The sequence below is a fragment of the Lycium barbarum genome, chromosome 2 (genome assembly GCF_019175385.1).
Source record: "Lycium barbarum isolate Lr01 chromosome 2, ASM1917538v2, whole genome shotgun sequence".
NCBI classification, from domain to species: domain Eukaryota; kingdom Viridiplantae; phylum Streptophyta; class Magnoliopsida; order Solanales; family Solanaceae; genus Lycium; species Lycium barbarum.
Window position 1 is genome coordinate 130658573 of NC_083338.1, and position 71441 is coordinate 130730013.

At 34.7% G+C, this 71441-nt stretch overlaps 7 protein-coding genes across 12 annotated transcripts; 1 reads left to right on the forward strand and 6 right to left on the reverse strand.

The window, feature by feature from the left end:
- Positions 1 to 1741: 1741 nt before the first annotated feature.
- Positions 1742 to 5983, forward strand: LOC132627255 (alcohol dehydrogenase 1). Its single transcript, XM_060342502.1, has 10 exons — positions 1742 to 1947; positions 3115 to 3251; positions 3857 to 3903; positions 4257 to 4582; positions 4695 to 4777; positions 4878 to 4953; positions 5046 to 5107; positions 5197 to 5292; positions 5384 to 5545; positions 5656 to 5983. The coding sequence occupies exons 1-10, from the start codon at positions 1914 to 1916 to the stop codon at positions 5770 to 5772; spliced, it is 1140 nt and encodes a 379-aa protein (XP_060198485.1). The 5' UTR covers positions 1742 to 1913; the 3' UTR covers positions 5773 to 5983.
- A 4150-nt stretch (positions 5984 to 10133) lies between these two features.
- LOC132627257 (maltose excess protein 1-like, chloroplastic) lies at positions 10134 to 20211 on the reverse strand. 4 transcript variants are annotated; one of them, XM_060342507.1, is made up of 11 exons: positions 19819 to 20211; positions 14218 to 14326; positions 13883 to 14103; positions 13594 to 13767; positions 13231 to 13521; positions 13037 to 13126; positions 11991 to 12092; positions 11774 to 11892; positions 10980 to 11042; positions 10823 to 10884; positions 10134 to 10624 (listed from the first exon to the last, which is right to left on the reverse strand). In XM_060342507.1, coding segments are annotated over exons 2-11 (1206 nt in total). In that variant the 5' UTR covers positions 14219 to 14326; positions 19819 to 20211; the 3' UTR covers positions 10134 to 10541. The 4 variants fall into 4 exon arrangements, with proteins under 4 accessions (XP_060198490.1, XP_060198491.1, XP_060198488.1 ...); XM_060342508.1 differs by lacking the exon at positions 19819 to 20211 and adding an exon at positions 15863 to 16000; XM_060342505.1 differs by having other exon boundaries at positions 13883 to 14326; positions 19819 to 20203.
- A 1914-nt stretch (positions 20212 to 22125) lies between these two features.
- LOC132627259 (protein TRACHEARY ELEMENT DIFFERENTIATION-RELATED 7-like) lies at positions 22126 to 23069 on the reverse strand. Its single transcript, XM_060342509.1, has one exon. The coding sequence runs from the start codon at positions 22952 to 22954 to the stop codon at positions 22295 to 22297; it is 660 nt and encodes a 219-aa protein (XP_060198492.1). The 5' UTR covers positions 22955 to 23069; the 3' UTR covers positions 22126 to 22294.
- A 1922-nt stretch (positions 23070 to 24991) lies between these two features.
- Positions 24992 to 25621, reverse strand: LOC132622316 (protein TRACHEARY ELEMENT DIFFERENTIATION-RELATED 6). The gene has a single exon (XM_060336906.1). It carries the CDS (start codon positions 25524 to 25526, stop codon positions 25167 to 25169), a length of 360 nt encoding a protein of 119 aa, XP_060192889.1. The 5' UTR covers positions 25527 to 25621; the 3' UTR covers positions 24992 to 25166.
- Positions 25622 to 30014: 4393 nt separating this feature from the next.
- On the reverse strand, positions 30015 to 33700 carry LOC132627260 (protein trichome berefringence-like 7). Of its 2 annotated transcripts, none has more exons than XM_060342511.1 (4): positions 32528 to 33700; positions 31219 to 31377; positions 30512 to 30821; positions 30015 to 30367 (listed from the first exon to the last, which is right to left on the reverse strand). In XM_060342511.1, exons 1-3 carry the CDS (start codon positions 33334 to 33336, stop codon positions 30524 to 30526), a joined length of 1266 nt encoding a protein of 421 aa, XP_060198494.1. In that variant the 5' UTR covers positions 33337 to 33700; the 3' UTR covers positions 30015 to 30367; positions 30512 to 30523. The 2 variants fall into 2 exon arrangements, with proteins under 2 accessions (XP_060198494.1, XP_060198493.1); XM_060342510.1 differs by having other exon boundaries at positions 30508 to 30821; positions 32528 to 33698.
- A 30316-nt stretch (positions 33701 to 64016) lies between these two features.
- On the reverse strand, positions 64017 to 66823 carry LOC132627262 (serine carboxypeptidase-like 42). Of its 2 annotated transcripts, XM_060342513.1 has the most exons (8): positions 66749 to 66823; positions 66557 to 66619; positions 66372 to 66461; positions 65376 to 65654; positions 65158 to 65291; positions 64910 to 65002; positions 64698 to 64813; positions 64017 to 64446 (listed from the first exon to the last, which is right to left on the reverse strand). In XM_060342513.1, the coding sequence occupies exons 3-7, from the start codon at positions 66375 to 66377 to the stop codon at positions 64750 to 64752; spliced, it is 576 nt and encodes a 191-aa protein (XP_060198496.1). In that variant the 5' UTR covers positions 66378 to 66461; positions 66557 to 66619; positions 66749 to 66823; the 3' UTR covers positions 64017 to 64446; positions 64698 to 64749. The 2 variants fall into 2 exon arrangements, with proteins under 2 accessions (XP_060198496.1, XP_060198497.1); XM_060342514.1 differs by lacking the exon at positions 64017 to 64446 and having other exon boundaries at positions 64759 to 64813; positions 64910 to 65021; positions 66557 to 66817.
- On the reverse strand, positions 66817 to 71413 carry LOC132627261 (pentatricopeptide repeat-containing protein At3g09040, mitochondrial). The gene is made up of 2 exons (XM_060342512.1): positions 67765 to 71413; positions 66817 to 66872 (listed from the first exon to the last, which is right to left on the reverse strand). Exon 1 carries the CDS (start codon positions 71170 to 71172, stop codon positions 68059 to 68061), a length of 3114 nt encoding a protein of 1037 aa, XP_060198495.1. The 5' UTR covers positions 71173 to 71413; the 3' UTR covers positions 66817 to 66872; positions 67765 to 68058.
- Positions 71414 to 71441: the final 28 nt, after the last annotated feature.

Here is a 71441-nt window from a genome sequence, read left to right on the forward strand (position 1 = left end):
CAAACTCGGAAAAATATCTAGTCTAGAAAATGATTTCACTATAAAAAATTATTTTGTTATACCAAATACACTTTTATGATTAAATAAATTAGTTTAATATAAACAATGGATGGAGTACTGTTTTTTAACCACATGATGATATTTAGAACTCACTGTGTCAACTAATTTAAATTCGTGCCATGTAAGATTCATTGAAGGAAAACTCCCTACTAGAATTTTCTTAAATCTCATAATACAAATTTGATGCTTCTAATTTAAATTGAGGATCGCATCCTTCCCACCACATCTGTAAAATGAAGATAGATAATCGTTTGTAACACCGTATTTAAAGCATATATAATATTTTTTTTCTTTCAATTAAGCTCTATCAAAGTCTAACTTCACAACAACAAGTTTAAAGATGAATGCGAACTTCATTCATACTTTGGTCTGAAATTAGGTTTCAACATAGTCTAACTTCAAATTTGATAGTAATTTGGAAATTCCAGAATTGCAATATTAATTTCAGAACCTCATATCAGAAGATGAATTTGAACCTAATAAATTTTACGGAAAAGACTCAAATAAGCCATCGAACTATCAGAAATGACTCATTTATGCCATCGAACTATTGAAAATGACTCATCCATGCCATTTTTCACTAACAACTGTTTTATAATACTAGATATGACACTTGAACGCCAATTAGAGGTCCACGTCGTTTAATTCTACTAGCACAAATTAAATCCTAAATTAAACTAAAATCCGACCAACAAATTTGTGTTGATTTAATTAAACGATGTGGACCTCTAATTGGAGGTCGAGTGTCATATCTGGTATTGTAAAACTTACATTATTAAAAAATAGTATGGATAAGTCATTTTTATAGTTTAATGACATATTTGAACCTTTTTCGTAAATTTTAAGAGACTATACATTTCTATTATTTCTTTTCCCGAATTCTACTAACGCGACAAATGATGTGCACCAAACTGCCGTTTGGACAGCTATCTCGGCACCATATACTACCTTGGTATGTGTCACTATCACCTTAAACTAGCGACTAGCGAGCTCCAAAATAATAATAGGTACTCCCTCTGTCCTATGTTAATTGGTTACTTTCTTGTGCACACGCCCTTTAAAAAAAAGTGTATTAGTAGTTTTGTATTATATTATTTTTATTTTTTATCAATAAATTACATTTTAATCAATGTTGATTATTTTAAAAAATAATTAATATTAAGGATAAAATAGAAAAAAGTTACTCCCTCCATGTTATAATAAGTTAGTTTTTGAACTTATGCACACCTCTTAGAAAATTAGAATTGTTTTTACTAACTTATTTCTAATTAAATACCTAAAAAAAGAAAAACTTAATAATTTTTGGCTATGTAAATAAGAGTTATTTTGAAAGAAGAAGAGCAATTTCTTCTTGAAATCTTAAAGCATGACTTATTTTAAAATAAAATAAAAAACCTAAAAAATCACTTATTATGAAATGAAGGGAGTAATTAATTTATCTTAATTTTTGTAAATGAATAACTATTTTAAAACATATATTTTTAATAATGTGATCAATTAATATTCTACGGATAGAATAGAGTAGTCATGCAAAAACAAGACACGTGGGGTTGAAAAAGTCCGATATAGAGAGAGCGACCGAAAAGAAACGCCATTAAATATAGACAAACAAGGACGTGGCCATCATTCTGTACAGTTCCCGGGCAAAGCGTAGCATTTTTCGCGACCATTTTACCCTCACTCACACTATTGTGACGGTGTGGAGTTTATCAACTTTCCACAGCACACTGATTTAATTATCTCCACTACTATATATATACACATAGAGGAAACACACCCACTTCACTATCATTAAGAATACTAGAAAACGCTATTAAGTTATTGTAGCAGATAAAAGAAAGATACCAATAACAATGAATACTGCTGGTCAGGTCATTCGCTGCAAAGGTGAATAATCTCTTCTTTTTTGTTTCTCCAATTATGGGATGGTTGTTTTTTTTTTTTTGTGGAAACCATGCTATCCTAGTTTTTGTGTGTGTCTGGTTTGTGATTGTTGTTTGTAGTATGATCCTTCTGATCAGATCATTTTGTTGCAAATGATGTTTTGTGTTACTATCTTTTTATTATCAAATTGATCTGGTTGTTCCCTCTTTTTTGTCTTTCTGATTTCCCTTTTTTTTTTTTGCTGTAGCTTTATTTTTGTGCTTTACTAAAGGCTAGTCTTGATATTTATTAATTTCTTGTGACATGGTTTATCACGGAGTATGATCTATGATCAGATGTGTAATTTATATTCCAGATGTGATGCTAATTTAGGCCATTGTTAAATTTAGATTGTTATATAGTGATTCTGACATCCTATGCTTCACCCTACGAAGTTGGTAAAGTTTGGTTAGTTTTTTATTACCATTCCACACTCTGGGTAGCTCTGTAATTACAACTTTTGGTCTTGAACAATAATAATTGATGCATGGGTCCTATAGAAAGTCCATCTATTCCTAATCTCCAGTGGAAATAAAAAAATCGATCCATTTATAATCCTCCACTAGTCGGATTTATGGATCATCCGACTAGGTATGATAACAAAATGCATAAGTTGTTAGAATGAGCTCTAAAATACATATACATATCGTATATGCTCATGGATACCTCATTGTAGGCAAGGGCTGAGCTACTCTTGCTCGAGGAGTGAGTGTCAAGTGACACCCCCTTCGCCGGAAAATTAAATTGTATAGATAAGTGAAATTTTTATTTTATAAGTATGTATATAAGTATTGACACCTTTTGATACAAGCTGAAAGTTCAGTGTAGTAGTTAAGTGGGTTGCAAAAATTCCCTAAGATCCCGTGCTCGATCTTGGGTTTCGGCATATTTATATTTTTTGACACCCCTATGAATCCTGGCTCCGCCACTGATTGTAGGGATGCACTTTAGTTATGTGGTTTTGGTTGGTGTGTTCAAAATTAATGGCAAAAATTGATCCGTTTGCTTCCTGTTCGGTGTCCTTATTTGAGCAAATACTGAATGACTTAGGTTGTTTTTTATGTACTTTTGATTGATTGATTTGTCCACGAACTGAGTGATAAATTGTGTTGTGAATGCAAATGTGTGCAGCGGCGGTTGCATGGGAAGCCGGAAAACCATTGGTAATCGAAGAAGTGGACGTGGCACCTCCACAGAAAGATGAAGTTCGTCTCAAGATTCTTTACACCTCCTTGTGTCACACTGATGTTTATTTCTGGGAAGCTAAGGTATTTTCTTCAAGCTTCTGCTTGCCGTGATACATTTGTAATTTAGGGTGTATTCTGTAAGAAGGAAAATGTAAAGTTTTACAGGAAAATAAGTGGATAGACAAACTCTATGTGGCGGTGGGGGGGGGGGGGGTTATAGGGTGGTGGAGAGGGGGGCTACGGAGGTGAAGATGAGGTGTGTTGGATGGTGGGAAGGACACAATCAATGTGGAATGCCACTTGTGAAACTTGTGTTCTTTACTTGTACCAGGGAAGTTATTTTCCTCATTTCTTAAGGAACTTGTTTTCCTAGAGGAAATGTTTTCCAAAAATTTTGACTCGAAAACATTTTCCGTAGGATGGTTTCCACACCCTTAATCAATTGTTGACACTTTTGGGCATATGTCTCAACAATTTTGTGTTAATATGAACTACTCACAGTGACAATGCTAGTTTTTGGATTGTAAGAATTGTGGAACAGTAAGATGCTCAATAGGTAGAAAGTTTAGTAGAATGATTACATTTACCAGACACCCTGTTAGTATGTATAATGCTATACGTAAGGTTAACTATTTGTCCATCTTACTGGTGTACTTATTTAGCTGAAATCCTCTCTTTTGTTGCAGGGACAAACACCTCTGTTTCCTCGAATTTTCGGACATGAAGCTGGAGGGTATGACCCTTTATATTACTCCCTCCGTCTCAATTTCCCTACATCCCAATTTATGTGAGACTTTTTTTTCTTTCTAGTCCTTCCGTCCCAAAAAGAATGACACATTTCTATATTTAGTAACACTTTGGCTTTAAACTTCTCATTTAACCTTAATGAGATGATTTATATCCATATCTCTGACTTGTGATAGGCCACAAATTTCAAAAGTCTTTCTTTATTCTCAAATCTCTGTGCCTAATCAAACACCTTCACATAAATTGGGATGTGGGATAGAGAGAGTAGTTGATTTTCTTATATTATTTTCAAACTTATTCAGTACATTCTAAAATATGTTTCCGTTTACGTGGCTGTAGAATTGTGGAGAGTGTAGGTGAAGGTGTTACAGATCTCCAACCAGGCGATCATGTTCTTCCTGTGTTCACTGGTGAATGCCAGCAGTGCCGTCACTGCAAATCATCGGAAAGCAACATGTGCGACCTCCTAAGAATAAATACAGATAGGGGAGTTATGATCAGTGATGGTCAATCAAGATTCTCCAAAGATGGGAAGCCGATATACCACTTTGTTGGAACTTCCACCTTTAGCGAATACACTGTTTGTCATTCTGGATGCGTCACCAAGATTGATCCACAGGCACCACTTGACAAAGTTTGTGTCCTCAGTTGTGGAATATCGACAGGTTTTATTGAACTATAGCCAATTAGTAATCACTTGTTAATAAAACAGGGTTACAATTTATGAAAGAGTAATTATAATTGGATATTTTCTGATGGAATTCATCTTTTCTGAAGGACTTGGTGCAACTCTGAATGTTGCCAAACCTACTAAAGGTTCTACTGTGGCTATTTTTGGCTTGGGAGCTGTTGGCCTTGCTGTGAGTACTCATTCCACCTTCTATTTTTCTATGTAGTTTTCATTTTCATGAACACGTGCAATTTGAGAACGTTTTCCTGGTCACTTTGACAAATTATTAGGCTGCTGAAGGAGCTAGGATTGCTGGAGCTTCTAGGATCATCGGCATTGATTTGAATGCTGCCAGATTCGAGAATGGTGAGTGCATTGCTTATCCATAAACAAGACTGTTACGTTTGAAGTTGTTTCTGATAAATTTTTATTCTATACTTTTTCTTTTTTGTTTATAGCCAAGAAGTTTGGGGTTACAGAGTGTGTGAATCCAAAAGATCATGATAAGCCTGTCCAGGAGGTTTGTCTGTTTCTCACATGTCCCATCTTTTTCCTACTGCACATAGCATGTCATTGGAATTGTTTGTTAACTTCTTTAATGATTTTTAGGTGATCGTGGCGATGACCGATGGAGGTGTTGACCGGAGTGTTGAGTGTACTGGAAATATCAACGCTATGATCTCTGCTTTTGAATGTGTTCACGATGTAACTTCCTGTCTGTCAAATCTTTTTTCCCCCCATCTCTTTTAACTCAAATGTAACAGTCCAATTTTGTGATATAATACTCTATTTACAGGGTTGGGGTGTGGCTGTGCTTGTTGGTGTGCCAAACAAAGACGATGCATTCAAAACTCATCCCATGAATCTGTTGAACGAGAGGACTCTCAAGGGCACCTTCTTTGGCAACTACAAGCCCAAAACTGACCTTCCATCTGTGGTGGCCAAGTACATGAATAAGGTGATCCACGAACAACCGTTTGTGCATAGAAGTTAACTTAATTCCGTAGTCTATCTTGTAGATTATCAGTGTATGTTTAGCTCATTTTGGTGAGTTGGAAAAATTTGCAGGAGCTAGAGCTGGAGAAGTTCATTACCCACCAACTTCCATTTTCAGAGATCAACAAAGCATTTGACTATATGTTGAAAGGGGAAGGCCTGCGTTGCATGATCACTATGGGACATTGAAATGCATGCTAAATAGGAAGAAAGATTTGTGGAGTTGATCCTATCCTATCCCACTAGTATTTAAGAGTTTGGTACTTAATAAAATGGGATTTTATTAAGGTAATGATGTAAGGTAAAGTTTGAAGGCAAACAGATTGTTCTGAAATGCCGGAGTTTACTTTCTGTATTGTGTAATAATATTGTAAGTTTGGAAGGCTTGAGTTTTTGATCATTACCATGTTATAGTTATATGGTATTGTGAGAGTCCATTGTTGAAGGAAATGAGAGAGCAATTCTCCTAGTACAGAACTCACATGATGCCTTTCTTAAACTTTCCTTAAAGTTGAGAGAAAAGTTGCTGAATGTAGAAATCAGAATGAACGAAGAAGGAACAAAAACCTCTGAAATGTTGTGGAAAATTTTGAAATCACCAAAAAACAGTGAATTAAATGTAATTACGAACAGTGACAGTTCATTCGCTCTTTATTATCCCAAATCTTCTGTTATCATAATAATGACTACTTTGATCATAATGACTGCATTATAAGTGGGAAACTTTTTAGTGTAAAGTTGGATTACAATTTTGTCCATATAGTAAATCAAAATCTAATTAAATTTTTAATCAAATAGTAATATTTTAATGCAGTAAACCAGTTTTTTCTCAATGAAACTCAACAACTGAAGAATTTGAAGAGTTGTAATTGCTAAAGTAATGAAAATTAAATTATTCTTCTTAAATAGGTACATGAATCATGACTTCTCACGTTTGAGATAGAGTCTAAAAGTCATTGGATTAATTTCTTTTGCTTTTTCTTTTTTAATATTTCCATTCATTCCCACAACTCTCAATATTAAATGAAAATTGAACCTGCCGATTTCCTTCTCCTAAGAAAATCCCAAATGGCAACAGTTTTAGCAAAAAATATTGATAACTTATTCTACTGTATTTAAAGTCTGTTTGTCAAGTAATGGTTGAATATGGAAGATTAAGGGTCACTGCAATAAATAATACTCCACTTAATTGAGGTGAAGTAAGCTCTTTCAGATAGTATATAAGGATGTCCAGAGGGATTGCTCTGTAACCATCCAAAACTGTCATATTCTTTAAATTATTTGTTCCTTCTACACCTGCAGAAAAATCCCAAGCATGCAGTGTTTCTTTTCTTGTGATTTTTGTTTTAGTTCAAAGCTGATCTCATTCATAACCAGGCTATGATTTTGGGTGACTTTTGATTATTGCATCTTGCCATTTGCAATGAACTGGTAGAATTTTAATGAAGTATTGAAGAGAAGAAGTGACTATAGGTTCTGATCAAAGTGTTGAGTCATAACAAACATTTTTTTTTTTTTTTGGGTTTTCTTAAACAAAGATTTGATCCTTTATTTTCTTTAACACCAAATGAGGGGTGATTTACAAATTAAACTATTAAACGTTGGAGTGACTCTCTTGCCATATATAATGATTCAGTTTAGATGTCAGATTGTATTTCATTTTGATGCTTGTACATATATTTATTTATGGTCAACAGTCTAGAATGTCTATTAGTTTCGACAAAAATTTCACTTTCAATTCCTTTTTTTTTAAAAAAAAAAATTCTTTTGTATTGTATATGACCATTAGTGTTGTAATGGAGACAGTGGTGTCACAAGCAAGAGCATCGAAATATTTTTGTTTTATTTGTCAGATTTCAGATTGGCTTATTTTGAGCTTAACTTTCAAGTTGTGGCTTATTTCGAGCTTAACTTTCAAGTTGCTAACAAAGTATACTTTCATGAAATTTTTACTTTATTAATTTTGTCTTTGTTACTCAATAACATGTTTCAATAATTTTATGTGGTTATGCAAAATCTAGTACTAAACCACTGAAATGCACGTGCTCAAGAACTAGTATTTAAATAATACAGGAGAATATTACAACAACAACAACAGGAGGATATTGCAGAATTAATATAGGTACTAGTAAATATGACCGCGCTTCGCTCGACCATTAAAAATATTATCGACCATTAAAAATATTCTTTTTTACAGAGTTTCTATAAATAAAATAGCATGTTACATAATTAATGCGTAAAAAGAAAAACTAACATTATAAATGCGTAAAAAGAAAAACTAACATAGGAACAAAAATAAAGAGAAAAGGGAACACAAAAAACTCAATTTTGTTCGATACACAATTCAGAGTGCCAACAAAATCTTCTATATCTTTCCAATTATTTTTTTTGGAAGCTTTACCGTGAATACGAAGCACAATAATTGACACCATGTAATATCCTTCTTACTTGGCTTTCTTATTTGTTTATATCATTTTAAGCACACGGAGTTTCATCCATAATTCATTTGGTCGCACTATTATAATTGTCTCATCGTTAGATGAGTGAATACCAAGAATGCCTATTCTAAGTAATGTTTAGATTCTCTCCGCTGCTTATGGTTGTATCCTTTGACATATTCTTAATATTTAAATACCCATCAGGATACATAACTGCAACATCACATGCATATGTTTTAACAAATAATGACCTAAGCCTAAAGTAAAGCATTTTTAAGAAAAAGAACGAAAAATTAAGTTAGCAACTTCATTTTCTTACACATAACACATACATAAAGACACCATTGATAACAAAAAAGGAATTGGGTCATATTTATGAAGTAGTACTCACCCGTTTTCTGAAGCGCTGAATTTCTCTCTTACGATTCTCTATTATAATTTTTGTAACAATTTCTAACACTATTTTTATTTTGATTTAACCAAATCAATTAACAAAGAAGAGAAAAGGAATTTAGAAACAGAAGAATAAAGAAGAAAAAGAACCAAAAAGATATTTGCAAATCTGGAGACTCTGAAGGATCTTCCGGAAGCATGTGAATGTTGGTTTCTCCTTTATATATCCTCTACTACTTGTTACTATTAAAAATCAAAATTAATGTGCAATAAGTAATACAATAAAGAAGGGTAAATGTAAGTTTCTTCACCTAAGTAACCTATATAAATTAAATAAATAAGAGAAGATAAAGAGCCATTACTTTTTTGAAGCAAAATAAAAGATATTAAAAATGCAGTACTCCAGAAATCCATTTTATACACAACTCTATTTTATTTTAGTTTTTGATTTTGTGTTATTAGTTAAGCTAATCCCACCGTTACCACCGTTACCACCGTTTAGTATATACCATAATATCATAATTACTATAGTAATTTATACACAATGAATGAATATGATTGTTACAACATTTAATGAAACTCAATAAATGGGGTACAATATTGTTAATCCTTTAATTACAAAATAAAGGGAAAATACAGAAAAATGAGAAAAAGGATATATGTGAATGGTGGCCATAGAGAGATGTCACATCACCTTCTCTATGCCTAACTTTATATTATATATAGATTATTACTAGAAAACCAGCTAATGTTAATCAAACAACCGCTTATCAAAGTAAAATTTACTATTGACATTAGTTTAAGTAACACGTCAAACCAAAGGACCCTAATGCATTTAAAATTTTCAACTTCCGTTTATCGGCATAACTTCAGCCTTTTTGTGGCTTTTACCCATTTTAGCACTTGTTATTATACACTCACTTCCCTGTTGAAAATCCAAAACTTCACATCATATATCTCTAACTTTTTGAAACGATTATTGCCGCTTTCTTGTAACTTTTTATAACTTGTGTGGTAGTCCGCATAAAATCTATCTCAACTTGTTTGAGATTGAAGCATAATTATTGTAGTAATTTTCATGCAAAGTCTTGTGCATGTTTCTCCACACCTTTAAGCCCTTCAAGATTTTCTAATGGCTATCGAATTATCGATGTATCAGAAAAATCAACTAGACGCAATTGTCCCGCTTATACAAAAGTATAATATCGTACTTGGGACATTTGCCTTACAACATGGCTTTTGGATTTATCACCAACTTTTTGAGAACATCTCACAAAGGTAATAATTCATCCACATGATATTGTTTGGCCAGTTGATCAAATCATTACATTACAAGAAAAATAATTTAGCAAAGGAAAATTCAATCACTAGATGTCCTAATCGAGAATATAAAAATTTGATCGCCAGTTCACCACTGATCGGTAAAAGTTCCGTAAACAGATCATTAAAACACCTTCAGTGACGACAAGAAATTCTGTCATTATGTTTCAGGTTTGTAAGAATTCAAATGAAGTTACTAATAATATTTAGAGTTTTAATAACCAAATTAACAGTACATAATCCTCAAGAAAGTAGCAAAGTTTCGTTATTTCTTCGGTAACAATTGAAGTATCTTCATGAAGAATGATCATTCAATTACTCGGATCTTATACGGGGTTCACATTCATTCCCTTGTTACTAAAGTGCAAAGGCAATAGCAAATAAAGCCTCAAATATCCCTTATCGGAAAACTCCATGTATAATTTTTCAAAATGTTGCCTTCATTGTTGTTGTTCCACATCATGTTTTAACTCTAATCCTATCCAATATACAAAAACATATAATCTGATTATGCCTATAAAATAATTGATCTCAAAATGAAGTATAACAAATATACTTGCTCTACATTGCATTTGTAGCTTTATTATTAATTGACATTACATGTAAAAAGAACCACAGGAACCTTCCTCACTACCATATGCTGAATAATTTGACATTACAACTAGACCCTGCCTGATGCACCCTAAAACATTTGCCATAAGCACTTTCACCAAATCTTCTAAACAAGAGCACTTGATTTAGCAGAAATGCCAAACTTGAACATTCTTGCATTTCAAACTTCAGCCAACAATGTAGCACAAGGATCAGTTATGAACCAAAAATCAATTCCTTCAACGATTTCAATGGAGAATTATAACCATATACTTGTGTGTCTCTCCAGAAACTGAACGCTGTTTTCAGCCCCCGCCAAAAAAAAAAAAAAAAGGAGAGAGAAGAGGAGTCATGTTGCCATCAGCCAAATTGCAAAAGTTTAACACGAGAGGAGGGAAAAAAGCCATCGACGAACAAGGCATGGAGTTGCCAAAAGTATTTAGATGTAAGAGCCGGAAAATTCAAGTTAAAAGAAAAGAAAAGAAGTGAGGATTTACCTAGCCATGCCCCAAAGCCAACTGTCGAAGCTAAGAAAAATTCCCTGCTGATAACTTTGCAGCTGAATGCAGAACAAAAGGGATTTAGTAAGTAGAACAATGGTTGTTTCTTGAATAAAATTTGGAAACTATAAGCCTGCATTTTTGCGCAACTCACCAATATAAGCAGACAAGGTTTCCCCATCCATAAAAAATGCATGCCCAAGTTGAACCAGTGAACCTGTTATTAATCAAGAAGAGAAAGAAGGATGAAAAATTAAACACCATAAAAAAAAATACTCTGCATAACTGGACTAATACAGCTGATCAGGTGGTATATTCATAGGAATCAGCAAATACACATCATGTTTTTAATTTTATTATTAAAACTAGGTAAAATTTAATGAAGAAATTTGCAAAAGAAAACTTGAATTGCTCCAAATGTGCACTAAGGCTTAGATGACTAATCTGTAACAATCCTGCTAAATCAAGCATGACCATAAACAGGAAAAAATGCTGCTGTGCAGTGAAGAAGCCAGATTTTTTCTTTTATTGGAGGGGGGGTGGGTGGGGATGTGGCAGTGGAAAAATTTCTAAGAAGACATGTTACTACAATATGCAAAAAGAATCTAGGGTCAGTCAGGGGCATGCAAAATAATATTTTTGATATCAAAAGTAAAGAATTCAGATATACATAATATGTCATGGAAAAGAAAGATACAAATTTGTCTGCCTCTGGTCACTTGACTGCATAGGGAAAACGCACCAGACTTCACAAGAATCATAAAAAGGAAAGGAAGAAAACAAGAAGAACCTTATACAAAGAAAGATTCAGAAAAATCGAACATTGATGCTTGTAAAAGGGTTAGCAAAATTAAACAGGTGATTTGAGGAATTCTTCATCTAATTAGATAGCTAGAGAAGAAAAAGGAAGTTCGCAATGCAAGGGAAAACAATTATGAGATGCCATACCACATCAAATCCCGAGTAAAGAGTGCTCGTGGAATCATGAGTCCATTCCCGATCATCGCAAGCAACATCGAAAGTGCTGATAAACCTTTAATATTATCTGGATTTAGAAGGTTCGTCCACTAGACAGAAGGTATAAGTCAAGATGAGGAACTTCAAACTTGTGAGAAACTATGATTTGACAAATTTTACCCAAAAGAAAAACGTCGTAGAAAACTACCATTTGTGAAACTGGCATCCACATGAAAAGAAGAGTGGCAGTCCATCCAGACAATGATCCTACAAATTTGATGCCCTTTTCTGGAAGTTTCCCAGTCCGAGACTGTAAAGAACAGCAGCTTGCAATTCAGTATAGTCTAAGATCCACGTTCTAATTCTCTCAAGCTTAACAAAATTATCTTCCCACATAAAGTGCATACAAAAGTCTCTAGCTTGCTCTAGAGCCCAAGGAAAATGAACACAAGGTAATTGTTAGTCCTAATCGACTTAGTGTTTGTAATCTAACAATATCAAAATAAAGAAAATTCAATTTGAACTACTCAATAAGATTCTAGTATGTATATCATTTGCAAATTAAGGAAGCAGAGGACTTTCGGATCGAGTTCCAGTTATGGTCACCATAGAGCAAAATGACATAAAGGAATTATAATACACCACTACAGAAGCTTCTCGTGTTCCCAGGCACATAAGGCAGATGTGACAATCTCCCTGCACAATTTCGAGCTTCCATGTGCAGTCCATTATTGTACCTTTAAAAAGAATACCTTGTTCAATAAGGACACAAAGTGAGAACACTCATCAAATCCAGGGAACAAGTGCTCAATTGCCTAGTTGGAGAGCCATCACTTAAGGCTTGCCCATTCCAGTATATATCAGTAAACTGAGACCCATCATTGATATTAACGAAGAAATACGAAAAGAATTAATCAACTAATAGCTAGTGATCCCAGAGAAGCTGTGATCTCTCCCCCTCAGTCATGAATGAAGAAAAAAGCCTTCTTTGCTACTTGTGTGGCCACAGTAGTTCAGAAACAACACCAACATTCTCTTACTGAAGATGTTGAGTTGTGTCTTCTAGCACTCGTCAGAGAATAAAGCCCTCTTATTAGAATGATTTTCAACATTGCCTTTCTATTTATCAAGCACTCGTCAGAATTATTTTTGTTTCAGCTTGTTCACTTCAAGGCAGAATAACAGGTATGGACATTTCAACCTTCTCCTAGCAAAAGTAACCACATGTACAAGCTGCAAAATGTCAAAGCTTACCATAACGACAGCTAGGATAGCCAGAACAAAAGCTACAGCACCAGGCAAGATGGTATTTGGAACATATGGGATGAAAGTTGACCACATGACCTGTATAACACATGGTGCAGACCGCCAGAAAAAAAATATAAGAATCTAACCACCAAGTTTTCCATTTGGATGAGTAGAAAATAAAGGAAAAGAGAGGTGATTACTTGGGGAAGTGCAGATAGCCCAGCAATAGTAATGAAATCCTCCCAATAACGCCAGATTATGGGATTTAACAAGTAATAGTAGTTCATGAAGTTCACAACAAGACCACAAGCAATAACAACAGAAGTAACTGCATAATGAGGTAAAGGCATCGATCCAGCCATGGCTAGTTGTGATATCACAATATAAATGGTTACGACACCCAAAGTTTGAACAACGACCACCTCCGCCTCCCTCTTTTTTATAAAGTATGATAGCAAAGACAAATTACCAAGCAATCCAGTGAACATCCCCTGTATTTTGTTCAGCTCAACATTAATAAGACTACAGTTATAAGTCGCTATAATAGAAGTAGAATGCCATACCAGCCATGGAACAGCATATAATGCAGCTTGATTTCCTGCTAGAAGGTTACGAGCATTGAGTATAATTTGAGGCAGTTGTAATATGAGAAACGGAATATTTGCAGCTCCTGCAAATTTTGCAGTCAATGAATCCCATTGCTTAAAGCTCTCGCTACTCTTTAAATCTTCTGAGCTCTACATTTAACATCACTGTTAGGCCATATTTCCTCATCTCCAACTGAAGCCATACCTTAGTTTATAAAATGAGCCCAACAACGGTTATCAGAAACATATAAAATGGGATAAGTACCTGATCGATAGGACGGGGAGCATCTGAGTCAAGCGCAGAAACCGGTTTTAACCCGTATTGGCAAACTAATGGGCTTAAGAGCACCAACTTGTTCAAAGTATTGTTCTGTTTGGCTCTTTTCTTGTATGGAAGGAGATTTGGAATTGACTTCGGATGCTGGAGATTAGGATTGAAGATATAATAGTTGGAGGGTTGACGGGAACGTAGGACTGCCTTACCCACTGGCAACAAAGGTCCAGCCATTCAAGATATCAAAAAAATGAAATAACTATAAGTTTGTATTCATCACCACCTGTAAGGGAGATATTTTATCGAAAAAGGTCAATCATAATTACTACAAAGGTAACTCCCAAAGAGGCAGCTGATCCAACTTTTAATGGTTCTTCACTAAAATGCAAAGACAATTTCTGGTAAGCTCCACCACAAATCCAGCCTTTACCAAATCTGCATCAAAAGCAGAATGCATGAGTTACACCAAAAATCATACAATTAGGACAATTAACTAACTAGCAAACATACTTCAATCCTTTCAGCTACAATAAGCAAGAGTGAAATCAAAGACACTGGAACACACAAACTTCTTTAATTTCCATCAATCCAACTCACTGTTTGTTGGAGAAGTGTCCTGAACCTTGGCTATAAATTGACTTCAAAATCCATGATCCGAGCAAGTTAAACAATTAGACAAAGTCTGAAGCACACAAAGAACGTGATGCAACCCGGGTAAGGGGAAGGAAAACTCATTTTCCATAACCTCACACACAACTCACATATATGAAAATAATGCTACAAAAGGAAATCAAGGCTGAGAACAAGCACTAGAAATTACTCCCTCCATTCCACTTTATATGACACTATTACTATATGGGGAATCAAACAACTTTTTCTTTGATAAAAAAACTTTCTCATATATATTTGAATATTCTTAATAATAAAAAGTTGTATCTTTTAGTACTTTTTATCTAATTTTTAATTATATAGTAATAGACCCTTGTGGTCCAGCCCTTCCCCAGAACCCACACATCGCGGGAGCCTAGTTCACTATGTTGCCCTTTATTTTACTTTAAAAAGATTAAGAAATCAACATCCAAATTGAGACGGAATATCAGATTTTTTGACCCTCGTACTCTCAACCCCTTCATTCTTTCTGTGACGGAAGGAGTACACAATACCACAATGACAATGTTGCGCCTCAATCCCTAAGTCCAAGCAAGTTGGGGTCGGGTATATGAATCCTCATTGATCATGTAGCACCATTTAAGCTGGAGTAGCTACTACTAAGCAGCAACAACAACAACATACCCAGTGAAATCCCACAAAAGTGGGGTCGGGGGAGGGTATAGAGTGTACGGAGACCTTACCTCTATTGGGAGTACGTAATATTAAGCATCGAAAAAAAAAATGAAATAACAAGATCTCCAGTTAGACCATAACACTCTGCAATTGAAAGACTTAACTGCAGAAGAGTAACTCTAAAAAGGAAACTTAAAACCTTTCAAATTGATGAACTGATAATAATCAAACTTCCATAAGTTGCATAACATCAAAAAGGAACAATACAAAGCTATGCAATACTTAAACCATCCATCATAAATGACATAGCTCCATCATAAAGGGCCAAACTTTACACCTAAACCATCCATAATTATTTACCCTTATCTCCAAAAAATTTACTGCAACACACTATAGAGCAAATTTCATGAATCTTGAATATCTTTGAATGTTTATTTGGTCACAAACCATCCAAGCTATAAGCCTAATCATACCTTTTGCACCATATGTTTCAGTGAACTGAATATCAAAAACTACCAAAAGTCTATAGTATAGCTAATCTTCAGAGTCATTTATTTATTCATTTGCAAAAAATAAATAGAAACAATTCACCAAATAACACTGCATACCAAAAATCTAACACGTGCCATGTTTCTTGAAAATACCCATTAATATTTTAACATTAGCAATGTAAATCTGAAAGCTTACCCCTTTACACTCGCTTTAAAGACTGGGAAGAACACTGTTTTTAACAATTTAAGAAAGAAAGGAAAAAAAAAACGGTATCCCAAATATTATTTTGGTTAGACAAAAACTTTTATGTTTAGAAAATTTTGGGTTAAAGCCATGTGTCTTCTTTTCAACCGTCTCTTTTCACATCACTGTTTGTAAGAAGAGTGATCACTTAATTATTTTTAAGCCCCTGAAAATATTAACTCCTAAGTAAAAATAGATAATTTAATTATATCTTTAATTAGTTATTGAGATTTGATCAATTAATAAAGGCTATTTTAGAAGAATAAGATTAATTGTTTCATGATTTGATAAGTAAATACTTTTTTTGACAAAAAAAAAAAAGAGTAAGTAGACACTTTTTTAAACCGGAATGAGTATCAGTGAAGGGTTTAATAGAAAAGTATTATTTAAATATCTAACAATTCAAACCACAAAATGATGTACCTAAATAAAAAATAGTGTCTGAGATAAACTTTTATACAGTAGTGTTTTTCCTCTTGAGTGGCACTGGTAATTCAAAGAATCTCATTGGTTCTAAAACAAAGCACATACACTAAATTGTCTTTTAGTCCTCTTATCTTAGCCTTCAGTTGGGCAAGTGTAGCATTCAACTATCATTTGATTATCACTAATTAGCAACTTAGTGAACCATTATGCACCAAAAAAAAAGTATTAGTTTCAATCAAGACATGACATACACAAGAATACCTAAATCACATACCTCTAAGATGAAAAAAAATCTGGAACTTCCTCAGATTTGTTATAAAGATAGCTTCCTAGATATACATATATAAATGAAGACAAATTAAGAGAAGCACATAAGCTCAAGTTTCTAAACTTGATCCAAAAGAGACGGGCATCTCGAAAAATTGAAGGATGGGCAGTGGCATATACTAGTGGGACAGTGGCGTATAGTGTATAGGAAAGAATTAAATGGGTACACGGGGATTCACAAATTTACTAGTGGAAGCTAACGTAGTTGACTACTTGACTAATTACAATTAGTATAAAAATGTACTAAAATCAGTCGTATTCTCCATCTTCTTGGAAACATTATGAACCAGACACGACCCACGTGGAGAAACCATGTGAAATGACGAAGTGCAAAGGTTTCATTCTCATTATTTTTATAAAAAAAAGCAATTCAGTGCACGAAGCACGTTCTGAAGGAAATAAAAATACTCAAAGGAATAATATAAGTACAAGCGGAAGACTCAACAATGACTATATAGAAGAAATTTATCAAACTAGAAAGATAAGGTAGGAGACTTTACTTAATAACTCAAAACTCTTGAATCTCACTGCAATAAAATATGTGATATAGCATCCCTATTTATAATACTAGAAACCAAAATAGACTAGGATTAGAAAACCCATTCCGATATGAACTAGACAAATAAATTCTAACTAAATATGAATTAAATAAATACCAAATACCAATCCTAAACAACTTTGGATTAGTAATCTTGGTTTAATTCCAACATAGCCTCCCTTAAACCAAGATCTTCAACCTTGAGCGTATCATTAACAATATCATATCTTGTAGAATTCAATCACCTCAAACTCTCGAACAATTTCCTGAAGTGCGTAGCATCAACAAACTTGTGAGTGCCATCTTTAGTCAGCTTCAGTTTCTCTTCAACAAGATTCAAAGTTAATTTGGCTTTCTCCATCTTCAAAATATCATGAGCATATTTGTTCTTCTTTTTGTATCCTTCAATAACTCGTCTTGATTTAAAATCATCTGCTTCTTCACTTGATTTGTACTTGGTCTTGTGTGCCCATCCGACTCTAGTTGACCTTTCAATAGGTGGTAGAGCAGTATCATCAACAAATAATTTTTCTTCAAACTCCTCAAAATATACAATCTCAAATAATGGTTCAAAATTGATTGTGTCTTCAATATCCAGAATCATGCACGTCAATTGTGGATATGGACCCTTAATTAATTCTGCTTCAATTTTGGGTAGATCATCAAAAACTTGCTCTTGATGAACCCCTTTGCTTCTTTCATCACTAGGTTCATCTTCAATACCTTCAAATAATTTTTCTTGTGTGATAATGGCGGGTACTTCTACTCCTTTTTCAATAGCCCCACATTGTATAGACCAATCATGTCTATTACATATTTCATTACTTAAACACTAGTAGCCTCTGCCGAAAGAGCATCAGTCCCAATCAAATTATCCTTTTTAGCTATCCCAAAAATCATTGATAAATCAATTTGAACATTATTGGATTCTGAGTTGCAATCAAAGACATCTATACCACAATAAAAATTACCTCTACCTTCTCTTCTTTTCTTCATAATTTCTGAATTTGCCAACATCATCATCATTGGCCAAACGGGCGGCATATATGAGTCATAGCCGCCCGCCGGCAGCGGAAGATCTTTGATTTTCTACCAGAATCGTAGAAGCTCTGATACCAATTTGATTTTCTGAATTCTGGCCTTCTTCATTTATTTTTGCCAGATTCGATGACTCTTCTTTATCTTTTGGTTCATCCTTTGTTTGCAATGCCTCATCCACTATCTCATGTGTTTGCCGATTCAATGACATCTCATATGCCACAAATTCATCTTCTAGATCATCAACTCTCAACGTATTAAGATCTTAAGTTGCCTCAATATCTGTTTTCTTAATGTGAAATTCTAATCTTAGAGACTTCAATATCTTTTCAACAACTTTAACATCTTCCAATACTTCTCCATTGGCCTTCATATCATTAACTATTTTTATAATTCTTGTAAAAAAAATTTTGACAGATTCTGTTGGTTTCATCTAGGCCAACTTATAGTGTCTCCAAAGCTCTTGCAGTTTCTCTCTCTTCACATCTGCAGCGCGCCTATATGATTTCACCAACATTGTCCAAGCCTCTTTTGCTGATTTTGCATGCAAATATTTGTTATATACATGCAATTGACTTTGCTATTGAGGTAATAGAATGTCTTATAATTCAATTGCATATTTTTCTCCAATTGTGTAGCTGCTTCACAAGTCAATGTTGTGTCATCTGGGGTTTCCACGAACCCTTCATCAATAATGGACCATAGTCCAACAACATTGAAGAAATTCTTCATCTGTTGATATCAACTCTCAAAATTATTTTTGCCATCAAACACAAAAACGGGACAATCCGGTAAATATGAAATATTCATATTCTTTTATATATGCCGGATCTCACACGAGGCTTTGATCGGATCTCACACAGGCTCTGATACCAATTTGAAGGAAATAAAAATACTCAAAGGAATAATATAAACACAAGCGGAAGACTCAACAATGACTATATAGAAGAAATTTTATCAAACTAGAGAGAGAAGGTAGGAGACTTTACTTAATAACTCAAAACTCTTGAATCTCACTACAATAAAATATGTGATATAGCATCCCTATTTATAATACTAGAAACCAAAATAGACTAGGACTAGAAAACTCATTCCGATATGAACTAGACAAATAAATCCTAACTAAATATGAATTAAATAAATACCAAATACCAATTCTAAATAATTTTGGATTAGTAATCTTGGTTTAATTCCAACACATTCACCTAAAGTTTGAAAAATGGCCAGAGTGATACAGATTACATACTGTCTACCTTGACACAAGTATCAGTGCTTGATTCAATGGCTTAAACTTGTGATTTATGGGCCATATGAATACAATTTTATTTTTGCTCCAGCGCTACTGTTCAGTACAATGTGATCATAAAGAACGAAAAGAAAAAGAAAAACAAACTTGATTCAAAAGGCGAAGAGTTTCAAACTTTCAATACAAACTAATGTGTTGTATACTATGCAATTAGAGTAGTATCCTGAATATCACATGTGATGGGAAGAAATACACTGTCAATTCGCTTATTATTGGGCATTTGTCAGTTGAAAGCAAAACATATAGTTAGACATTAAATTGCTAGACAATTACCTGGTAGAAAGCTGAACCTTGTATAAGATTTTGATTTTTTGTTGTGAGAAGGAAATATATGAATGCTATTTGGAGTTTCTGAATAGAAAAAAAAAAAACAAAAAAAAACAAATGGGTAATAAGAAAATTTCAAGAAACAAAGCCACAGAGCAAACTTATTTATGAGTGATCAATTGGAAGAAGATGGAGAAAAGGGAAGATTTGATGGTGAGGAAATTGAGGCCACTATTGCTCTTAAATCCAGACAAAGGCAACTACATACAAATGTGTGGCAAATTACCAAAAATACTCTAAGATTTGTTCCTTTCTTTGTCCCAATATTTAAGGTCAAATTTGTCAATTTAAGACTTGGTTTTATATATCATCATGTGTATAGACAACCTGGAGTTATAGTACATGCCAAGAAGAAAGAGCAAAGTTTGCTTACATTTTTTTTTAGGCACTAGTTGTGAAAAGACTTGGCTTTGGGGCACAGTGGTTCATTTCCTTCGATTTCACTTTATATTTAGCGGTTCCGTGAAATATAATAAAAATAAAAATAAAGGCACTGTCATCACTCCATTAGCTAAATTTTTGTGGTATATATATATTTAAAAAAAAAAAAAGGTAGTACTCCCTTGTCCCAATTTATGTAATACACTTTCATTTTTAGTCTGTCCCAAAAAGAATGATACATTTCGATATTTAGTACTAATAATTTAACTTAAAACCTCCTCTTTCACCCTTAATGAAATGATTTACAGTCACATGCATAAATATCTATGACTTGTTTTATAACTAGTTTCAAAACTCTTCCTTTCTTTTTTAAACTCAATGCCTTATCAAACTGTATCACATAAATTGGGACGGAAGGATTACTACTTTTTATAGTATTAGATCTTAAAAAAAATGGCCAAATACATAGACAACCCCTAAAATTACCACGATTTTCCATTTAGACACCTAAACTGAGGATTTTTCCTCCTATTAGACACTCAAACTACCATCGAAATGTGAATGTTTAACCTTACAAGATAAGTATTATAGTGGTGGTCGGTCATATGTGATACTATACCTGATGATGTAAAAAATGTTATACACTGTCAATTTATGATCACATTTAGGTTGACACTTTGACACCCACATTGTTGAGAGCTTCTAAGATAATATCAAGTCAAAGGAATGCTTTTAAGAGGGTCAGGTTCAAACTTATAAGACAATTGAAGCTGCATTTTTTGGGCTGCCCAGTGAATTGCAATGTAAATCAAGATCCAATTTAGCCAGTATGTAGTTAGTTCAAACTTAATTCTTGAAATCCTCCATATTTTAAACCCTAATACTCTAGCTATCCTTTAAATTCTTGTTATTGCACATGTTCTTGATAATCGCAAGTGATCAATTTATACAAGTTAATTTATTTTTTTATTTTTACTCTATAGGTCAGTAACGGAATAAGTACCTTTTTAAGTTTACATCCCTTCAAACAAATAAATATTTTTTCAGTTGAATAGGCAGAAACTCGAAACAAGGCAAAAGTTCAAGAAATAGGAGGGGGCTCTCTTTTTCAGGAAAATATTCGAGTCAAAATGATTTTTGCCGGAGTTAAAAACTAGAGTGAAACATAATTACCATTCTTAATTAATCAGAATGTCTAGCGAAATGTCAAAATTTTGGCCAGAGAGAACGTATATTATCACCAATCTCAAATAAAAATTTAACTTATACTCCTGGCGTTTTAATTTATAGGTGGCATATTTTAGCTTTGAATATAATTTATCAAACAAGAAAGATTATTTTTGAAATTTGTGGCTTAAACATGTCATGAAATTTTGTGGCTATAAAAGCACGCCATTAAGTAAAGTGAAAATTAAGTTTAAAGTCAATTTTTCCTCTAAATATAAAAAAATATCATTCGTTTCTAAATATGCAAATTATTACGTTAAGATTAATTAGATGTATGCTAGTCTGCCTTTTCTAAGATTAAAAATTAGATCTAGCAGACATCTAATTGATAATTTGTAAGATGTTCCACGTCTTCGAAAGAAAAGAAATACTCCCTCTATTTCAATTTATGTGAACATATTTCCTTTTTAGTCCGTGCTAAAATGAATGTCTTTTTTTCAAATTTGAAAAAAAATTCACTTTATGAATGATTTACAGTCACACAAATATTCAAGACTTATTTTGAACCACAAGTTTCAAAAGTATTCCCTGTTTCTTAAATGTCGTGCCCAGTCAAAATGAGTTCAAATAAATTAAAACGGAGTGAGTAAGACAATTCAATTGGCATGAAAAGAAAGTATGTTGCACGTAGTGAATAACTAGTGATAGAATGATCAACCATTAGCCTCTGAACAAGGCAATTATCAATTTACATTAATAAGAACTCGAGGAATTGAAACATTAAAAGAAAGAGGAGTAGTCACTTTATATAATAGTAGTAATTACTCCCATACTTCTCATTTATTAATTTTAAATAAAAATCATGATTTGATGCTCAAGTTTGGGTATGACCATGACCAGAAGAAGATGTTGAAGAGTGTCCATGGCCAGCTTCAAGAGCAGAAGGTGTAATTTCAGAAGATTTATCATTAGCATGCAATAAGTTATGATGATGAGCTTCTTCTAACTCTTTCTTTGTCCTCACAATGTCATCTTCTTCATGCAAATCTTCTTCCACAGAGAGTACCACTTTCTCAAGTTTCCCATGAGGTCCTTCAACTATTGCTTCCTTGATTTTAAGATGATCATCAATGTGCTTCACTTCTTTCTCTTCAACTATTATTTTGCTCTTCTTCTTTTTCTTCAAGAAGCAACAGAAAGCAAGAATAGCTAGGCCAAGTACAATGCAACCGAAAGTCGTGAAAACAAATATTATTATGATGTAATTGTGAGGGGGAGATGGTGGTGGAACAAATGGAGGTGGTGGTGGTGGATGAGGAGGAGGATGAGGATGAGGAGGAGGAGGAGGATGAGGATGAGGATGAGGATGAGGATGAGGATGAGGAGGAGGAGGAGGAGGAGGATGAGGATGAGGAGGAGGGTGGGGTTTTGGTGGTGGAGAGGTAGTATGAGGAGGAGGGGGTGGTGGAGAGATGGGATGAGGAGGAAGAGGAGGGAAATATGGGAATGGAAAATTATTCAAATTGTTATCCATAGTTAAGATCTTGGGAAATTGTTATAAAACTTTTTTTGTGCAAGTTCTTGATGACTTTTGATGTTGTGATGTAGAGAAAAGGAGTTCTTGGCTGCTTATTTATAAGTGTGGATATTCAATTCCTAAGGTTCTTTTCCTTTTGTATATCTCGTGTTTTTTGTTCATTTAAAAAATTCTCTCTTTTGGGTTATGCTTTCAAGTAAGAAGAGACTTGGCTCTCATGTAAAGACTAGGAAGACTTTATCTTAGCTTGATATTCTAATTGCAGTAGAGAACACTTTTTCCTTGCCCTTCTTTCCCCTTAGTTCTTTTGCTTAGCTGATGATTAATAGTGTACTACAGTACAAGACATGGAAATTGATACTCCATTCGGATCAAAAAGACTATTCACTTAGTCATTTGTACATCCCTTAATAAAATACTACCTCTAAACAGAAATAGTTAATATGACTAAAATATCCCTAATTAAATAATATTGAGATTTGGTCACTTAATAAGGATAAATCTGAAAAAATAAAGTTAATTTTTTCTTGATTTGATAAATAGACACTCTTTCTGAACCAAAAAATAAAGGTTAGTGGACACTTTTTTTTATCGTAAGGGAGTAGAAAATTTGAGACGGGCATGAATTTACGTGAATTCTTGTTTTTCTTCTTCTCTAGATCATATATAATATAATAATGCTATATTTTGTTAAAATTACTTAAATATATATATATGTGGTGCACTAAGCTCAAAGAGTTTTATGGTGCAAATTTATTGACGGTATCTTTACAAATGAAATTGTAGTTTCACATCTCATGCCTCTTTTGTTGTTGTCTTCCTTCTTCATTTTTTAGAATTGAGATCCGAGGTTGAAATCTTACGTCTATCTTGTTATTCTTTTTTTTTTCTTTTTTTTCTCTCTCTTCGAATTAAGCCATAGGTTCAAATCTCACGTCTATCTTATTATTTTTTCTTCTATTTTTCTAGAATTGGATCTACCCATGAGGATGGACATGTCTTATGTCCCTTCTCGCATTTTAATTATGTACTTTTTCTTTCGTTGGTTTATTTTTTCAAAATTCCAAAGTCTACACATTGAAATTCCTATTTTCCTTTTGTCGTCGTCGTAGTTATAATTAAATCAAATGTGTATATTAAAATTAGCAACATCGGATTGAAGGATGTAGCATATAATCATCAACGTGTTCAACTGATCCCAATTCTTTTGATACGGATGATCCCAATACTTTTGATACGGAACATAGATACATATGTGTGAAAAAATAACTAAATTTGTAAGAGAAATTAAGTTTGAACATATAATCTCAAAAGTATAATCAGTCCATGCTAAGAAACTAAGACGACCTTCCAGCTTCACGAAGACCCATATTATATTCTGGACCCTTTCCTTTAGTGGATGTGCCGGGATTAGCATCAGTTTGAGTACCACTAAATTTGGCCTTCATGGCTGCATCTAAGGCTTCCGAACGTGACGTTATAATCGCTAAGAGAATTTTGATCATTAGAGGGCTCACTTGGGTGGTTTGGGACTTGTTGTGGTGACAGTAACGTCTAGATACTATCCTGGATCTTGCTGTTTTAATACAAAAAATGATAGGAGTTGTGATTAAGAAGAGATGAGAAAATAAATTTTACTGGTCAAGTGCAAGAATCTTAAACGGTGCATTAACCTAATTATGTCTGTATTGAGTGGACAATCTCCAAATACAAATACAAAGATAATGATAATTCTTTTTCCGACTAGAATACTTAGAAAAACATATACTCGTTTTTAAACTAAAATATAAAGACACGCTCCTAACACACAGATAAATAGTTACTGCGATAGTAATTGCATGCTGCAGTAACTACTGTAATAACTGTTTTATATATAAGCTGATCATATATATTTTTAATTGGCAGATTATCTCCATATGCTTGTCTTGATTTTCTTAAAGTAAGTACATAAAGGAGCGATTGTATCAGCATCGGTAATTGAAAGAAATAGTGGCGGGGTCGGTAGGCTTGATCAATTGGACGACAAGTCATAACTAAACTGAATGAAACTGAATAAATTTCTCATCTGTATTTTGTACAAGAATTGAATGATATATGAACAGTTTTGGGTAATAAATTGAAACATTAAAAGAAAGAAGCGTAGTTACTTTATACAATAGTAACTCTCATACTTTGCATTTATTTTTAAATGAAAATCATGAATTGATGCTCAAGTTTGTCCATGGCCAGCTTCAAGAGCAGAAGGTGTAATTTCTGAAGGATTATTATTGACATGGAAGTTATGATGATGAACTTCTTCTAACCCTTTCTTTGTCCTCACAATGTCATCTTTTTCATGCAAATCTTCTTCTACAGAGAGTGCCACTCTCTCAAGTTTCCCATGAGGTCCTTCAACAATTGCTTCCTTGATTTTAAGATGGTCATCAATGTGTTTCACTTCTTTTGTTTCAACTATTATTTTGCTCTTCTTCTTTTTCTTCAAGTTGCAGCAGAAAGCAAGCATAGCTAGGCCAAGTAAAATGCAACCGAACGTCGAGAAAACGAACACTACTATGGTGTAGTTAGCCATAGTTTTGATCTTGGGAAATTGTTATATGATTTTGGTGAAAGTTCTTGATGACTTTTGATATTGTGATGAACAGCATATGAGTTTCTGGCTGCTTATTTGTTAGTGTTTGTTTCCTAAGGTTTATTTTTTAGGGTATGCTTTAAAGTAAGCAGAGACTTGGCTTTCATGTGAAGATATAGGAACGCTTAATCTCGATGTTTTGATTGTAGTAGAACACACTTTTCCTTTTTTGTACTCTTTTATATATTATTGCTTTGCTTAAGTGATCTAGTGTCCTACACCACAAGACATGGAAAATTGATAGGAAAGCTGAGGTTTTGAGAGCTTCTATTCTATAGGATAGAGTTGTAGCCATAATATTCTTTTAGCTCCAAAGAAATATGACATATTTTAAATAAAAATCTGGAAGAAACATGTATGCTACTAGCTACCACCATTACAGTCATTACTGTTGTAAGTCCTAAGATGACATCATATGTATCAAACCTATTGCATAACATAAATTCATAACTTGTGGTTAAATTACTAAATTGATTAAATTGAGAGAAAGAAAAGAGAAACATATGAAAAAAGCGATTGCACTCTGATTCTAGTCTCCTTTCAAATTTAGGTTAAATATCATCAGACTCCCCCTCGTATCAAACTTAAATAAAAACATTTTTACATACTTCTTTATACTGCTCTAACAATTGGCCTACAAGTGACGGTCACTTGAGTGCAAAATAAGTTTCCACTAACAAGTGCTCTTTTCTTCTCCCACTTCTGTTGAAGAATGACAGTGCAAAGCTAATATTCTATTTTGTAAGAATATTTTTTTAATGTAATAGCTAGTAGGATATTCAATAATAGATCAATTAGTATCAGCATTGGTTTGCCATAGGATATGCTAAGTATGGGTTAATTTTATGTATGATCAGTGAACTTTGAGTCCGGAGCCAAAATGACATATTTTTGCAGCCATTAGACCAAAATAGGGTGTCTTTTTTTTATATACCATAATGGGCATTTCGTTGATTATTCAACGAAATGCCCAGCATTTACTGTTCATAGCCGCAACAATTTTTTTTTTTTTTTTGCAGTTCGTGAACTGCTTAACGAAATAGCAGTTTTTTTTTTTTTTTTTTTTTTTTTTTTTTTGCATTTCGTGACACAATCAACGAAATAGATTTTTTTTTTTTTTAATTTCGTGAATAAAAACGAAAACTGATTTGTTTTGTTTTGTTTTTTTTCGCATTTCGTGACACAATCAACGAAATAGGTGTTTTTTTTTTTTTTTGTATTTCGTGAATAAAAAAAAGAAATAGGAAATTATAATTTTTTTTTGGGGTGGTGAAGTTATATATATATATGAATGAAATAAAAAAAATATATATAATTTAATATTTATATATAAAAAAAAATATAATTTCCTATTTATATATAAAATATATATATATATATATATATATATATATATATATATATATATATAATTTCCTATTTATATATATATATATATATATATAATTTCCTATTTATATATATATATATAATTTCCTATTTATATATATATATATATATATATATGAATGAAATATATATATATATATATATGAATGAAATATATGTATGAATGAAATATATATATATATGAATGAAATATATATGTATGAAATATTTTCCTATTTCGTTGGTATATAAACGAAAAAAAACATATATATATTCATCTTATTTCATTGGCATATGAATGAAATAATAATAATAATAAAAAATATATATATATATATATATATATATATATATATGAATGAAAATATATATATATATATATATATATATATATATATATATATATATATATATATATATATATATATTCATCTTATTTCATTGGTATATGAATGAAATAAAAAAAATATATATATATATATGAATGAAATAAAAATATATATGAATGAAATATATATATGAATGAAATATTTTCCTATTTCATTGGTATATAAACGAAAAAAATATATATATATTCATCTCATTTCATTGGTATATGAATGAAATTAAAATAAAATAAAAATATATATATATATATATATATATGAATGAAATAAAAATATATATTTTTATTAATTCATATATATATATATATATATTTCATTCATATATATATATATATATATATATATATATATATATATATATATATATATTTTATTATTTCATTCATATGCCAATGAAATAAGATGAATATATATATATATTTTCGTTTATATACCAACGAAATAGGAAAATATTTCATACATATATATTTCATTCATATATATATTTCATTCATACATATATTTCATTCATATATATATATATATATAAATAGGAAATTATATATATATATATATTTTTTATTTCATTCATATATATATATATATTTTATATATATAAATAGGAAATTATATATATTGTTTTATATATAAATAGGAAATTATATATATATTTTTTTATTTCATTCATATATATATATAACTTCACCACCCCAAAAAAAATTATAATTTCCTATTTCTTTTTTTTATTCACGAAATACAAAAAAAAAAAAAAAAAAAAAAAAAAAAACACCTATTTCGTTGATTGTGTCACGAAATGCGAAAAAAAAACAAAACAAAACAAATCAGTTTTCGTTTTTATTCACGAAATTAAAAAAAAAAAAAAAAAATCTATTTCGTTGATTGTGTCACGAAATGCAAAAAAAAAAAAAAAAAAAAAAAAAAAAAAAAAAAAAAAAAAACTGCTATTTCGTTAAGCAGTTCACGAACTGCAAACAAAAAAAAAATTGTTGCGGCTATGAACAGTAAATGCTGATCAACGAAATGCCCATTATGGTATAAAAAAAAAAAGACACCCTATTTTGGTCTAATGGCTGTAAAAATATGTCATTTTGGCTCCGGACTCAGTGAACTTTATGCACTAAGTCACATAAATATTTTTTGTCACATCAAAGTAACATAGCTCTATCTAAAATAATGGATTAGTAAATTTCATAAAACTAGTTGTTGTTAAACTAAAGTAAATGAACTATTTGTGAAAGTTTTTTGGCATGCATGGACCTTATTTCACCATTGTTTCTTGCTTGTGGCCTAAAATAATTTAAAAAGTTAAAGAAAATAATAACTGAAGAGGACGCGTTGACATTTAAGAAACAATGAATGAAGGGAAAAGGGCCTGATTTACCCCTCTACTTTGGGAAAAGGTTCATATTTACCCCTCGTTATACTATCAGGCCATTTATACCCCTACTGTTACAATAGTTGAAATATTTGCCCCTATTTTTAACGGAGGGGTAAATATGAACCTTTTCCAAAGTAGAGGGGTAAATCAGGCCCTAAAAAATAAAACACCCTAAAGTTTCCAAACAAAACTTACTTCGGGTACCTTTTCAACCCCTAAAATGACTATCCGAACGTCTACATATCCTTGATGTATTGAGCCTACATTATTGTACGCAGAAAAAATATCAGGTTCTATATAAAATATTGACGTTTCGGAGTCTTGACACACCACTAATCATTGGTCAAAGTATGAAAAAAAAAACTAAATTTTTTCAACCAAAACTTACTTCGGGTACCTTTTCAACCCCTAAAATGACGATCCGAACGTCTACGAATCTTTGATGTATTGAGCCTACATTATTGTACGCAGAAAAAAATATCAGGTACTATATAAAATATTGATGTTTCGGAGCCTTGACACACGACTAATTATTAGTCAAAATATGGAAAATAACACTAAGTGTTGCAAAAAATAAAGTTGGCCAATTTTTGTTTTTTATTCATACTTTGACCAATGATTAGTGGTGTGTCAAGACTCTGAAACGTCAATATTTTATATAGAACCTGATATTTTTTTCTGCGTAAAATAATGTAGGCTCAATACATCAAGGATTCGTAGATGTTCGGATCGTCATTTTAGGGGTTGAAAAGGTACCCGAAGTAAGTTTTGGTTGAAAAAATTTAGTTTTTTTTTCATACTTTGACCAATGATTAGTGGTGTGTCAAGACTCCGAAACGTCAATATTTTATATAGAACCTGATATTTTTTCTGCGTACAATAATGTAGGCTCAATACATCAAGGATATGTAGACGTTTGGATAGTCATTTTAGGGGTTGAAAAGGTACCCGAAGTAAGTTTTATTTGGAAACTTTAGGGTGTTTTATTTTTTAAGGCCTGATTTACCCCTTTACTTTGGAAAAGGTTCATATTTACCCCTCCGTTAAAAATAGGGGCAAATATTTCAACTATTGTAACGGTAGGGGTATAAATGGCCTGATAGTATAACGAGGGGTAAATATGAACATTTTCCCAAAGTAGAGGGGTAAATCAGGCCCTTTTCCCATGAATGAATCCAGGACGCATTTATTTTAGGTAGTTATGTTTGAGAAATCCATTAAAGGACTTCAAAATAATTGATTGTTGCCATATTTGGATCATATGATAACACTACAGAGTGTGACACAATGGACATATTATGTCACGAGAAATTAGAAGCAAACTAAGATACTGTTAACCAGATGCCTCATTTGACAGATCAAATTGTTCAGTTGAACACATCACTTTGACATTAATTTCCTCTAAATCAGCTTTCGTATTCCTAATAAATTGCATAAGTACAAGCTCTCTGGAACCAGACACACTAAACAACAACTAATACTACTATTCCTCAATCTCAAGCACATTTGAGATCGGCTATATGAATCATAACTATTCACATAGACAACTACATAAAAAAGGAAAATTTGTAACAGCAATCCTTGCAAAGTCCTAGACGAAGAATGACCATGACTTTGTGTTAAAGGTCAAACAAGCTGTTGAATAAAACCTGCACAAAAACATGTATAAAAATGTTGAAATCAGACCATGGAACAGAGGATAACAGGTTCAAGCCCGAATACTTTATCTAAAAGATGTTCCCAGAAATATTGGATCAGTAAGGAAAAGAGAAAAGGATAGGAAAAGTACTTGCATATTCAGGATACTAATGAATCTGATATTGCTGATCCGAAAATAGAAAGGCGAAAAGCAGTTCGTTCCACATATCAGGCACACCAGGTAAGCAGTAATGACTACAATCTGGCACTAATGGATTATCACTCCAAGTACCAACATGTGCATCGCTCCGGTATGCCCCCATCGGAGTGACATGCAGCAATGTCACGGGTTTGGATACATTAGTCACAGTATCAATAATCATGTCTGAAAACGCGCTCTCATCCTTGCCGTTGGTTTCTGACCAGGGCTGTCGTGTCACGTCACATTTCTCACGGGATCCAATACTGATTCAAGCATACGAAGACACTCCTCAAATATAGAAAAGATATATATATGTATGGAGAAGAAATAGATTTTGATCACTACTTAAAAACAAGAATTAGCGATGGAAGGTTCTGTACTTAACAGCAAAATACGTCGCTAATATTATCAGAAAATTTTGTTAGCTACGAGCAACATAGTGACGAATGTAGCTAATTCCGTTCCTTTTTTGTAGTGGATATGAAGAGCGCAGCTCATGAGAGCTTCACAGAACTGGAACAAGGATTTAACACAAACTGTATCCAACAATCTAATAAATGATCATTCAACTGCAGCCCAAGACATAAATTTTGAAGTTTTAATGGACGTAAAAGCAAAACCGATGGAGACGAGTTAGATTATATCAGAAATTAAGCGCACCTCCAATGAGTAGCTTCAAAAGTCCGAAAGAATACACGTGTCCTATTAGTGTTGACCTTCTTTTCAATCCAAGATTTCCAAGTAGCTAAGGCTTTCTTGAATGCACCATTTATTGTCATCCCGAGTTTCATCTTTCCATCAGTCTGGAAGTACCAGCCCCTGTCTAGAGAAGCATGTCAGAAGAGGTTTATGGACAAATAGGTAAAGTAACTTTGCCATAAAAAGTGCAGAATAAAGCGATTCTCTAATAATCAAAGCTACTTATATAGAAAATATAATAATTATAGCAAGGAATCTTTTTATCAAATTTTGTGGCATAATGATGTTGAACAAGCATCAAGACATTCCTTATTTGCAACTCATGTATTATGTAGAAGATCTAAGTTGATTTTCCTAATTATATTTACCAACTTTTTTGCATGATAGTTAACCAAAAAATTTCAAAATCTGGAAAATGATAGTCATAGGCACATGTTGAACTAAGAACTAATATCAAATAATTGAGCTTTAGTTGCAAAATCTCAAGCAACATAAGAATAGCAAAATATTCCAGCTACATATTATAGGCCATAAGTCAACTTCAGATGCATAAGTTCATTTACCTTGAAAGTGTTAATTTAGTAATATGGAAATTGTCATGGAATGGGGGAAAACAAATCTTCTCATATTAGGATGGTAACTTGGGTGATATAAGACTCTTTTGCTACATATGATGAAGATTTGGTGAGGACAGTCACAATATCTCTAACTGCTTTTGTGCAGATCTCAGATTCTGCTTAAGAAGACCCTCAAAATTTCATAGGTCCATTTACAGACTACAGACCACAACTACGACAAATCTACAAGTCTCCAAAGCTTAGCTTATATCAAATTACGATGAAATAGGTTGGCTGCTTGTGCTACGATTATTGGTGATCAGTAACATCATTATTTAATTTACCACTTCAAGAGCATGTTACATAATCAGCAAATATAGTCAGACCTCTCTATATCAGTCACCCTTTATAACAACATTTCATTATAACGGCCAAGTTTTATTTGGACCAATTTTCCATGTTATGTTATATTATATGTTCTCTATAACAACATTTCGCTATAACAGCCAAAAAATATTCTGAAAAACGTTACTGTTATAGAGAGGTTTGGCTGCATATTAATGATAAGTTTCCAAGCTAAAGTACTATGCAGTTTATAGCATGAAGAAAATTACCAAGGTAAGCAAGGCATAACACCAAATATTGAAAGTAAATGTGAGAAATAAAACTGACATCTTCAAGAACAAGAAATTTACCATGAACAGATCACTTACAGTTCAAAAAGCTTAGTGGGATTCCACCAATGTCCGGTATTAAAGATTAGTATATCAGATTGAATCCATTCTTTGTTTATATCATCCAACTTATCAAGCATTAGTGCTTTCTTGATCCTCTTTGGTGAACGTTTTGGTGGCGCGCCAGGCTGTACTAGGAAAATTGATCTATAAAACTCAACTGTAAAATCAAACGAGCTAAATCGAACTTGTAAATGCCTTATCTGTCTAGTGATCTTTCTTCTTTTGATTTCATATACACTCTTTTTATCCTCAACACCAGTCATCAATATACATATCATAGATTCCCATTGAGTTCTACTTAATGAATCACCAACAAACACAATCCTTTTTCCCCTTAACTTTTCCAAGATTTCATGAACATCAAACCTTGGAATTTCACAATCCCTAGGTTTCCACCTCCACTTAAGATACTCTTTATCCTTCCTACCATTAGCTAAACAACTAAAACCTTGTTCAGCAAAAGGACATTCTGATGCATTGTACAAAGGATAACTTTCATCAGGCACCCAATTTCCAACAAAAACATTGCATTCACCAGTACTAAAGTTACTTGTCCTATTTGCATTTTCATGAACAATTTGTTGTGGAAAAGAATTTGCATTGTAGAAATAACCAGACCCTATTGACACAACAAACAACAACAATAATAAGGATCCAATCACAAGGACCCCATTGAAAGAATGAAAAACCCAAGTGTGACAATGCTTCATTTTACCAAAGTTCAAATCTTTAGCCAAATCTGACCTTTTATAGCCACAAGAACTGAACTTTAACTTATTCACCATCTATATGAACATATATAAGAAATGGAAACACCAAAATATAGAAAGAAAAGAGAAAAAAAAAAAAAGCTATATCTCAAAATCAAGATTTTGGAGAAACCCCATGAAGCTAAAAAAATTATTAAAGCTGAGAAGTAGTTTAGCAAAAAGAAATGAGAAGTATAAATGGATCTTGATTCTTGAAGCTTCTTCAGTTTGCAGTTGGTGATTAGGACAAACAGAGGGAAATATGGAAACAAACAGAGGGTAAGTTTGTCATTTTCAAATTTAAAGTACTTTAGCTTGTCTGAATGTGATCTATGAACTAAGTTTGGTGGCAATATGTTGGTTAGTAAATATAGCATTAACTAAAATTTATAGGTTGGAAACAGGTTGGTGAGTGGGACAAATATGCTTGTGTACGGCATCCACTCATTGGCTAACATATTTAAATATGGAAATTGTTGTAAGTTGTATGTAGTTTGATACCCACCAAATACTTGGCCACCTAGTATGTGTGACCACCAAGTTGTCTCTTATGGCCACCAAATTCACTTATTTCCTCTTATAAATAGGAGTGTGTTTTCTTGTATTAAAGACATCAAAAAATAAGAAGTGAAATATAAAGTTTCCCCTCTTTCTCTAAAGCTTTTTTTCTTTGCAATTATTTAGTTTTATAACACGTTATCAGCACGAGATTCTGTCATCTCGAGCAAATACTTTGAAAGCCCCGAAGGTATTGAGTTTCTTTTTCTTAATTAATGTCAAATCTTTCTAAACGTGAATTTGTTGCCTTAGATATATCTGGTAAAACCTACCTGTCTTGGGTTCTTGATGCCGAAATTCATCTTGATGCAATGGGTCTGGCAGACACCGTCGAAGATAAAATTTAGGCATCGACCGTGCCAAGGCAATGATATTCCTTCGCCATCACCTTGATGACAACTTGAAAATGGAATATCTCACTGTTAAAGATCCTCTTATGTTGTGGAATAATTTAAAAGATAGATATAACCACCTGAAGATGGTTGTGTTTCCACAAGCACGTTTTGATTGGATCCATTTGAGGCTATAAGATTTTAAATCCATTTGGGCGTATAATTCTGCCATGTTTAAAATTATTTCTCAATTGAAATTATATGGTGAAAATATCACTGATCATGATATGTTGGAGAAAACATTTTCCACTTTTCCTGCCTTGAGTATGCTCCTGCAGCAGCAATACCGAGAGAAGTTCAAGAAATATTCTGATCTAATCTCACATCTTCTAGTGGCTGAACAACATAATGAATTATTAATGAAAAATCATGAAAGCCGACCTACTGGTACTGCCCCATTCCCTGAAGTGAATGAGGCAAATTTTCGTCATTCTAGGCGTGGAAGAGGTCGTGGCCCCAGTCGTGGTCATGGCCGTGGTCGATGAAGAAATTTTAATCATGATTCTCGTCTTGCACCAAATAATACCCTTCACCACCAGCACTGTAAAAAGAAGGATGAAAAGCATGAAGTTGTGCAAAAGAAAGATTCATAAAATAAATGCTACCGATGTGGAGGAAATGGGCACTGGTCACGTACCTGTTGTACGCCAAAGCATCTAGTTGAGCTTTATCAAGCCTTCCTCAAAAAGGCAGAAAAGAATGTCGAAGTAAATTTTATTTCTGAAGATAGTGTTGAGGCCATGCATCTAGATGTGGCAGATTTCTTTGAACTCCCTAAAGGAAAAATAAATCATCTGATCGGTGATGGATCTGTAATAGTTTAGATATTTTCATCCATGTTGTTACTGTTGACACCCAATTTTGTCCCGCCTCTCCTCCGAAATACCTATTTATACTTCTGGTATTTTGAGAAATTAAAAAATATGCATTTAAATTTTACTATAATTATTTGTCTTTTATTAACACCCACGTTTTTATTCTACTGCAGTTATTATTATCATTATTATTATTATTATTATTATTATTATTATTATTATTCTTAAATTATCATTTATTACTAATTATCATTAATTATTATTATTCTTGTTATTTCCATTATTACTATTATTATTATTATTATTATTGTTGTTGTTACTATTATTATTAATTACTAATCATTATTATCAGCGTTATTTTTGTTATTAATTATTAATCATCATTATCATAGTTATTTTTGTTATTAATTATTATCATTGTTTTATCAATAATTGTTATTTATTATTATTATTATCATCATTATTATTTCTTATTATTATTATCATTATTATCACCACTATTACTGTTATTATTATTAATTTATTATCATTTTTGTTATTATCAATAATTGTCATTTTTTTATTATTAATTACTACCATACTTATTATTATTATTAATTATTATCATTATTCTTATTGTTATTTGTTATTAATTATCAATATTTGTTATGTACTATTATTATTATATCTATTATTATTTTTATCACCATTATTATCAGCATTATCATTATTGTTATCATTATTAGCAGTATTACTACCGCTATTTATTTGCTACTATTATTTAGTATTATTGAAACTTGCATTTCTCGACGTTTCTACCAACTTCCGCACACACATCGCATTTATTTCGCACATTTAAATGATAGCGTTTGTCATTAAATATTATAGCACGGTCATTTGCGACATCATATAATTTTTACCCGGATCTTTTTTTTATAATTACATATTTCCGTATTAGGTGATATTCTGGCACCCTTAGTACATCGTCAATCAAAATGTGTCTCTTATTCAAATTTAGAAGCCAAACTATTTCTTGCACTCAGTCCGTATTTTGACTTACCGGACCACAAATCAAAGTCCGATTAATTCCTAATATTTTTTGGACTAGACCATATGTTTTATCTCAATTTTTTTTAGATCAGTCCATGTTTAATTTAATAGTCCGTTCTTTTAATACCCAGTCTAAAATTTGACCCGGTCCACAAATGGACCGGGTCCAATTCATTCTTCAGCCAAATAAGGGAAACCCTTTTAGGGGTTTCCCCTTCATTTCGTCATTCCCACCGCCGCACCCCCTTTTCCCGCTCCCTCTTTTCCCCTTCATCTCCCCTCTTCCGCCGTGCACACCCCTCCCCCTTTTCCTCCTTCTTCTCCGCTTCCTCCACTTGTCCCTGTTCCCCGCTTGTCCCCCACTCTTCTCTCTCTCCCGCTCCTCCCTCTTTCTTCAACGCCAAAAGAGCAAAAACCCTATAAATAGTGGTTAGTTGAATTGCAAAAGGGGGAGGTTTTTTTTGGAGTCACGAAATTCCCCAAGAATTAGAGCTGGAATAGAAAGCCCCCTTGAAAATCAAGTTCCGAAACGAGTTTTCTTTTGTTTTCTTCGAAATCCCAAAAAAATCTCTAAAATACAAGTCCTTTTAGCCGCGTAGAATTCCTTAAAATCAGTTTCTTTAGCAGCCGAAATCTTGTTCTAATATTGGGTCAAAATACTAGATCCAATTTGCACTTGCTTGTCTTGTCGTCGCTGTGAATTCGAGCACCGCGAGCTCGGATTTGATAATATTCGAGTGTGAATCGGAGACCCCGCGCCTCACTTCGCTGCACCCGAAGCAGGTAATTCCCCTTTTCATCTATTTTTTGCATTTTTCTCGTTTCTTTAGTTGCTATGTGTTAGCTTAAATTTGCCATTTTTTTTGTGATTAAGGATGTTCATGTGATGAGTTAATTAGCTAAATAATGTTTTTTTTTTCGGTGTTAGTTCATTTTACTGTTTCTGTGTGATTTGTGTACGTAGTCTAAACATATGTATATGTGTTAGAATAGTTGGTCCGTGTTGAGTCGTATTTGTGTTCAATCTTGATTTTAGATTGAAAAGGAGTAAATATTATATGAATCAATTTAACTAGTAACTTAATTAGTGATTATGTGAACTAATTTTATAGTGGTGATTAGTTTGTTGTTGCATTCATTGGACAGTATACTATGTTTAGTCTGCTCGTATAAACATGCTTTAGAAGTCATTTGGTCTAGGCTGTTTATGCTGGGTGTGCACTATATATATTGGTCGTGTTCTAGTTAATCATGATTTACAGGTTGTTTTTGTTAGAATTGATTAAGTAGGCGGATTTAGATGTTGTTTGATCAAGCGAGCTAGTAAGGATTTCAATATGTTGTATTAAATGTTCAGGATGTCTGGCATAATACCATGGCTTCTTAAAGTTGATTATGTCATAGTTGCTGTGCTGATTGTTATTTCCCTTAGATAAGAGCTGATGGTATATTGTGCACCAAAGAGTCTGTTCATTTGTACCTAATTAATCTGTTACTTTTCTTAGAACAATAATAGCTTTGTCATAATCGGATGCTAATCTTTATCTCTTTTCCCCTTTCTCTTACATGTACACATCGGAGCAAACGGAGTCTTAATTCGGGACTTTATCAAAATAAAGTCTCAAGATGAGACTCGGCACACCCATCCATAGAGTCATCTCGTGTCGCAATTCTTAAATCACCTCAGGCAGGCGAAACTCGTCAGAGATCTCCTACAACATTTTATTCTCTTTTTCTTATCATTCATTTCCTCTCATCCATCTTTATGATTGCTAATTTTGTCTGTGTTTTGGATTGTGTGCGGTTTAAAATTAGGTGGAGAACCTACGATTCATGTAGGATTAGAAAGGGGTAGATTCTATCATTTAGGATTACCGCTCTGAACATTAAGTACTTAGTTTCACCATATAGAGTGCATCATTCACATAATAGTATTTTAAATTTTGTTAATTATAAGTTATCCTTTTTCTTTTTATTTTTTCAAGGCTATTTTCTTAAATTTTAAATCTTAATTAATTAACCTAAGTTTGGCCGGATAACCGTATTTAATGGATTCTAAAGGATGCCTAACCCCTTCCCTTTAGAATGATATAGAACCCTTACCCAGAATCACATTGGTTAAGCAGACCATTAACGGAGGTTTAGTTTTAACTTTACCTTAGTTAATGATTAGGTGTCCTGATTCACCGTAAAATCAATTAGGTGGCGACTCTTTAAACGAAGCAATATAGGAATCTCCAATATGTTGTACTTCGTTTCAACCCGGTTAAAATGGGGTATAACAGCTTGGCGACTCCGCTGGGGATTAATTAGGTTCTTGACCATAACAACTTAGGTTAATAATTGATTTGTTGGATGTTTGGTTTTTTATTTTATTTTTTGCCTTTATTGTTGCCTTATTTGTTTCTCTTATGTTTTAAGTAATTGTTTTATTATGTGAAATTTTCTATGTAATAATATGTTACTGCTTTCTTTAATTGGCATTCCGTTCATATTTCTTCCACTCCTGGAAAACTCACACATATTCACACACTTAAAGCGGCTTCGCGGTTCGCGCCCGTGCACTACTAAATTACCCTTCTAGTTGGATCGATCTTGTGGATTTAGTCGATCGGCGGTGCAGTCGACGGCCACAGACTTTCCACTCCCAAGTTGTCCGCTTGGGGGAGCCTTGTGTCTAGTAAGCCAAATCTTAGAAAACTTAAGATAGAGCTATGCCACCAATTCTATTTAAGTCATGCATGCATAAGCCTTAGGTGGGTCGGTCCTTGGTATCGACTCTACAATTAGAAAATCTACCAAATTGTCGACGGGTTTCATAACCCAACGACCAACAAGCATATTATGTGTGTAACGTGATAATGAGAGAAGGATCCAAGTCTAACCACGACATGCCAAGTTTGGGAATCATTTCTTTTTGTAGGATAGTTCTACCATAATGTTGCATTATGTGTTCTTTATGTGCTTTGTTTAAAATATTTTTAATTAGATTAGGTTTATATGTCTGAAACAATATTCAACATAGTATCGAGGCTTCTTTAGTTTTAAATCTGTGAAGATTAGCAATATCTTAATGAGTACTCAGCTGTTACAATTGAAACATTTGATCTGTCTAGATGAGTACTCAGCTAATAGGGATTGTTTAGTTCATTTTTTCCAATCGTAACAGACCTATCTAGTATAAACCAGACTCGAATTGGTGTGCTCATTGGCTTTGTCAGTCAGTCTTTGTCAGTTTTTGTCGCATATATGCTTTGTTCAGCTGTTCAGTCCAGTAAACGTTTGTTCATTCTGTTTGCATTTCATTTGAGTGCCTTAGTTTAAGTGTCTATCTATGAAGTTTTGAGTGTTCACCACGTCTAGACTTTTGAAGTTGTCTGGCTATTTAGTTAAGAATTAGCTTACAAAATGAATCATTATTTGATGTATATCATGTTTGTGTATTCTCACTTGAAACCAAAGATTGATTTAGTTAAATCAAGATGATTAGGAGGCTATCCTAGGCTTAATCAATTATTAAACATTTTCTTTAAATGAATTAAGGGCTTGACCATGCTAAGCATAAATCTGGTGTATGGTAAATGATCTTTCACATTGGATAAGGATTCACTAATCTTATTGGAAGCTTATTTCTCTTTTTGTTGAGATATATTATAAAGAAACTGATTATGAACATACTAAATTAATTGCATATCATGAGAACTATAAGTTTCCTGAATATCAATGACTTGTGTGCTGTATTTAGATTCAGATTTTAGCCTACTAGTTTTGAGGGCAAAGCAGCTCAAATATCTGTTACATGAGATCCCTCCCTCAGCTAATATTTTGAGTCAAGTTTAGGTGTTTGAAGTCATAAAAAGTTCATCACTGTTTAGGTTTTGTTATGGCCTTCTGAGGGTAGGATATGTTTCAAGGTTATCTCATTATGTTCTTTGCAAACAATTAAGTTTGAGTATGTGCCCTCTCAATAGCATGTATCTCATTTCAATAAGAAATCTACCTTAAGGACTAGCATGTGACGATTCATGTAAACTCTTGATTAAGTTATGAGATTATGTTGATGAAACTATTTTAAAAGGCCTTAAAACTTGAATTCTCTGTCTCCTTGAGTTGTTATTTTTTTCAAACCTAGATTAAGTGGTGATATTTATTAAACTAAGAGAAGAATCTTTATTTCATTTGGCTATCGTTTGTTGTGAAAACTGTTGTTGGATACTCTCCTTTCCCCTTTTGTTTTCTTTGCATGACTTGGGGAAATTTGCAAATCCCCCAACTGCTCGTAAGCTGCTGCACATCTGGGGCTTTGCTGCATTTTATTGAGGCTATACTAGAGTTCCTTGGAGCTTGTTGTACTATCAGATAAGTTTGCTAATCCCTTTAGTCCTTTATATTGATTGCTATCATGACTTATTGAGAGGCAAGTTTCTGCTATCACTGCTACTCATGTGAATAAATACACCATGATTCTTGTTGCAAGTCCATAAACTGTCTGCTGTGTCAAGAGGTTGCTTTTCAGCACTCTGCTTCACTCTTTGAAATGGTATTATGAGGTATAAGAATCATCCGTTGTAAGGCTATTTGTTACCATGTCCTGGCATGAACTCTTGATTGTAAATGAGGCCAAAAAGTGATTGAACTGCTACTGCTATGCTGCAAATTGATTAGGTTAACCCTACATCTTTGAGGTCAAATATGGTTGCTTCTTAAAGGTTGTTTGGTTGTTAAATTCCCTGCTATGCTTCAATGTAATGCCTTGGTGCTGCTATTAATCAATTACTGCCACACCATTTCCTTTGATCCCTGCCCTTAAGAATTATTGTTCTTGTCATACAAAAAACAAGCAGAACAGATCACTACACTTGATTACCCTACTACATATGGGGTTGAAACTGTTTACATAAGTTGTATTTTCTGAGAAAACTTGACTGCTTGTTGTTGCATCTTGGATAATTTGAGGTTTGAAGTGTTGCACCTTGAATAAACTAATGGTTATCTTGTTGAGATATTAAACCTCTAGCCTATTGATGTTTCCTTAGTATCCTAAATAAGGGTGGGAATTGTTGCAACTCTTTAGGCTAATTTATTGGTTTCTTGGATGAAAAGCTGCAATTTCAAAAAGGTGTAAAAATCTCTATTAAGTGATTCCTCCGCTACTATTGTCATCTGGTTGGTTGTAAGCTAAGGCAAGTTTGGGTTTGGTTTAGTCTCTTCGATAGCCTTCCATGCCTAAGGTTCTAGAAACCTTCGGATCTTGTACAACATCGAATATGGAAGGTGATAATTCCCTTTTGCTATTTAGGCCTTTGAGTTTAAGATTCTGTCATAGTGTTAGTGTTTATCTGTCTTGGAGGCATATACTATATTGAGTTATGTTTCATTTGTAGCTAAGGTCTTACTCATTGAGTTTGTTCTGAATACTGTGGCTGCAGTTGTTGCCAGGATCCTTCTTCAAACATTTTAAACCAAGATGTGATATTATCTTGTTACAGTTTCTCTATGCACAAATACTCATCCTTCACACTTTTCTTCTATGCATGACTTGGGGGAGTTTCAAATCTCAAACGATCTTAAGGTGCTTTTATTGTTGATCCCTGCCCTGGGAGTATTTTGATGAAGCTAACAGAGGAAGGCTTTTAAATCATTTTGTTACTGCAACTTCTGAGTGAATGTCACTATGTTTGGTTCGTTATTTCTGTATTTGAACTAAGTTCTCCTGTTGCTGTGGTGGGGCTGAATATTTGTTGTATTTCGGGGCTAAAAGGTGCCATCTTTTGTGTCAATTTGATGTTTCCATTTGGTTTGTAACTGCTGCATCTTGTCTGAATGGTTCCTGCGTATTTGAGGCTGAAAATTGCCACTATTTGGAGTAAATTTGCTGCTACTACACTAGATACAAGTGTTGGACCTTGCGCAAAACTGTTGCTGCTTTATTTGAGCTTTGAGGTTACTGTTGCTGCATTCCTAGAGCCAATTGCTACGATGTTTTCTTGATTAAAAAAAAAACTGCTGCTGCTGCTATACTATTTTAAAGAGCAGATTGCTACACTTAGTTTTTGGGAACTAATGTTATAATTGATCTAGTTCTGGACCAATTTGCTACTGATGGCTATTTATCGCTATTGTCTGTGGTAGTCTGTTTGTTGTATGTTAATCATCAACTGCTGTCTTCGATTCTAGGAGAAAGAATACTTACTTGAGCTCACGCTCACATTTTGTGATTGAGCTGCAATCATGTGGGTGGCTAAGTTGTTTGCCTCAAAATAAACAGATGCTGAATTGGTGTCCCAATGCTGCACTTTAAAAGGCAACAACTGCTGCACTTTAAAACAAACAGACGCTTCATTTAAGCTGTTATATTTGATAGACTATTGTTGCACTTCAATGAGTTTGTCGTTGTATTCTATGGGCTGCATCTTTAGTAAATATATGAGTTTGGAGGCTAAATATTATTTTGCTTTTGCTGAAGTCCGAAATGCAATACCTTGAGCAAACTGCTTTCATCATCTATTCGAAATGACGCTTTCTGATCTCGTTTGGTATTTTTCCCAGGGAAAAGTTATATGTGGTGTCCCATAGTGTGTGAAATCACCTTTGTTCACTATTCATTGTCCGTTGAGCATTGAGCAAAAATCCTTCAAGGATGGTGAACATGTGCAACCTTAAGCACACAAGAATGTTTAAAATACCCATATGGATCACTTTCGCATGGAAGACGAGTGATAGAGAGGATAAAGAACATGTTAATTTAAGTGTTGTCCAATTTATATGCGGTTGGTCAATATCACAGAAGTGAGAAGTTGAATTTATTGGTGGAAAAGAAATCTATAGAAGGGAAGAGTTAAAAGTAGTCACAGTTTGGGTGTGGGAGTGTAATAAAGAAATCTCAAGTGCTTTTTCATTTAATAATCGGCAATCAGTGAATTAGTTAATTATTTATTCCTAATACAATCTCTCGTCTTAGGTGTTTGTAATGTCAATCTTCCTTGCCTATCTTTAGAAGATTGGAATTTGCTACTTAAGCTTTCATATTGTTTTAATTGATATTTATCAGTTGAGTTGTAGTTTCTTTAGGGACCTATGCTTTGATATGTTTGATTATGTGTTTGTGAATCATTCAGTAGGTGATACATATCCTTTTGATGCATATGAGTGATTGCAAGAGAATTGATGTTAGGCTTTATTTGTATTGCTTGATATGATAGTTTGTGTTGAGCAGGAAATAGCTTTATTGACTTTTAACTTTCCAAACTAATGGTGGTGATCCTGCTGTCCTAAGGTGAGAAGCATTCGTGCTTGGCGGGACGAATGATACTGTGGAGACCGAAAAGTCGGAACGTGGGAATTTGTAGTCTAGTATGCTACATTGTCATCTTTGAAGCGTGATCAAGTGCAAAAGATTTAGGCCAAGTCTTAAGATTGTTTTTACATTATATCATCTTTTATGTATTTTAGTCACTTGCCTCATCAACACACTCGTTTTTATTTATTTCAATGAAACTTGGCCTTTTATTTCCAAACTTAAGTGTCTCAATTAAAGGGCTTGGATCACTCTATCATAATCTCGAATATTTAGCGTTAGGCCTACCTCTGGCACAAAGAGGTCCCTGCATATTAGGACGTGCTATTACTGTTTGTGTTATAAACTTTGTAAGTCATTTGCTGGCTTACTTGCTAAGTGATTTACTGAAATTTATTTGTAATATGCTCGCTTTCGAATTTATTTGCGATTACTTGATGCCAAGAGAATTATTTGAATTTATTCTCTATTTGTTTAGTTTTAATTCTTTAGAGGTTGCCTAGCATTGAACATTGGGTTGGCTGCGAATCTGCGTTAAGGACAAGATACAATGGCAAAAAGATTTGAATCATTCAACATCGGTGTGGGATTGGTGCAAGCGCAAAATGAGAATAGCGAGAAGAATGTGGTACAAAGAAGCGTGTTGGTCAATTTGGGAAATACCTTCAGCCTGCTTCCTAACACAAGTTCAGCTTCCCGCTCAACCCAAAACATTTCCTTCACTATTTCTCCTCCCTCAGCTCCTACATATGTGCCGCCAAGATACTCTGTTAAACCAGAAATTTTGCAAGTCACGTTGACGCCTAATGTCCAAAAGCCTGCACTTGCGGCGCCCTTCACAGAAAACCAGCAAAATCAGCTAGCGGTATGCCCATACAAGAGATTGAGAAATGAAATGAATGCAATCAATCAGAATAACTCGAATAGAGAGCTTCACAATTTAAGGAGAATTATCGAAGAAGAGATGCGGGCAAGAAATGTCCAAAGTTTAAGATATGAAAGTTTGTGCATGCTTCCGAATGTTGATTTGCAGCCCGGATTCAAAATGCCAAAATTCAACACCTTTAATGGCAGAGGAAATCCTGTTACGCACTTGAAGGACTATTGTAGCAGATTAATGGGAATTGGACAAAATGAAGCCATAAGAATGAAATTGTTCATTCAGAGCCTATCAGGGTTGGCGTTAGATTGGTACACGGAACAAGACTTTCGCAAATGGTACACGTGGGAGGACATGGCCCGTGACTTTGTAGAACATTTCAAATTTAACATCGGGGTTAGTCCAAATCTGTATGATATGCTTGAGATAGAAAGAATGCCACATGAGTCTTTTCAGGAATATGCCATCCGGTGGAGATTGGAAGCTTCAAAAATACACCCTCCGTTGCCCGAGAATGAGCTAATTTCAACTTTCATCCAAATGCAAAAGGGCATATATTATGAAAAGTTGTTATGTGCGCGGTTACGCGACTTTTCTGATTTAATTCAAGTTGGAAAGCAAGTAGAAGCGGGCATTCGAGCAGGAAAAATTGTTGACACTTCATCAGTACAAGAAACTTTTCAAGCCGAGACATTCAACAACTTGCAAGGCAAAAACAGAGAGACCGACTCAACTGTCAGGTCTACACGTCAGCCGCAATCACGGCAGAACCATCAATGTTCGCATGATCATGTATACCTTCATCAACGAGGCTTTCGATATCAACCCGATCAAACACAGTCTAGCTTACGACAGTCAGAGCACGCAAGACTCCGCACTTTTACTCCTCTTGAAGAGTCATTAACCAGCATATTTGAGAGAATGAAAGCCAAAGGACTCCTGAAGCCAAAGAAAGGATGGATCCCTAAAAGCCTACCGCCAGATTTCGATTGGTCCAAGAGTTGTGCTTACCACTCTAATATTCCAGGTCATGACACAGAAAATTGCCCGGCACTTAAGCATAAGATCCAGAACATGATCGAAAAGGATAAGATAAGTGTGCAACAAAATAAATTGTGCGACAACGAGGGCCCTCTAGTTGTAAATGCAATTATTGTTACCGGTGATCCATCAAAATTAGCACCGAGACATTTGAAAAGGAAGCGTGGAACTAAGTAAGATGATTGAAAGGATCTACTGTCACTAGCATTCTCCACCCACTTGCCTCATGATCAACTTTCCTTCTTGTAATTTTTGCTAAAGCTTTGTATTATGAACTACGTTCGACCTGATTCCTGTTGGTAGCGGGATACGTAGGCGCCTATGGTGGGTTCGGTCTTAATATAGTGAAAATTTCATTTTCCTACGAAGCAACACTGAGGCAGCTTTGCAAATGGACTATCATTATTCGACAAAAGCATGAATCGAAATCTCGAGCAATATATTAGCGTCACCAAATTGTTGCAATGCTATCACCACGAGAAATGCAGATTCAACGCCAAAGCTTTGGTGTTCAATGCAAGACAACCATGTTATTTTACACTAACAAATTTTCTTTGAGTAACGCAGGGGCATATTTTAGCTATTCTTGAAGGATATCGCACAATATCAAAGTCGGGAATTGCAAGATTCAGATAAAGCAAAGGGCAAAGTCAACTTAATACTGACTAAATTTGAAACTTACAAATTTATTTGAGTGCAGGAACTTTTAGATGCAAATTTTGGCGGGATAGAAGGTCCCCAAATCTTCGGCACTGCATCATGAATATTTGCTGCTGTAAATTTCGCACTGCGTCAAACTCGTCTCACCGCATATGAATCAAAGCATCGGAAAAGCCATTTGCTCTGCACTAATTTTAGTAATCATAAATCAAGCACTGCATTAGGCTCGTCCGCCTTTAACAGGACATTTTAGGCTCGTCCGCCTTTAATAGGACATTTTAGGCTCGTCCGCCTTTAATAGGACATTTTAGGCTCGTCCGCCTTTAATAGGACATTTTTAGGCTCGTCCGCCTTTAATAGGACATTTTGGGCTTGACCGCCTTTTATATATCGCATGGGTTGTGCACCACCCCTTTGAAATTTCTGCATAAGGCTGAGCACCGCCTTTTATATGTTGCGTGGGCTGTGCACCGCCCCTTTGAAATTTTAGCATAAGACCGAGCACCGCCTTCTATCTCAATTTTATTCTGCTTTGTAATTTGAACTACGCTTGACCTGATTCCCTTAGTGGGATACATAGGCAGCCTATGTCAGGCTCGGTCTCGTCATTCGCAAAAGCAACATCCTCCTGTAACCAGAAACTGGGACAAATTTTAAGGGCATCACCGCAAAAGCTTAATATCCTCCTATACCAGAAACTGGGACAGTTTTAAGGGGCATCATCGCAAAACGACATCCTCTTATGCGAGTAACTGGACAATTTTTAAGGGCATCATCGCAAGCGACATCGAGAAACAGGAAAGAGAATATGGCCAACAGAGTCATCAGGCAAAAAGAAGACTTGGGAGAAAGGACACTCGCTTTATTTCACGGTTCCCAAGTTGCAGAAGCCAAAATATATAATGTTCGCAGCCTTGCAAGGATTGCACGTCGAACGGTTTGATCTTTATTATAACAATTATGCCTCTCGAGTATCAATAATTTGCGAGATTCGCAACAAATTAATGCTTGAGTCTTGCAAATGATTTTTCAAACGTGTCGACGCACAAATATTATTGCTTTCAAATGCTCTCAAATGCACTGCGCATGCACTACTATTTTAAGTACCACGCACTGCTGCTTTAAATTCCCCGCACTGCATGCACTATTATTTTTAATACCACGCACTGCATATGCACTATTGCTTTAAACTCCCCGCACTGCATGCACTACTATTTTAAAATACCATGCACTGCATACGCACTACTGTTTTCAAATGCCCCGTACTGCAAAAGCAACCGCACCTACATTACATTATTACTTTCAAATGCCCTGCAAAGGCACATCATCATTGTTCGCAAAAGCACCACATTTAGGCTCGTCCGCCTTTAATAGGACATTTTAGGCTCGTCCGCTTTCAATTTGACATTTAGGCTTGTCCGCCTTTAATAGAACATTTAGGCTCGTCCGCCTTTAATTGGACATTTAGGCTTGTCCGCCTTTAATTGGACATTTGGGCTTGTCCGCCTTTAATATGACATTAGGCTTGTCCGCCTTTAATTGGACATTTTAGGCTAGTCCGCCTTTAATAGGACATTTTAAGCTCGTCCGCCTTTTATATGTCGCATGGGCTGTGCACCGCCCTTTTAAATTTCTGCATAAGGCCCTTTGCATCGCTTTCATATATTGCCTGGGCCATGCACCGCCCTTTTAAATTTCTGCATAAGGCTGTGCACCGCCTTTCATATATTACATGGGCCATGCACCGCCCTTTTAAATTTCTGCGTAAGGCTGTGCACCGCCTTTCATATGATGCATGGGCCGCGCACCGCCCTTTGCATCGCTTTCATATATTGCCTGGGCCATGCACCGCCCTTTTAAATTTCTGCATAAGGCTGTGCACCGCCTTTCATATATTACATGGGCCATGCACCGCCCTTTTAAATTTCTGCATAAGGTTGTGCACCGCCTTTCATATGATGCATGGGCTGCGCACCGCCCTTTGCATCGCTCTCATATATTGCCTGGGCCATGCACCGCCCTTTTAAATTTCTGCATAAGGCTGTGCACCGCCTTTCATATATTACATGGGCCATGCACCGCCCTTTTAAATTTCTGCATAAGGCTGTGCACCGCCTTTCATATGATGCATGGGCTGCGCACCGCCCTTTGCATCGCTCTCATATACTGCCTGGGCCATGCACCGCCCTTTTAAATTTCTGCATAAGGCTGCGCACCGCCTTTCATATGATGCATGGGCTGCGCACCGCCCTTTGCATCGCTTTCATATATTGCCTGGGCCATGCACCGCCCTTTTAAATTTCTGCATAAGGCTGTGCACCGCCTTTCATATGATGCATGGGCTGCGCATCGCCCTTTGCATCGCTCTCATATACTGCCTGGGCCATGCACCGCCCTTTTAAATTTCTGCATAAGGCTGCGCACCTCCTTTCATATGATGCATGGGCTGCGCACCGCCCTTTGCATCGCTCTCATATACTGCCTGGGCCATGCACCGCCCTTTTAAATTTTTGCATAAGGCTGTGCACCGCCTTTCATATGATGCATGGGCTGCGCACCGCCCTTTGCATCGCTTTCATATATTGCTTGGGCCATGCAACGCCCATTTAAATTTCTGCATAAGGCTGAGCACCGCCTTTCATATGTTACATGGGCCATGCACCGCCTTTTGTAATTCGCACCGCCCTTTGAAAATTTCCGCATAAGGCATCGCACCCCACCTGCCTCGCTTATTTATTTTCAAATGCCTCTGCGTATGCTCGTAGCCGCATTGCACCGCACTTGCATCGCTTTACTTCAATATTTATTTTTACTGACTATTTTTGTCTAGTTTAAAGTTTCGCAGGAGCTTTAGAGCAACGTGGAACTATTTCTTCGGCAGCGAACTGGGGCAATACGTCGGGAAGGATAAGCAGACTTCCCGACAAGGGTCAAAGATCTACCTCGAACACTCAGCTCCAATTCCAAATATCCCGTTCGCGTTCGAGCACACTCAATTTTCAGAGTTCTATCACAATACCCAGTGTCATCATAATTCTACACTGGGACAATATTTTTTGCGAAGATTCGCATCAAATCATGAGTTGCCAGTCATAGGTGTCGTAGTCTTCCCAGAACTACACACGGCCTGATTCTCGTGCAACCCGAGATATGTAGGCGATTCAGAGACCAGAGTTCGGCCGTAATTTTCTTTACCCTTAGTCCTCCACAATCCTTCAGCCGGGACAAAATAGGCTACTAAGTCAACGTCTTTGCCCGAAAATTCTTTCATCATTACCAGGCAAAGAGGGACAAGTTGTTGACACCCAATTTTGTCCCGCCTCTCCTCCGAAATACCTATTTATACTTCTGGTATTTTGAGAAATTAAAAAATATGCATTTAAATTTTACTATAATTATTTGTCTTTTATTAACACCCACGTTTTTATTCTACTGCAGTTATTATTATCATTATTATTATTATTATTATTATTATTATTCTTAAATTATCATTTATTACTAATTATCATTAATTATTATTATTCTTGTTATTTCCATTATTACTATTATTATTATTATTATTATTGTTGTTGTTACTATTATTATTAATTACTAATCATTATTATCAGCGTTATTTTTGTTATTAATTATTAATCATCATTATCATAGTTATTTTTGTTATTAATTATTATCATTGTTTTATCAATAATTGTTATTTATTATTATTATTATCATCATTATTATTTCTTATTATTATTATCATTATTATCACCACTATTACTGTTATTATTATTAATTTATTATCATTTTTGTTATTATCAATAATTGTCATTTTTTTATTATTAATTACTACCATACTTATTATTATTATTATTAATTATTATCATTATTCTTATTGTTATTTGTTATTAATTATCAATATTTGTTATGTACTATTATTATTATATCTATTATTATTTTTATCACCATTATTATCAGCATTATCATTATTGTTATCATTATTAGCAGTATTACTACCGCTATTTATTTGCTACTATTATTTAGTATTATTGAAACTTGCATTTCTCGACGTTTCTACCAACTTCCGCACACACATCGCATTTATTTCGCACATTTAAATGATAGCGTTTGTCATTAAATATTATAGCACGGTCATTTGCGACATCATATAATTTTTACCCGGATCTTTTTTTTATAATTACATATTTCCGTATTAGGTGATATTCTGGCACCCTTAGTACATCGTCAATCAAAATGTGTCTCTTATTCAAATTTAGAAGCCAAACTATTTCTTGCACTCAGTCCGTATTTTGACTTACCGGACCACAAATCAAAGTCCGATTAATTCCTAATATTTTTTGGACTAGACCATATGTTTTATCTCAATTTTTTTTAGATCAGTCCATGTTTAATTTAATAGTCCGTTCTTTTAATACCCAGTCTAAAATTTGACCCGGTCCACAAATGGACCGGGTCCAATTCATTCTTCAGCCAAATAAGGGAAACCCTTTTAGGGGTTTCCCCTTCATTTCGTCATTCCCACCGCCGCACCCCCTTTTCCCGCTCCCTCTTTTCCCCTTCATCTCCCCTCTTCCGCCGTGCACACCCCTCCCCCTTTTCCTCCTTCTTCTCCGCTTCCTCCACTTGTCCCTGTTCCCCGCTTGTCCCCCACTCTTCTCTCTCTCCCGCTCCTCCCTCTTTCTTCAACGCCAAAAGAGCAAAAACCCTATAAATAGTGGTTAGTTGAATTGCAAAAGGGGGAGGTTTTTTTTGGAGTCACGAAATTCCCCAAGAATTAGAGCTGGAATAGAAAGCCCCCTTGAAAATCAAGTTCCGAAACGAGTTTTCTTTTGTTTTCTTCGAAATCCCAAAAAAATCTCTAAAATACAAGTCCTTTTAGCCGCGTAGAATTCCTTAAAATCAGTTTCTTTAGCAGCCGAAATCTTGTTCTAATATTGGGTCAAAATACTAGATCCAATTTGCACTTGCTTGTCTTGTCGTCGCTGTGAATTCGAGCACCGCGAGCTCGGATTTGATAATATTCGAGTGTGAATCGGAGACCCCGCGCCTCACTTCGCTGCACCCGAAGCAGGTAATTCCCCTTTTCATCTATTTTTTGCATTTTTCTCGTTTCTTTAGTTGCTATGTGTTAGCTTAAATTTGCCATTTTTTTTGTGATTAAGGATGTTCATGTGATGAGTTAATTAGCTAAATAATGTTTTTTTTTTCGGTGTTAGTTCATTTTACTGTTTCTGTGTGATTTGTGTACGTAGTCTAAACATATGTATATGTGTTAGAATAGTTGGTCCGTGTTGAGTCGTATTTGTGTTCAATCTTGATTTTAGATTGAAAAGGAGTAAATATTATATGAATCAATTTAACTAGTAACTTAATTAGTGATTATGTGAACTAATTTTATAGTGGTGATTAGTTTGTTGTTGCATTCATTGGACAGTATACTATGTTTAGTCTGCTCGTATAAACATGCTTTAGAAGTCATTTGGTCTAGGCTGTTTATGCTGGGTGTGCACTATATATATTGGTCGTGTTCTAGTTAATCATGATTTACAGGTTGTTTTTGTTAGAATTGATTAAGTAGGCGGATTTAGATGTTGTTTGATCAAGCGAGCTAGTAAGGATTTCAATATGTTGTATTAAATGTTCAGGATGTCTGGCATAATACCATGGCTTCTTAAAGTTGATTATGTCATAGTTGCTGTGCTGATTGTTATTTCCCTTAGATAAGAGCTGATGGTATATTGTGCACCAAAGAGTCTGTTCATTTGTACCTAATTAATCTGTTACTTTTCTTAGAACAATAATAGCTTTGTCATAATCGGATGCTAATCTTTATCTCTTTTCCCCTTTCTCTTACATGTACACATCGGAGCAAACGGAGTCTTAATTCGGGACTTTATCAAAATAAAGTCTCAAGATGAGACTCGGCACACCCATCCATAGAGTCATCTCGTGTCGCAATTCTTAAATCACCTCAGGCAGGCGAAACTCGTCAGAGATCTCCTACAACATTTTATTCTCTTTTTCTTATCATTCATTTCCTCTCATCCATCTTTATGATTGCTAATTTTGTCTGTGTTTTGGATTGTGTGCGGTTTAAAATTAGGTGGAGAACCTACGATTCATGTAGGATTAGAAAGGGGTAGATTCTATCATTTAGGATTACCGCTCTGAACATTAAGTACTTAGTTTCACCATATAGAGTGCATCATTCACATAATAGTATTTTAAATTTTGTTAATTATAAGTTATCCTTTTTCTTTTTATTTTTTCAAGGCTATTTTCTTAAATTTTAAATCTTAATTAATTAACCTAAGTTTGGCCGGATAACCGTATTTAATGGATTCTAAAGGATGCCTAACCCCTTCCCTTTAGAATGATATAGAACCCTTACCCAGAATCACATTGGTTAAGCAGACCATTAACGGAGGTTTAGTTTTAACTTTACCTTAGTTAATGATTAGGTGTCCTGATTCACCGTAAAATCAATTAGGTGGCGACTCTTTAAACGAAGCAATATAGGAATCTCCAATATGTTGTACTTCGTTTCAACCCGGTTAAAATGGGGTATAACAGTTACTATTAGCTATAATAGTTATGTTTCCATATTTATGTAAATAAAGTTTGTGTAATGCTTTATTTAATAATAATATCTACTTTCATGTTCACTTTGTCTATTCTTTCATTTTGAAGAATAAATGGAAATTCCTCAAATTTTATTTGGATCAATGACCAATCATGAAGATATTTGTGTGATTAATAGTGGGAAAACGCATGCCATATTCAAAGATGAGAAATACTTTTCTTACTTGCGTAGGAAAAGGGGAAATGTTAATACAATTTCTGGCAATTCAAAATTGATTGAAGGCTCCAGAAGAGCTACTATATTTCTGCATAAAAGGACGAAACTTGTTATAGAAAATGCATTATTCTCTTCTAAATCTCCAAGAAACTTGTTAAGTTTCAAAGATATCCGCCGTAATGAATATCACGTTGAGACATTAAACGAAATAAATGATGAATATCTTGCCATTACAAAGCATGTCTCCAGCCAGAAACATGTTTTGAAGAAATTACCAGCTTTGTCTTCTGGTCTGTATTATGCAGAAATTAGTACAATTGAAGCACAATCGATCGTAAACCAGAAGTTTAATTATTCAAATACTTTTGTGCTTTGTCATGACCGAATAGGTCACCCTGGATCAATAATGATGAGACGAATTATTGAAAATTCAAATGGGCATCCACTTAAGAACCTGAAGATTCTTGAAAGTGGTGAATTTTCATGTGCCGCTTGTTATCAGGGTAAATTGATAGCTAAGCCATCACCAATGAAAGTTGACATTGAATCCCCTGCCTTTCTAGAGCGTATACATTGGGATATATGTGGACCTATCCATCCACCTTATGGGTTATTCAGATATTTTATGGTCCTAATAGACGCATTTTCAAGATGGTCTCATGTGTGCCTCCTATCGTCTCGCAACCTGGCGTTTGCAAAATTATTGGCACAAATAATATGCTTAAGGGCACAGTTTTCAGATTATCCCATTAAGGTTATACGCCTCGATAATGCCGGAGAATTTACGTCTCAATCTTTTGATGATTGTTTGTCATTTGGGATAAAAGTTGAACATCCTCTAGCTCATGTTCGTGTCCAAAATGGCCTTGCTGAGTCGTTTATTAAACGACTACAATTGATAGTAAGACCACTACTTATGAAAACACAGTTGCCCACTACCGTCTGGGGTCATGCTATCTTACATGCAGCATCTCTTATTCGTCTCAGACCGACTCATTCTAATAAATACTCCCCGTCACAATTAGTATTTGGTCATGAACCAAATATTGCTCATCCCCGAATCTTTGGTTGTGTTGAATCACCCTCTATTATTCACTATCTTGAGCCATTGACGGGAGATTTATTCACTACTCGATTTGCAGATTGTTGATTTGATGAAATAAATTTTTCACAATTAGGGGGAGAGAGAAAAGAAATCAAAAGAGAGATTGCGTGGAGAGTTTCATCACTATCTTATTTTGATCCACGTGCCCCTATATGTGAACAGGAGATCCAGAAGATCATTCACTTACAAAAAATAGCAAATCAAATACGAGACACATTTACTGATTTGAAAAGGATAACTAAGTCACATATCCCTGTAGAGAATGTGCCTATCCGAATTGATGTCCCAAAGGGACAATCTACTAGTGTCATAGCCTCTGAATCCAATACACGCCTGAAGCGTGGTAGGCCATTGGGTTCTAAGGATAAAAATCCTAGAAAAAGAAACACGAAAAATGATCAGAATGACACTATGAAAGAATATCATGAAGATATTCAAGATCTAATTAATCCTGATATTCCTGAAGATATTAGGGAACCCGAGACTCAAGTGAGTGAAGAACTATCATTGAGTTCTTTTGGTGATGGGATAGATTTGACTCGATCAAAAATTATGGTGGATAATGTTTTTGCATATAATGTTGCAATGAATATTATGAAAGACATTGAGGATCGGGAACCTCAATCTGTCGAAGAATGTCGACGAAGATATGATTGGCCAAAATGGCAAGAGGCAGTTCAATCAGAATTGAATTCACTTGCCAAACGTGAGTTTTTTGGACCGGTAGTCCAAACGCCTAATGGTGTAAAACCAGTTTGCCACAATTGGGTCTTTGTGCGGAAAAAGAATGAGAGAAATCAAATTGTGAGATACAAGACACGCCTTGTTGCACAAGGATTCTCTCAAAGACCCGGTATCGACTATGAAAGAAACATATTTACCTGTTATGGATGGCATATCATTTCGATATCTCATCAGTTTAGTTGTACATGAAAATCTTGAAATACATTTGATGGATGTGGTTACAGCTTACCTTTATGGCTCAGTTGATAATGAAATCTATATGAAAATTCCTGAAGGATTTAAAATGCCTGAAGCAATTAGTTCAAAGTCTCGGGAGATGTATTCAATCAGATTACAAAGATCATTGTATGGTCTAAAACAATTAGGGCGCATGTGGTACAATCACCTCAGTGAGTACTTAGTAAATGACGGTTATGTAAATGATGCCATTTGTCCATGTGTTTTTATTAAGAAAACAAAATTAGAGTTTGTTATAATTGCTGTTTATGTTGATGACATAAACCTAATTGGAACTCCAGGAAAGCTCCAAAAGGCGGTTGAATAATTAAAGAAAGAATTTGAGATGAAAGATCTCGGAAAAACAAAACTTTGTCTTGGTTTGCAGGTTGAACATTTAGCAGACGGGATCTTTATCCATCAATCTGCTTATACTGAAAAAGTTTTAAAACGATTTTACATGGACAATGCGCATCCTTTAAGTACTCCAATGGTAGTTCGCTCACTTGAAATGAGTAAAGATCCGTTCCGACCTCAGGAAGAAAATGAAGAGCTTCTTGGTCCTGAAATACTGTATCTTAGTGCAATTGGTGCACTTATGTATCTTGCTAACGCTACAAAACCTGACATAGCGTTCTATGTTAATTTGCTAGCAAGATATAGCTCTTCTCCTACATAAAGACATTGGAACAGAGTTAAGCATATATTGGGAAATCTGAAGGGAACTAGCGATATGGGTCTGTTTTATACTAACAAAGGTAGTATAGATCTTGTTGGTTATGCAGATGCAGGTTATTTATCTGATCCACATAAAGCTCGATCTCAAACAGGCTATCTGTTTACATGCGGAGGTACTGCTATATCATGGCGATCTACAAGTCAGTCCATTGTTGCTACTTCTTCAAATCATGCTGAGATAATCGCTATTCATGAAGCAAGTAGAGAATGTGTGTGGTTGAGATCAGTGATACATTTCATCAGAGAAAGATGTGGCTTGAAGTGTGATACAAAAATACCCACAGTATTACATGAAGATAATGCTGTATGCATAGCTCAATTAAAAGGAGGTTTCATAAAAGAAGATAGAACAAAGCACATTTCACCAAAGTTATTCTTCACACATGATCTCCAGAAGAATGGTGATATTGATGTGCAACAAATCCGTTCAAGTGACAATCATGCAGATTTCTTCACCAAATCTTTGCCAACTTCAACTCTTGAGAAGATGATATTCAATATTGGAATGTGAAGACTCCGACATCTGAATCTTGGTCTTTGTCAGGGGGAGTGAAATACACGTTGTACTCTTTTTTCCTTAACCAAGTTTTGTCCCATTGGGTTTTCTTGGTAAGGTTTTTAATGAGGCAGCTCTCAAAGCGTATTACTAGATATGTGTACTCGTTTTCCTTCCTAAGGATATTTTTTTTCCCACAGGGTTTTTCCTAATAAGGTTTTAACGAGGCACATCATCAAATTAATAGATATCCAAGGGAGAGTGTTGTAAGTTATGTGTAGTTTGATGCCCACCAAATACTTAGGGAATGTTGTAAGTTGGATGTAGTTTGATGCCCACCAAATACTTGGAGAGTGTTGTAAGTTGGATGTAGTTTGATGCCCACCAAATACTTGGGCACCAAGTATGTGTGGCCACCAAGTTACTATCAAGTTGTCCCTTATGGCCACCAAGTTCACTTATTTCCTCCTATAAATAGGAGTGTGTTTTCTTGTATTAAGGACATCAAAAAACAAGAAGTGAAATATAAAGTTTCCCCCCTTTCTCTAAAGCTTTTCTTCTTTGCAATTATTTAGTTTTATAACAGAAATATTGATTTTCCTTTTTCCATTTTTTGTAGTTTTGTCTTTCCATGTTGTTTCTTTGTGTTTTGGGAAGTTCCCTTTTGTTACATCTTTTTATGTTGGTCAATTGATACTTTGCCTCAATCTCACCACAAATGATTCCATTTTGTTTAAATTAGAAAAGATCATTAAGCACAAACTATATATTTTCTTACAGAAACTCTCTCATATTTAGAGACTGACTAGATTATTAGTAATTGAGAACCAAAACTATGTATCAGTCTCAAACTAAAATCCTCAGATTTAAACGAGACCAACTAAGAATATTTAAATGGCTTAATACATACTTTACGGTTTTACTAGTCCATCATGCACTAAAAAAGTTCTCATCTTAAGGACAACCTACTACTCCATTAGACATCTTAATTTGTTAAGTATTTACTTAGCTAAAACATCCTTAAAAGGTCACGTGCCATTCGCCTATGTTGCCAAAAAATAAAGCGTATGGAATGGATTTTATGTTACTGAAATTGTCCCATAAAAATATGCATCAGGACCAAAATATGCATCAAGACCCATCTTTTTACATTTTTCAAATTAAATTTTTCAAACATATGCTGGATTATATATTATTGAAATTATCTCATAAAATTATGCCTCGGGGCCATCTTTTCACATTTTTCCAATTAAACTTTTCAAACCTATTTTCTCTATCTTTTCATTTTTTTCTTACCTCAAATGATTGAAAAAGATAAAGGCCACTGTCTGATTGTAGACAACGAGTAAAATGGTTTGAGAGACTTGTGATTCTTTTTCCTTCCCCATTCTCTACACTTCTATTTTCTTGATGGAATGATAATGGGAGGGCTGTGTTCTTTTTTAACTGTTTTTATTCAATATATTATGACACTTTTATGCACTTTCAACAAAGAAGTAGTCTTAAGTCATCCAACGAAGAAACTACGAAAGTGTTAAGTAAATAACATAACATACCAACAAATAGGAAGGAAAAAGCTTAAAGAAAATCAAATTTCAATTTGGCTCTTTACAAGAAGAGGACTTAGGAATTAGTCCCCCTTATCCAAGTGTTTGATTATTCTTACCTTTAAGTTTTTTTTTTCTGGGACAAAAGAATTTATATATAATATAAAGCTAGACATAGACAAGGTGACGTGACACCTCTCTAAGGCCTAGAATCACATTTATCTTTTTTCTCCTTTTTTTGGCCTTTTCTTTAATTATAAAATAAAAATCTCTAATTATATCTTAATTATTGCTCAATCATGGACAGCAGAAAAAGCAGAAACAAAATATTTCTTCAACTCTCTAATTAATCAAATTTACTGTGTCCTCTTTTAAGTCTTAATTATTGCTCAATCATGGACAACAGAAAAAGCAGAAACAAAATATTTCTTCAACTCTCTAATTGATAATGGAGGGAAAAAAAATAAGTTTTGCAATGTTCGATGAAATGGAGTACATGAGATGAAGCAAGAGTGCAGACGGTGGAGGGTTACGTAGGTGTCAGACGACGACAGATAGGAATTTGGACAAAAGAGGCGAGGAAGGGTCGTTAGTTTGATTTTCTTTACGTCTTTATAATTGAAGAAAAAATTACTCAAGAAAGAGTGGAGTCTCCAAGAGAGTGAAAATAAAGAATCGAAATCAGATTTGCTGAAGAACGAAAATAAAGGAACAAATATGAGAAAAGTAAACAATGTGAGATCGGAATTAAGCGGGAGGCCACACCAAGGAGGCATCAGAAGACGTTTCTAACAAGACCAACAATCATTAAACGAATAGTATGTATTTAGGGGGACAAGTTCCTTCCCCCCTTATCAAAGTTTGTTCTTTCTTCGCAAAGTAACGATTTATTTTTTATAATTAATAATTTTAAAAATTGTAAGTACACTAGGATTTCATGCTGAACAAGATTTCGTTTATTATTGTTGCTTAATCCGCTCATACAAATATTACATTTAAACGATCATTTGATTTCGTAAGTTACAATTACTTTCAAGTTGCTAAAGAAAGACAAAGAAAAAAGAAACTAAAGAAAACCAAAGAAACAAGGAAAAGGAGAAAAGGATTACTATAGTACTACAAACTATTATTAAAGAGGGAAAAATGAAAAGAAAAAAGAAAAAAATGATTAAAAAAAAAGGTGAAGAAAAGAGGAATAGCCAAAGGTGCAGATTTATTTGTTTTGTATTTCACATATCTTCTTTGTGTTTCGTTTCAAGTTATGAGAAATGTCAGAAATCATTTTAGAAAATAAAACGTAAATATAAATATATTAAATATATTTTAGTCAAAGACAAAGAATAAGAAATTCATAGAAGATTTAGTTTATCTTTTCTATTGGAAAAATCTTTTTTATCTCAAGATTTTTGAGTGAAGGTCATATCGCGAACTTACTATTGTTTTTTATAACCGCGCGAAGAGCGGACAAGTTTACTAGTATTGAATAAATCTCTCATTTTCTCTTTTCTCTTTTCTCTTTTCTCTTCAACTGTATGTAGAGGATATAAAGATAAAAAACAAGAATTGATCTTTCAAGTATTCTAAATTGAATGGCAAAAAAATCATCTTGGAGATTGTGTAATGCTGAAATCATAAAATCATTTTTGATTGGATAAAAAAAAGGGCAATTGGAATGATATTAACTCCTATTTATTCTCTCCCCCTTTTTTAATTCTTTTTCAAATGTTGAATAGTAAATTAAATGAAGATGACACTCTCCCGACTAAGTTTCAACTATTGATAAGGCGGTCAATTTTTCACTTTTTTGAATTCCTTGAAATTTCTTTCAAATTCTTGGTAACCATTATTATGAAGAAAGAGAATTCATTGGTAGAATGGGAAGAATTGGGGGCTGAGTATGTCTTTTGTCTTTGAATTAAGTTGATCTTGGTTTCTTCTAATGTTCTAAAGATAAATATTGATGTTTTCCTTTCTAAGGGTGTATTTAATTAGGTATGATCATGAGAGTTTTTTTCAGGAAAATTGCTTTCATGAGAAAGTTATTTTTTGATATTCAGTTACTACAAAACGTTTATAATTCAGTGAAAGGGGGAAATTATTTCTTCTTGCTTACTCTTTTAATTTCCTATTACTTTCTCAACTACCACTTAATTATTATTGTTATTGTTATTGATCTTTATTACTCAAGAAGTTCATCGTCAGTACACAGGGGCGAATTTATGTAGAAAAAATGGGTCACGTGAGTCCATGATCGCCCGACTAAACTCGGTATATATGTATATAATTCTTAAAATATATCTAATAATAACTGAAGGAACACATGGTCCAACAAGACTGAGTGGGGCACTGATTAAGTGTTGGGTTTAATTCCTTAAGGTCGTGAGATCGACCCCGACTAAATGCATTTCTATGTCTTTTTTGTTTCCTAAATTTCTGAGCAGCCTTTAACGTTTTAGTATTAATAATCTTTAATGTGTACATTGTATTCATAAAATATTTTTCAATTACTAACCAAACATCCGAATAAAAATTCATGAAAACTATTTTCCATCAAATGCACTCTTAATTTTTCTAAAATAGGCAATCCACTCTGTCTAACCGTTGGTTTTCTCCTTGTTTTCGTCATGTTCCTTTAGTTGTTTTCTCTTGTTTCTTCTTTGTTTGTTCTTTGTGTTTGACGATCACCATCATGGGTTTTTGCTTTGTTTGTAACAACGAAGGTGATAAAATCAACCGTCTATAACGACATGTGTCAAGTGTCAACTCGCTTGTTTTTTCCTTCCGTTGGATTTATTTTCTCCATGTTATCACAAACCGTTAGGTCTTACATTTTGTCCATATACCTTTTCTTGTTCTCACTAATAGAAATAGAGAGTTTTTTCATCGATATTCAGTGAGAAATTTGTGCTATAAAATATGATTTTTCCATTTCATTCCCACCGAACCAGTTCACTGGAAAAACACATGGTGGGAAACAGGTTTCCATTGAAACACTAGGAAACTTCATAATTTTTCCATGTGAAAATACTACTATTTAAGTTTTTCCCATGGGCATTCAGTGGGAAATAGCTACAGAACAATTTCCAGTGGGAAATTAATGGAAAAATGGAGATTTTTTAGTAGTATCTTTTGTTGGTTTGTAACCTAACAAATTAAATTTTAATTAAGGAAATAAAATGATTAAAATCCCTAGAATATTTCTAATCTCAAAAAGAATGCTGTGGAGTCTTCTCTTTGTACAAATGTTGATTCAAAGGCTTGATGGCTTAGAGTTTGTGTAACTTGGACACTAGTCCAAACGTTTAGTTGCTTAGTTCTATTTTGGATTTGAATTATCCATCACAATCATCTTAACAATGGCCACAAATGTTAGTTATGATTCAAAGCTACTGACAAAATATTTGCCTCGAAAGTTAAATATTTTGGTTCACAATTTATGAGAAGTTGAATGCTTTGTTCTTAAAAAAATCTCTCTTGTTTTTCTTGTATCTTTTGATCTGTCGTTTTGTCTTTACGGAGGATCGCTATTTATAGTTGTAGAACAAAAAATTACCTTAATTTTAAACTCTCAATTTGATTTGATTGGTTTTATTGGGTCATCAAACAATTCAAAAAAAATTGTAGCAAAATTGGATTTGGTTTGTAGGGATATGTTAATTAATTAGTTGGAATCTTTGATTGATTTTTATTTTGACTAGTCGTGCCACAAAACCTAACAAATGAATAATCTGATTGATTTTAGTTTTATTTGATGTCACATCACTAAACACATTAACATTATTTTGTTGGCCTTAGATTTGGGTGAGCACGCTCCACGTCACTTGATATGGTAAGAATTTTCTAGGGGTTATCTCAAATGGTTAGTTAGTACTAACGTGAGAGGTCCAACATGCGTGCAAAGATAGGAATTACTTAAATGCTGTACAGTTCTTTTATATTCGGAGGATTTACAATTCAGCTAATGCACTCAAATAAATACTAGTTAAATTACTAGCTAGCTTTTTTTTGTTTTTGTTTTGGTTTCTCACCCGGTGTTCGGTGTTCGCATTGAAGCCCAGACTATATGGCCTCATTCGGGGGGGAAGCGCTCCCTACCAAAGATTGAATTTTTCCATAACCAGAACTCGAACCCGAGATCTCTGGTTAAGAGAGGACAACCCCATTCGCTGCACCACATCCTGTGGTGATTAGCTAGCGTTTTTTTGTCTGTAAACTAGGAAACCCGACAAGCTAGCCTTTTATGACTTTGGTTAATGAAGTTCTTAGAATCGTGATTTTTCCAATTGGCTTGTAACTAAAACTGGGGTCTCCTTTTGTTTGTTGACTTTATGAATAGAATAGAGAGTTTCGATGGGGAAAAACTCAAATGGTCCTTTAAATATGAGGGCATATCTAACTTAGTTGTTAGTATGATCTTCTCCAATTCCATTTTTTTCCCCTCCAATTTCAATGTTGATCACATTAAAAACATAAAACTCTAGACAAATGAATTACTGCTTCTTTTTTTCTCCAAAAAATGTTCATAACGAGAATAAACTGCAATGGGAATAAAAAATGAAATTGGTCATAGGAATGTTATATATCTGTTTTAAAAAATATTCATTATGTAGTTTCATCAGTTGGACTACAAGTGTACTACCACTGATGTGAATTTGAATGGAAATGCAATTTTAAGCTAAGAAGACAGAAAAAATAATCTAGAGAGCTACCCAATTCTCATTTGATAACCTCCAAATGGAGCTGCCGGCCAATACATATACTCAGTACCCTTCCAAAACGTGACTAAGGAGTGGGGACTGAAAGTGATTACTTAAAAATGTATCATCGACTAAAGTGGAAAAAACATAACTTATACTTTAAAACAAGGGCAAAGGATCATATTTACCCTCCAAGTATGGTTTATAGTTTAATAGCTTGTTTGACCAAACTTATTTTTCCCCCAAAAGTATTTATTTTTTCAATAAGTGCTTATTTGAAAAAAAGTGAGGTGTTTGGCCAAGCTTTTGGGAGAAAATAAGTGCTTCTAGGGAGTAGCAGAAGCAGTTTTTCAGAAGCTAAAAAAAAATAGCTTTTGCCCAAAAGCACTTTTTTGAAAAGTACTTTTGAGAAAAATACATACAGAAGTACTTTTTAAAAGCTTGGTCAAACACTAATTGTTGCTCAAAAGTGTTTTTTAAATTAATTGGCCAAACACAAATTGTTTTTCGCCAAAAGTACTTTTTTGAAAAGTACTTTTAAACAAAAGTACTTTTTTAAAATAAGTTGATTTTAGAAACTTGACCAAACAGGCTATAAATTTGCCCTCCGTCAAAGTTTGGGATCAAATTTGCCCTCCCCGTTAGGATACTTGATATATTTTTCCTTTTATGGATGGAAGTAAAAAAAAAAAATAGCCACATTAGATCCACGTAGGCAACTCATACCCAACCCAATAAACCCGACTTTTGATTCTTGTAATATAAGCTAATAGGGTCTTCTTGGGTAAGAAAAAAGTTACTGTATTTGGTATTTATGCCTGAATAAATGCTAAAAAATGTGTCTTTTACATAAATTTAGATCACATTTAAGCAATGTCTGAGTTTGTGACAAGTGCTATGGGATTTGTTGTAGTTAATTGATGCATTTTCTCTGTGAATCTTTTTTTTTTTTTAACAGCCCTACTGTGATACTATTATAGTACTATCTGAGCTATCATGACTACAACTGCAATGTTGAACTCACCTTGTAATTGGAGATGTGAAATTTGATGTAAAAGTGAAGCAATTTTCTCCATAAATTGCCTCCTATGAGGTTGAACAGGAGGCAAATACTGACCATAAGGGCTAGTGATGAAGGGCGTAACAACAGGTACGGGCTCGGGCCTAGGGCTTTGAGAAGGATGGGTTTGAGTGATGAGGAATGTAAGGCTGTTGTAGTAGTAGAAAACGTGGTTTTGGGTTTAGTGGGTTGGGTATGAGTTGCCTACGTGGATCTGATGTGGATCCAACGTAGCTTTTTTTTTTTGTGATGTGGACTTTCATCCATAAAAGGGCAAATATATCAAATATCCTAACGGGGAGAGCAAATTTGATCCCAAATATTGACGGAGGGCAAATTTAAACTATAAACCATACTTTGAGGCTAAATTTGACCCTTTGTCCTTAAAACAATAGGGACTAAACTGTAGCATTGATCTATAACAGCCTTAACTAGCTCCTGTCCAGCTGTTATGTACTCCCCTGCAAGCCCACTGTACCACTCCTTAATGCACAGGACATTCAGCACAAATCAATCACTCTCTTCAACTTTCTTCTTTCATAAATTGCGCAGCCCAATGCACAAACCATCCCCTGCTCCTTGGACGCACCCCGGAGAAAATAGTTTATTGATACTCCCTCAGAGGGAGTCCCTCCGTCTCAAATTAGTTTCATGTTTCACTTTTCGAGAGTCCAACTGTGTAAAATGTGACCAGCATTTCAAAACATTTTTTTTATCAAATTGACATGAGAAAAGTTACAACTCTCGAAAACCTTCAGCTACTTCAAAGCCAATTACCAATGCAAGCAATGATTTTGCTTCTTTCCTGTTTGTATTTCCTACAGGAAGTCCCTAATATTCACCCACACTGAAAGTAACTATAGAACTATAACCTACTTTAAAGTGCTCATTAGAGGATTTTTCTCAGTCATCGATGGAGGGACGTGTGTTGTTTGGGAGCCTCCGGCCACGTATAAACGAACTAAACAGATGCCAAGCCCTTGCAGGTTGTGCATATGGTACCATATATGCAGCACCTCTTTCAGTGGCAAAGGTCAACAAGTTGCCATACTCTGTTTGCCAACCTCCCCACCTGATTAAGAAACAAGCAGTTGATTATAGGGATTATTACATTTTTGAACTGCTTAAAAGAATGGTAGGTAGCAAATATATACATATTTTATACACAAAATATACATAATCAGTGTATAGGTTTTGTATATTTTGGCTCGCGCCCGCAATTTATTTCGGCCGACGGACCAAAAATGAAAAAAAGTCCTTGATTATACTTTTATAGTTCTCATCAGCGTTGTAAAGAAAGAGTTGAATATCGGAGAGCGATACCTGCCCTTTGTGAAACCAAGCTCCATATGGGACTGTGATCTTGAACCCTGTGTCAAGAGCTAGCTTGCGTACAAGGGTCTGAAGCCAAGCAATGGCACAACAGAATCTTGGTTCCACTGCAAGCGAGTAATTCAGAATCAGGCACTATTGACTTTGGTACTAGGAAAATGGAACAAATGATTATGAATTCTTGTCAAATTTAAAATATTTACCCGAAAATCCAAACAGGAATAATGTTTTCAACTATTCTTTTAAGCAATGGAAGAATATTGATGTTTCCATCTGTGTCACTGTAACTCAGAACACTGCAATAGAAGTTGTAATCTGCAAGTACATTACCAACGGTTCACTACATTTATGGACTTTGACATAATAGGTAAGGCATAAAAGTCGAAGGTTCTACATTGCTATTGTGTGTCTGCTTATGGCTCAATGTGGAGTTGATATTTTACACACTTACCGGCTGCACATCGACCAGCTATCAGGCCAGTTTGTCCTATTTGCATGAAGGGCTTTCTGAACCTCCGGAAGGTTAAAATAGAAGCGCCTTTCATAGCTCATGCACACATCAACACCTACACTCATTTTAGTAGCCTGCAAAGGGGGGGAAATCACTATTAAGTTCCAGTAAACACACAGACATATAAAGAAATTGAGTGACTGAAGGGAACCAGATACCATTTTCCTTAATCGCAGCTCTTGTTCCATGATGGACAGATAGCACACATCAAGAATCACATCATAATTATTTATATATTCACTAACAATGGTGTTTCCTTCAGATATGGCATTATTGCATGCTTGAGAAACGTTGTGTGGACTGCCAAAGGTACACTCATCAAAGTCACACTGATTCATAATTGCTAGGCCTACTTCATCAGAAATCATCCCATGAGACCAAAAACATTCATAGGTTGCAGGAAGATCACGATCAAGTCTCAGAAGTGGATTCCCAATCTGACAAAGAAAATGAAACAGTTTGACGAGCATATTCACACAGAAAAATTGCTTCTGATAAAGGGATGCATAAGAGGGGTAAAGTTTGTTTACTGCAGCTCCTTTAATGTTGAATTTGTATTCTGGTGAGTGTTCATTGTGGTCTAGAGGAGCAACAGTTAACTGTGGAATGTAATGCCCCGAACAAGAAAAGGTAAAATTATGAGTGATTATAAACCATAAGGTGGAGTGATATGACAAGCTAAATGAAAACAATATGAGGACGATCAACTAAATCCAGCAACAGGTTTTCGATTTTTCATAGTATCCCTCAGGATAAGGGATACAGCTCTCTTCAAGCATCAACAGCAATTACAAAAATATATAATTTTAATAACTTTGATAGTTCAAAATCAGAACAGAAGATAAGTTTTGATTTTTAAAAGGTCTAAACAAGTTTGAATCTATAATACTCTCCCCCGTACCACATAACATAGTCCTATACAGAGGAGGGTGTGGGACAATTTCTTGGTTCGCTCTTCCAATTTTTAAAACAAAACATAAAGGAAAGAAGATGAGAAAGAATACTAGTAAGTACTTTTGTCAAGATAATAAGGAGTTCAAAGTTCTAAGTCCAAAAAATTGTCTATTTGAAGAGATTCGTTGTTCAAGAATTTCCTTTTGTAAATTGTTTTGAACTTTGCCATAATATAACCGCACATGTTGAATGTCTCTGACCTCCATAACTTTCTCCTGTGAGATATAGTTCCCTTGATTTGAATGCCGGGAATTTCTTCACCCACTCCATGAATAAATGCATATCCATTGCTGCCAGAGAAAGTTTGGTAGGATTAAATTCTTAAACCTGATATTTAAATACAGTTAATGCTTGATCACAACATCTCTGCTGCTTTTTCTTTTACCAGTTTTTGCATCACCAGTGTTGTAGTCTGAACTTGTATTTGAGTATGACCGGCCTACTCCAGCTGGAGAGTCAACAAATAGGAGATTTGATGGTACAGTAGACAAAAGACATGAAGTGGTAAGTTCATTCTTTTTACTTATATTGTTTTAAACATGTCATAATCAGCTCATCCCCACTCTACTAAGCATACCTTTATTCCATGATTTTGAATTTCTTCGAAGACCTCGACCATCACCTGTGGGAAAGAATGGTCGCAACCCCCCCCCCCCCCCCCAAAAAAAAACCCCCACCCCCAACTGATGAGCAACCTGGACCTGAAACACAAACACGATACCTTTTATCATTCTTGACTCTGCCTAGACATAATTCACCAAATTCATAGCATTTTAATTTTAAGCAATCTCATCAAGAAAGATTAATTCTGCAATATTTCTACCTTTTCTTTCACTAATCTAATAAAGATGTAAACTTTCACTCAATTGAGTGAATTCCCAAGTAATTCAACAAGAGGGAGAATTCCATCTCATTATAAGTTCACTCTTATTTTTTAAAGTTCTAAATTGGTTAATTTCAGTCCAACTACTGTATCAAGTTCCATCTCACTGTCAAATTTAACAGCTTATAAGCTTGGGACACTTGGTAGCTCAGATCAAGGAGCCGTTTGATCATGAGAATTATTCACTTTTTCAGGAAATTTTTAACTTTATTTCAAAATCAATGTTTGGTTATAAAATTTCAAATCCAACTTGGAATCGGATTCCAAATATGGAGAAGTGCTCCAAACTTGTTTTCCAATTTCATCTTCATAAATTTCAAATAAAGTGCTCTATTCCTTCCTTTGCATAAAGTATAACCAAGCACAAGTCCATCTTCAACTCCAACTTCATAAATTCTAAATAAAGGAAAAATATTTGAAATCTATGGCCAAACGCCTACTAATTAACATGTGTTTTCAACACTCTGATTGAATACAAAACACATATATATGTTGGTCTTAGCATAGAGAGTTTTAAACTGTTTCCGTTTTTCAAACATTGAAATGAATACAGAAAGCCTGAAAAAACATGACACACAACAAACAAAAAACAAAAGCTCGAACCCCAAGCAAACAGTACCGCAAAACTATATGAAAGTACACATAAATTCCTACTTACACATTTGTTAATAATGGACCCAGAATAGTTAAAAGGAAGAAGAGAAACAGACCTCCATTGAGCCAAAGAGTGAGAGGTTTATGATCAGGGTTCACCTCAGCTTCAACAAAGTAATAAAACAAGCTCCTCCCAGCTTTCTTATCCACCACATAAACATACCCTGCATATTGCCTAAAACCAACCTTAGGTTGTCCAGGCAACTCTAGTGTACATTTCACAGGTCTAAGTGCGGTTGGCGAGCGTCCAGTTCGGCCAAGAGGAGAAAACACCGGGTTCCGCCAAGAGGATCACTAGGATAGCTCTGCTTGTGTCTACCATGCTCTAACATACATTCTTGGGTCTTCGATTACTCTCGAGATAAAGATAAAGCGGACTCTCGCTCTTCACCATCCATTACAGATCCTATATCAGCAAAATAGCCTTCATCTTTCATTAAAGTAGTCAAATCTTTCAAAAGCGCATTAATTTCACCAGCATTAGGATGAGATTTATCCCCTGCAACAAACATATTTGTTTTTTGCCCCGCTATAATCCAACTGCAGCCCGGGGGCTTCCTCACTCCTTTCTCTTTCATTTCCTTCCTTAAGAAGTTAACTCCGCCCCAATTGCCTGATGCAGCATATATATTAGATAGCAGTACATATGAAGAAGAATTCTGGGGTTCCAACTCAATAAGCTTTTCAGCAGCCTTCTGTCCCCTTATATCATCCCCATGGATTTTGCAAGCACCAAGGTAAGCAGACCATATCATAGCATGTGGTTCGAAATCTAATCTTTCAATAAATTCCTCTGCCTCTTTGAGATTGCCCCAACGACCAAGCAGATCAACCATACAGGCACAATGATCCACTCGTGGCTGAACATCATAGAGGCTAGTCATATCCTTGAAGATTTGACGACCTTCAGATACCATTCCTGCATGGCTACAAGCAGTCAGAACCCCAAGGAACGTGATATCATCAGGCTTCACAGATGCTCTCTTCATTTCTTCAAAGATTTTCAGTGCATCTTCCGCAAAACCATTTTTTGCAAAGCCAACTATTGTAGAGTTCCATGAGATAACGTCTTTCTTGCTAGCCATTTCACTAAACACTTGCACTGAACATCTAACATCCCCACATTTAGCATACATATCTATTAGGGAGCTACTGGTCAATTCATCCGTGTCAAAACCAGTATGGAAAATGAGAGAGTGGATTTTCCTGCCATCCTGCATAGAAGCCAAGGTCGAACACGCTTTTAAGGCACTAGCAAAAGTTGCCTGATCTGGCATGACATTAAACTTGCGCATTTCCTGATAACCAAGCAAAGCTTCCTCACAGCAGTCATTTTGAATATTGCCGGATATCATAGCAGTCCACAAAACTGGGCTCTCTAGCTTGGTAAACTCTGAGAAAAGCATTCTTGCATCTTCTAATCCTCCGGAGTTATAATACATGCCTATCAAAGAGATTGCCAAGAATTCATCATTGTATGAAAACCCAAGCTTTAAAATGAAAGAGTGCAGTTGCCTGCCAAGCATGTAAGCCTGGTCACTGCATGCATCTAGAATGCTAGCAAATGTCACCTCTGAAGGTTTTAGTCCTTCAACAAGCATATTCCGGAATAAATGCACCGAGTAATTAATGTTTGTCTGAGCATAACCAGAAATTAAAGCATTAGTAGACACCACGCTTCGATCAGAAAGGCAAAAGAAAACCTCACTGGCAGAATTAACGTTACCACATTTGCAATACATGTCAACAAGAGAGCTTCCAGCAAAAAGGCCACTTTCTAGACCATATTTAACCAGCAGGGAATGAACTTGTTTCCCTTTATTGAGATCTTGTATATTGGCACAGGCACTGAGTATGCTAGCCAAACATGCCTCATCAGGAACAATCCTCTCCAATATCATTTTTCGGGACATGATAAAAGCCTCTTCTTCTTCTTCGTCCTGAACATATCCAACTATTATTGCATTCCAGGAAATATGGTCTCGAATTAGCATTTTCTCAAAGTGGCGCCTGGCATCACCTAGAGCCCCACATTTGGCATACATGTCTATTAATGCATTTCCAACAAATAAATTAGACGCAAATTTATTCTTAATGATAATAGAGTGCAGTTGCTGCCCCATTTCCATATCTTCCAAACAAGCACATGCACTCAGTATGCTAGTGTAAGTATATTCATCGGTTTCAAAACTAGAAAGTCTCATATTCCTGAATAACTTGACAACTTCACAAGCACTGCCATTCTGTGCATAACCTGCAAGCAAAGCATTCCACAACACCTCATTTTTCTCTCCCAAGCTGTTAAATACTTCACTTGCAGCTTCCATCTTTTGACATTTGGCATACATATTAATCAAAGAACTCCCAACGTAGACGTTGGATTCCAATCCCTGCCTAACTGCCAAAGCATGGACCTGCAAGCCAAAGGATAAATTTGCAATGCTTGCAATTGCACTCAAAACACTTCCCAAGGTAGAACGAGTGGGTCGAACACTAGCTTTAATCATGTCTTGAAAAAAATTTATAGCTTCCACCTCTTTCCCTCCCTTGGCATGACCAGAAATCATCACATTCCACGCCACAACATTAGGACTAGTCATCTGCATAAACAACTCACAAGCATCATCAAGCCTTCCTAGTCCCACACATGCATTTATGATGGTCACTGACGCCACTTGATCCGGAACACACCCTCGTTCCTTCATCTCCTCAAAAACTTCCAATGCTTTTTCAGGTTGACCTTCTTGAATATAAGCAGAAATCATCGCTGTCCAAGAAACATTATCCGGCTCTACTGCCCCATCAAAGATCCTCCGAGCATCGATCAAATAACCACATTTCGCATACATATCAATAAGAGAACCTTCAGTAAAAGAATCAAATTCAAACCCTGTTTTCATCACACAACAATGCACTTGTTTACCGACCTCAACATCGACTAGCCTAGCACAAGCAGATAAAACAATAGCATAACTAAACTGATTACCCCACACTCCAGAATTCCACATTGACCCAAAAGCTTCAACAACATTTTCCAACAACCCGTGTCTCGAATACATCAATATAATTGAATTCCAAGACATACTATCTTTGTTCTCAAGAACGAAAAACGCTTTCTCAGCCGAAACCATGTCTCCACATTTGGCGTACAAATCCACAATGGCATTCCCTAAATGTCCTTGCGATGCAAACCCATGTTTCAAACTCCACAAATGGATGGTTTTGCATGCTTTTATAGCAAGTGCAGCTCTTTGAGGCATTTCGTCGAACACCTTGCGCGACTGAATGTTTTTGCATTCTTGTAAGCACATTTTGAGGAGATTGTTGTAAAGAGTAGTAGTTAGAGGTGATTGAGGTTGTGGGTGTTGGATTCTTGGCTGTGTAGCTGAGAATTTGCGGCAACGAAGGAGAAACAGAGATTGTTGTTTGAGAGGGGAAAGCTTAAGAGTGGCTCTGTGAGGCATTGACAGAAATTCGATTGAGCCGTTTTGGCGGGTTGGTAATATGAAACTTAATTCTACATATAATTACCAGGTCACTCTGTAATTACTCTTACATAATTTGATATTCCCTCGGCATAAAAAAGAGTGTCCACTGAGCCATTTACACAGCTCTTAAAAAAATATCAACTTCCAGGAGAATAAAAAAATAACTAAACTGCTCCTCATTAAATAAGTATTGAGATATGATTACTTAACACTTAATAGGGGCAAATTTAGAAAAACGAAATTAA

Excerpts from the sequence above, each read along its gene's own strand:
- LOC132627255 (XM_060342502.1), top strand. The coding sequence starts at position 1,914 with ATGAATACTGCTGGTCAGGTCATTCGCTGCAAAG. Across the intron at positions 1,948-3,114 it reads TCAGGTCATTCGCTGCAAAG|CGGCGGTTGCATGGGAAGCC; the intron begins GTGAATAATCTC and ends AAATGTGTGCAG. Across the intron at positions 5,293-5,383 it reads CTTTTGAATGTGTTCACGAT|GGTTGGGGTGTGGCTGTGCT; the intron begins GTAACTTCCTGT and ends CTCTATTTACAG.
- LOC132627257 (XM_060342505.1), bottom strand. The coding sequence starts at position 14,125 with ATGGCTGGACCTTTGTTGCCAGTGGGTAAGGCAGTCCTACGTTCCCGT. Across the intron at positions 11,893-11,990 it reads GGATGCCAGTTTCACAAATG|TGGACGAACCTTCTAAATCC; the intron begins GTAGTTTTCTAC and ends CCTTCTGTCTAG. Across the intron at positions 10,885-10,979 it reads AACCTTGTCTGCTTATATTG|CTGCAAAGTTATCAGCAGGG; the intron begins GTGAGTTGCGCA and ends TTCTGCATTCAG.
- LOC132627259 (XM_060342509.1), bottom strand. The coding sequence starts at position 22,954 with ATGGATAACAATTTGAATAATTTTCCATTCCCATATTTCCCTCCTCTT.
- LOC132622316 (XM_060336906.1), bottom strand. The coding sequence starts at position 25,526 with ATGGCTAACTACACCATAGTAGTGTTCGTTTTCTCGACGTTCGGTTGC.
- LOC132627260 (XM_060342511.1), bottom strand. The coding sequence starts at position 33,336 with ATGGTGAATAAGTTAAAGTTCAGTTCTTGTGGCTATAAAAGGTCAGAT. Across the intron at positions 31,378-32,527 it reads CCCACTAAGCTTTTTGAACT|GGGCTGGTACTTCCAGACTG; the intron begins GTAAGTGATCTG and ends TTCTCTAGACAG. Across the intron at positions 30,822-31,218 it reads TTTGAAGCTACTCATTGGAG|TATTGGATCCCGTGAGAAAT; the intron begins GTGCGCTTAATT and ends TGCTTGAATCAG.
- LOC132627262 (XM_060342513.1), bottom strand. Across the intron at positions 65,292-65,375 it reads AGCTGCGATTAAGGAAAATG|GCTACTAAAATGAGTGTAGG; the intron begins GTATCTGGTTCC and ends CCCCCTTTGCAG. Across the intron at positions 65,003-65,157 it reads AGCTGGTCGATGTGCAGCCG|TGTTCTGAGTTACAGTGACA; the intron begins GTAAGTGTGTAA and ends CTTCTATTGCAG.
- LOC132627261 (XM_060342512.1), bottom strand. The coding sequence starts at position 71,172 with ATGCCTCACAGAGCCACTCTTAAGCTTTCCCCTCTCAAACAACAATCT.